Source organism: Cupressus sempervirens, chromosome 2 (genome assembly GCF_028749045.1).
Source record: "Cupressus sempervirens isolate cs-2001-9-10 chromosome 2, ASM2874904v1, whole genome shotgun sequence".
Classification (NCBI taxonomy): domain Eukaryota; kingdom Viridiplantae; phylum Streptophyta; class Pinopsida; order Cupressales; family Cupressaceae; genus Cupressus; species Cupressus sempervirens.
In genome coordinates, this window is record NC_143119.1 from 600501000 (window position 1) to 600573088 (window position 72089).

A 72089-nucleotide genomic window follows, 5' to 3' on the forward strand; every position below is an offset into this window, starting at 1 on the left:
TCATTTTATTAGATCATAGGACGTGAAGGGTTAGGGTTACGAAAATACGACTAGGTTCCCATGTTATGATCTTATGATCTACTATAAGATCATGAAGTTAATTACCAAGGCCACCAATGTTATAATGTATAGTTATCATAACATTGTAGAGGTGTATGCTCACAAGAGATGTTAAGAGTGGTTACAATCTTTTGGTATGTAGTTGTTGTAAGATCATAGATGTAGCTGCGAAGGTCTTTCGAAGGCATAAAGATAAAGGATGTGTTGTAGCATCATGGCAATTGTAAGATTGCAAAGGAACATCAAAGGGAGCCTAATCAATTGTAAGATTGTATAACCTTGGGTTGACCAGAACAAAGGTGATTCACTCATCCAAGATGGAAAAGAAAACTGTCCTCAACCAATGGAATTGTAGAAAAAATATAGAATCAACATTGAATATTATTGACCTTTTGATACATCTAACTTGGCATGCCAATAACGAAGAAGAATAAAATCTTTAATGGTAGATCAAATTTTTGATCGTTTGCAAATTGCTTTCAACATCCCCATGCTTAGTAAATGCAAAAAAGAACATGTACTCATCACCTAGTTATCCATCTACCCAACTATGCATTGATTGTCATCATTTCCATCACTTTAGGGATTACTCCAAGTCAAGGTTGCCATGATTTTCATTCCTTTGGAAGTGTATCAAATCAAATCTATTATTGGGCTCATCTTGATTTTTCTCTAGGAACTTAATGGCAATGGTTGTAGAGTAACTTCAGTTATAGATATCTTAGTTATGCTCGAACTATAAAAGAAAGGTTGTAATTCTTTCTTAAATTCAACTTTTCTCTATTTCTCTTATATTGCTTTGCAAATTCACTATAAATTCCCTTTGCCTCTACACCTAATTACATCCTACCTTATCTCCTTTAGCCATTAATGACTATGTTAGATCTATTTTTCTCTCTTCAATGTTTTGTGGCTATCTACAATTCATACAATTGAATCTCTTTGACCTATGAATGATATATAAGTGAATTTCATCTTCCTTGTGTCATTTATTTGGGTTTTTTGATCAACATGTGATTGTTAGATTAAAACAAGTCTGGATGTGTATATCTGTTGGTGTCATGATGGTTCAAAAGTGCATGTATGGGCAGAGATTGGTTTGAACTCTCTATTTTGGTGCATCACCCCTTAGATTAGAATAGGTAGATTTTCTTTCTTGCATCTCCTTCCCCCTTTTCCTCTCCAAGTGTAGTTAGGTGTGTTGGTTTGAATTTTTGCATGATAAAATTCCTTTGTCCAAGTATAAAAAATTTAGATTGTATCCATTAATAGTGAGTAGGGTTTCTAGCTAAGTCATCCTTTTGTTAGCCTTTGAAAAATTTTGTGAAAACCCTACATTTCATTCCATTCAAGATTTTCAAGCAAAAAATATTTAAAAATCAACTCAGGTGAATATTCTATTTTCTTTTTCTTTTTCGTACCCCTAAGTTACCTTTCCTCTCAAGTTCCTCATTGTCTGATCTGAATAGATCTACCATTGTCATTACCTCGCTATGAAAACATGAGCACTTTTTATGTATAGTGAGGTAGAGAGTACAAGAAAGTTTATAAAATGGGACCAAAAAATGAAGATTATAACAATCAGAGATTTGTTTCCTGGTCAACTTTTCAATCACGTACACCTTGCAAGTACTGTTAGAATAGGAAAAGGGACCCAATAGAAGCAGTCAAAAGTTGGCACCAGAATGAGGGTCTTTCCAATGCCTCGCTACCTCGCTATCAAAAAAATAAAACATCTTGCCATTAGCGAAGTAGCCAAGTGCCATAAAATTAAAGACATGGTGGCCTCAAAAATTCTCAGTAACCATGGTCTGTCCAGGTGGCATGACAAGCAATAACTACTATTGTTAGAAGTAGTTAGTAAGAGTGATGATGATTTGATGGGTCATTATATTTCACGGCATCAAGTTTTATTAAAGTTGTCAGAGCTCGCTACCTCGCTATCAAAAAAAGTTGACATCTCGCCATTAGCAAAGTAGCGAGGCACTGTGAAAAGAACATCCAGTGGGACTTCAAGTGACGTGTAAGGGGGACTAAGATTAAAAGAAAGGTTTGGTTTGTGCCAGTTGTGCAGATTTTCCTACATCACTAGTGCCCCGAACCCATGCCCCATTTAGAAATCACATAAGGGATCCTGATCATCAGATCAAACTAGAATCAATAGTCCTTGCTACCTCGCTATGGAAAGTTGCAAGTTGTTTAATCCATGTGACATAGTGAGTATGGGACCCACCACTCTTTAGGGTACTTGGTGCAGTTTCTCCACCTTTGATTTAATCTAAGATCAATGGCCATCATTGTCTCACCATGAAGAGTTGCTTAGATGATACATATAGTGAGGTAGTGAATGAGGGCTCACCACTACAGTAATATATTGTCCACAAGATCAAGATCAAATCGATGGTTTTCATTACTTTGTTATGGCAAGGTGCTCATTCTTAATGTATAGTGAAGTAGCAATCTGTTGACACATGTCCTCAGTCACTAGTGGGTCTAGACAAAAGTGCCATCAAGGAAGGAGCTGTGTACGTGGGCAGTTTTCATTGGATCAATTCGCCAACTTGTCAAGTAAAATGCCTAGTTGTCTTTCTCCATATCCCATGATCATAGGATTTTTAAAGATCGATGACACAGATTTAAATGCAGAAGGTAGTGCCACTCTGTGTATTAATTAGACATGAAAGCTTTGCATGTGAGGAAAAATAGATTATAATACAAAAGATTTTATCAACTTCACCTTACACGAATAAAGATTTTGAGCCTTTCTTGAAGTAGAAGCAATTACTGAAGAAGATCGTGTTGAAGTTTGGCAAGATTGTAAAGCAGTTTGTTTGCAAAAAAATGAGGACTGAATTCAAGTAAGTAATCCTACTCTAATCTTTGTAAGTATCATAGTTCTATAAAGCATAATCAAAGATGCCTCCAAAGAAGGGATTTTTAGGTTAGGTTAATTATTTGGATAGAAATGTACATGATGATTTTCTTGAGTTGCTTCCTGAGTCTACTGTAGAGATAGTGCAAGTTAAAAAGTTAACCTCATTAAACCCTAGGCTAAGGATAGCTGATGGATTATATGATAAGGGAAATTGGGTCTAGGATGCTCAAACCTCACAAATTGGTTTAAATTTGTTCAAGAAATGGTTTGCAAAAAGAAAATTGTTTGCCCCACATGCCAATATATAGAATTTCAACCTGGGAAAGCTAGTTGTTCCCAGTGTGTTTATGGATTATGACTTCCTTGAGGCCATGGGGAAAAGTTATGATCAAGCCACTAGGGTAGTGAGAAGAGTAGATGGTAAAATTCTAATCACCATCAGTCCAGAAGAGATTAGGGAAGTTTTCCATTTGGGACCTCTCACTAGGTATCATGTGCCCATCGATTTGACAGATTTAGAAAAAGAATATATGTCAAAGAAGGATGTTGTTAGACAAGTTGCACTAAATTCCCACATTGGTAGAATTGGAACCCTACTAGCAATAACATCATCCTCTAAAGAACCTTTCAAGAAAGCATGCTTCAATGCCAAGGTAGTAGAGATATACATGACCCTGTGCAGAGTTTTTGGAGAGAGTGAAGAAGACTTTATCCCTATGATTTTCATGTATATGATCACTCAAATCTCCTCATTTGGTGTGGAAATAATTTTTGATTTTGCTTCTTACTTGGCTAATGAGATTCATATTGGATTGGTTGGAATTGCAATGGGCAAGGTGGAGAAGGTTTGGGGCCAATACTCCCTGTTGATGCACATGTTTTTGTTTAAGGGGGCTACATACTTTGGTAAAGAAATGGTTCTAAACAAAGAACAAGAGGGGGAAGCACTGCCAGTTCAATTATGGAGTGCAGATATGATCGGGGAAGTAGAAAATGTTAGTTTTGTTAGATTTGATAGGCACTTTTCCTCCAAACTGAGATGCCTCGTATTGAGTGACAATCCCAAAATTCCTAAGGCACTAATGCACCTTGTTAGGCCTATGGACAAACCCCATAATCTAAAAGTTTCAAATAATTGGGGAGATATCATCCCATATTCAGTTTCAACTGTCATCAAAATTTATGGATTTAAAGGAACACCCCATGTACTACCTTATCAGGTGCCCTTAAAAGTAGGAGTAGAAGAAACCTTTTTGCACAAAACGGGAACAAGATCAATTTTTCCCACTTGCACGATAGTCCACTAGTTTGTAATAACCAAGGAAGAGTGGGTCTTCCTCTACAAATTTTTGGAGCAATATAAAATGGCAGTATCTCATCCTTATTTTTGTGATGATGAAGGTTTCTTTAATTTAGCTCTTAGGCATAGGATCAAGTTTTGTCTAGTTGAGCATGAATTTTATTTCCCTAAAGATGTAATGAGTACTCTCTGTAGGAGCAAGAAACAAAGAAAGAAAAATGGAGATTTAATTCAAAAGTTTTGGATTTTATATTTTTTTTTGACAAATATTACAACCATCTTAGTAATGTTTTAACTACTACAGATAGGATAAATAAGCTTATGAGTACATTCCCCAAAATAATGAAGGTAATGAATGAGAAGAAGCAACATTTCATTGATTCTTTTCCAAATAGAGCCAGGGAAATAATGAGGAAATTGGGTTTCACTCCCAATATAGGGGCAAGCCCACTAATTTTGCAAAGGAGGTTAGGATATACTATCATTTAGGATCAAAGGCCCATTGTGAATAAAGGAAAATAGATAGTTGAATCTACTAGTGTTGCTTTTGAAGAAAGGCCACCTAAACCTTCTCCTAAGAGAAGAAAGATAATAAGGGAAGAGGAATCACATGATGAAAGTTAATCACCTTCCCAAACCCCTATGAGAATTGAAGAGGAGCAGCTCACTGATGAGAAAATTGAACAAATTGGATCACAAGGGGGAGTTTTTGTTACCCAGGCAGAAATTGATGAAGGGAACCCCCAGGAGCCCCCTGTGCCAAGTTTTGAGTTAAATGTAGCAGATTTCAAGGGAAGGGAATTAGATCCTATTTTAGAACAAGCCAATCAGCAATTTTTTTCTAATGACGGTTTTGTAAAATCTAGGGCTTTCCATCAGTTTGCTTGGAGGGAAAACATGCACATTTTTGAGGAAAGATGTAAAAATATGAAAGCAGAGCATCCAAAAATGGATGAAGCCTCCATTCAGAATCAAATAAAGGAATAAATGATGCAAGAGTTCTAGAATATAACCCCTAAAGAAGGGAGAAAGATGATAAAGGTTGCAAATATTTTATTATTTCCCAATTGGGACATTGTTGATGCCTTGATTTTTAATTTTGTGTCAAATAATTTGGGATTGCAAGATCCAGATAAAAAGGAGTTCTTAGGAATTGCATTCAGTAATGACCAAGTTGCTCTTGTTATGTGGTCATTAAGAAGAGGATCCAAGGCTACTCCATCATAGCCTGATGATTCAAGACTAACAAGGAGTATCATTGTGAGGAGAGTTTCCGATACCTCACATGTAAAGGCAGCCCACATGAATGTGGATTATCCTCAATTTGCCTTGGCTATTGCAGAGAGGGAAGAAAAGGAGATGATTGAGCTATAGAGAAATTATGAAATAGTGGTGGATGCATACAATAAAGAAGTAAAAAAGAGAATTAAGCTTGAGAACAAGCTATTGGGAAAATCCACTAGGCCAAGAATAACATACCCTCACCTACCAATTGAACCCTTCAAATCCACCCCCCTCATAGAAATACTAGATACACCCCAAAGACCACAGTACTACACTACTGAGGATTTTGAAGAAGAAAAAGGTAAACTCTAGGCATTACATGTAGAATTGGAGTCCAAATATGAAGATAAACTAAGAAAAGCTCTCACATATTTGGGGGACAAAGTTGAATGGTCACTAATTCATGATTAGTTGGCTTGGGTGATCAGTATCTGGGAGGATTTGAAAGCCAATGATGAGGCTCTAAAGCCTTTTGTGAATAAATGGGTAAGGAGGGAGAAAGAAATGACATTTTTGTGTTTCTCTGTCATAAGGGGTTCTTATGATCAAATTGAAAAAACCTTTGACATTGTTTCTGATCTTGCTGATTTTGACAATAAAAGGATTCAATTACAGAGAATAATAATAGGCTACTTGAACAAGTACAAGAGCCAAAAATTCAATTTGTTTCCTCGTGCCCTAGATAAAAGAAATAATTTGAAAAGCAAAGATGAATGGGTGAAGGAACTTGATGACATTTTTGTTTAAGGATGAATAGAATTGTAAATGAAACAAGGCATGCATGGTGGGCTACCACAACAGAATAAATGGTGAAGGCCCAAATATTCTTTGATTATTTAAAACAAGAATTTGTTGCTATTAATAATGAAGTTGAGTATGTGCTAAAAAGGCAGAGGGATATTTTTCTATTCAATTGGCCAGATGACACACTTTTTGACAAGTGGATGGCAGAAATAGCTCCTAGTGAATAGTTTGATGAAGATGAAACTGACAATGATGAGGTGCATGGTGAAGAGATCCAAATCATTGACACCGTCACTACACAAGCCCAACTGGAAGAAGAAGAAGACAAGAATAACTAGTCACATTTAGTTGCAGGCTCAAGCCCACAAGATGCTCATACAACTGAAGAAAAGAAAAACATACAAGTTACTCCCACCATACAGGGTAAAGACGATGAAAGCCCACAAGTGGAGATTAGTGTGCCATCATCAAAACAAGCTTCATCATTGGCTAATTTGGTTGTTGCATACAAAGAGGGATTAGAATAGTAGCCAACTCAACAGTGTTAAAAGATGTGACAGAAGCTGACCCACCAAAAAAAATGTTTTGATTTGTACATCTTTTTGTTACTCACATTTTTGTCATTTTGTGATAGGTGTATGTAAATATTTCTTGTAAAGGACACTTATCATTTTCTCTTAGCCTAAAGCTTGTTGCATCTCACACTATATAAGTGAGATTCTAGGGCTAGAGAAAGGGTCTGATTTCTATTGTTTCTAGGTGATATACTTAGTTTGTTCATAGTCCAATATTTGAGCAAGTTTGTGATTTATTTTCTCTGTTAGTTCTTGAGAATACATGAATATAGAATGATCTCTGTGTTTCTTCTTAAGGTCATTCTAAACTTACTGCAAATGTATATAATTTTCAAAGAAAATGAATACAAATTATGAGTTGTCCCCATATCAGTTCTTTCTAAATTTTGTCTCCTTTTGATTACTTGGTTATCTAGATATTGAATGAGTAAAGACTTGTGCAATTGAATGCAATCCAGTTAGGTTGTATATATGTTCATCTCTGCTATTAGTTCAATGGATTAAGTAAAAGCTTTGATGAATTTGATAAGGTTTTTGCAGTAGTAGAAAGGATTTTTGAATGATGAATTCTGATAAGAATTGCTGATAATGTTTTTGTAAGGCAACAAATTATATCTAAGGATTTGTAGTAGACTCTGATCCCTAATGGATTAGGCACTGGTCAAATTGATTCAACTGGAAGAGAAATATGTCATAAATGGTTTTCAAATGCAGAATTATAATCAACTTTACCTTTATTTCCTATAGATCTTCAAAGTTGGCTAGTACTTGTTTGCATGGAATGTTTTAGCTTTAGTTAGCCACTATTGCTGAGAACACGTGCAGATCTATAAAAGAATTTTGGTCAGATCTGTTACATGGGATGTGTTCATCAAATTGTCATGAATTATGCTTGTATTTGAGGATTTGAGATGAGAATCAGAATGAAACTAAAATAATCCTAATACAATGTTTCTCAATATTGAATCATCCCTAGGCATACCCACCTTGGTTTTGCAGAGCGTAAAGAGCAAAAAATGACCCTTGGTTTTGTTGAAGTTGGGTCCAAATGGTTTGCACATATAATTGTTAATAGGAATTGGCTAGTCCTTAGATTGTATGAGTGATGTCATTTTGGTATTGAGCATTTTTTTGCTTAGTAGTTTTAAAACACCAACAAGGTGCACCCTAATAGTAAAGGAAGTTGACCTTCTTCGAAGACTCAACCTCACAATTCAAATCCCATAGCTTGAAGGTTGTTTCTTGTCCTTAGGTAGAAACTTTGGAAAAGGGTGCAAACTTTTGTGACAACACTATCTATATTCTATTTCATCAATATTTTCTCCTCATGCTTCTATTATTCTTATTATGCATGTCCAATGTACATCTCCCCCATTCATTATATCTCTCAATAATCTCCTTATTTTGATAGTTATATTTATACATCTTCCCCTTTTCATTATAATTGAAAAAGGGTCATAGAATGTGTAGGTACCAAGTCTTAGCATGTCTAAGGCAACTTATTCCTACTAATTTAGGCTCCATTTCTTCTTAAGTATCCACTGGGATGGTGGTAATTTGCACCTTCTTCTCTCACATGTTCTTGGATGATTCCTACTAGTAGTGATAGGAAGTAATGTAATGCAAAGATCATAGAAGTACTCTTATCTTGTTCAACTTTGATCTTGTTGATTAGATGTATCTTTTCTTGTATCTCACCAATGTACATAGAAGCAAAACTCATCAAGATGTCAAAATATTTTTGTGTAACATGTACCTCCTCATGATATTTCTTCAAGTTTTTCTCCAAATATACCATGTAGCTTTGGGAATTTGACACTATCTATAGAATAGGTGAAATATCTTTTAATAGTTCAATTATCATGTCCCTTGCTTCTATAAGCTCCTTTCAATATTTCTTGAGTTTATGTGTGAGATTTTATTTTTGCTTATCTATAGCAATATCACAAGTGGTTTTATCAATATTGATTATAACAAGTAGTTTACGAAGCTAACTTATGAGATCAATGTGAGTAGTACACTAAGTATCAATGGCTAGTCCTATGATTGTATCTCTTGTTTTTATCAATGTTTGAGCTCATTTCTACTTCTTGCTAGATCATCTCAATATGAAAAATATACAAACCAAGTTTTAATGATGGTCGAGTTGTTTCTTAATAACTTCTTTTAGTTTTCCAGTCCTCCTATCTAGTTCCTCTTGGACCTTGATGAGGTCTCTTACTACTTGAGCATCACTCGCAGATAATGCTCCTTCATCTTCTGAACTTGAAGATGATGAGGATGGTAGTTTTTCTCATTTCCTCCTTTTCTTCTTTCCTTTATATGTGTTATCCCTTTCAAATATAAGTTTCCTCTTTGTTGATCTAGACTGCACTGTGCTCCTTTGTGTGAGTTGCACCCAAAGTCATTCTTGACTTCTATTGTGATGGATGTTTGGCCAATGGGTCATTGTCATCTTTCTAATGTCTAATTTATAAGATAGTGCTTATTTCTCCATCTTTTCATGTCCCTTTCTAGACTTGTATGTTTTCCTTCCCCAATTAAAGTGTAGTTCCTCTCAGGCAGCTTTTCTTCCATTACTTTCTTTATATGTTCAGCTTCTACCAAATTTATTTGTGGATTTATTAACTCAAGGGATTTATCCTTTTCTAGTACAATTACATTATGAGCAGTGATTTATTTATCTCTCCTTGGTGATGTGATAACGTTGAAGCTGGCTAGTGTCTTTACAATTTCTTCTACATATCTAATACAAGAGCATCCTAGGTGTAAGAGAAATCTTGCATCACCCAAAAATATTTTTCTTTTCTGCCTTTTCTATTTTAATAAGGACTAGTACACAAGGGGGTTACTATTTCTGGGAACCTGTTATTTTTAGTAAGTTTGTCATATGAGCTCTAAATATTCTCATTTTTTACATGAAGGTTCATTTTAGAATTATAAGCCTACCATAAAAATCTTATTTCTCCAACTTAAGTATTGGAGAAGTTATTGCGGATTTTTTAGTGGAAATTTAGGAGAAAAATCTTCAAGCTCATTATTGGAGGCCTTAGAGTGCCTAGTTGAGGTATGAAAACTCGACAAAAGGGTGCTTGTGCAATTTTGAACCTATAGATTAGGAGCTGGCATATCTAAAAAGTGGTTATAATAGCCAGTCAGAGCAACAGTTCAAGAGTTATGGCCTTCCAAAGTTGGGCTACCCAAAATTTCTAAAATAATTGTCAAAGATGTATTTGGCCGACTCTATATGTATTCTTAGGGTCTATTGGCCATAGGTATTAAGTTTGAATGTCTAGAAACTTTCCAAATGGCATAAAATTGCCTATTTAAGAAAGGCCCAAACATAGTATAGAACAAATTTGGGTGGTAGTTCATAGCTTAGTCTTGAAGATTACTGTAATAAAGGTGCCCATGTGAGTTAGCATATTGTACTTCTGAATTTTGTAATTTCACATTTGCAGCAATAATAAGAAGTCCATTTTTTGTTCTCACATTTCCTATTATTTCTTTATTTCTATTATGGGTTTATGGTATTAAGGGGAGCACCCTTCATCAAGTGGTATCGGAGCTAGAGTTCTTGAGTGTGTGGACATATTGCCAACTATGAGGCAGTTCACATCAGGACTATGGTTTGGGCTAAGCATGTAGATAGATCACCAATTGTGAAGTTATTTGCACTAGGGTTTCAACAAAAGTGAAAAATGTCTCCACAAAGAGAGTGTGGTAGAAGAGTTGTAGGTGTTACACTTTAGGGTTTTAGAGCCCTCCAAAGACAAATTAAAGCATTGGAGGAACAAATGCATAGAAGAATAAATCTTCATGTAAGAGATGAAAGCAAGGATGAGGACAAAGATGAAGAAAATGTGAACCAAAGGTAGTTCTAAACCCAAAGGAAGAGAGGCTTTAGGCCATCTCTGAGATTGAAAAAAGACTTCAGTTTGAAATTCCCACATTTCTAGGAAATATTAACTCAGAGAAGTTGATCAATTGATCAATGAATTAGAGGATTACTTTGAGTATGAAGATATTGAGGATCTTGATATGTTCAAGTTTGCGAAGGTAAAATTGAAGGGACATGCAAAGATTTGGTGGCACGAGGTTCAGTTGGAGCAAAATAGAAAGGAAAAGGACAAAACCACCATATAGGATTGGATGATAGCTAAACTGAAGCAGCAATTCTTCTTTTGGATTATGAGCTTGATCTATTGAAGAAAATGCAAGGGTTGAAGTAAGCAGGAAAATCTATTCAAGAGTATACCGAAGAGTTCTGTTAGAACCAACCATGCAGAAGCCAATAAGGAGAAAGTGGCTCGTTATCTTAATGGGTTAAGGCCAAGTATTCAAGATGAGCTGAGTTTGGTTCAAATGAATAGTATTGAAGAGGCATACCATGTTTCCCTAAGAGTTGAGGAGAAACTGAGCAAGATGTAGTGTCTCTCCCAAGTCATCTCGATGGATGCAACTTTTTTGATCTCTCCTTGAGAAGGGATCATAATTGGGACCATGAGTGGTCTACACCCTTGAGGTGATTGGATTTATGTTACTATATTAGTTGCTTTGATTATACTTATGGCTGATTTATGAGATTATGATGTGATTTATGATTCACTAACATTTATGCCAATGGTTACCAGAATTGATGTAGTATCATGATGTTGTTCCATGATTACCCAGATATGTGTGCAGAGATTGCATTGTGTACTATTATCTTGCTATACTAGACTAGGCTCCTGTAGAAGTGGTTAGTCATATTTATGACTATGTTCACTTATGTATTTTAAGTGCCTTTTTAATGTTTTTTAAACAACCATTATTAAATGCTTAAATAATTAGAAATAGATTGTCCATGTTGGATTCATTAGTTATGTGTTGTGGATATTTACTTTGCTATATTTTGGTCCAAGAGATATTTTTTTCTCATGTTAGGTTTTACATTTGAGATAACCTGAGGGTCAAATGTTATACTTTATTTCAATATCATAGATTTTAGACTACTATGTTGTTTAGTTGATAATATTGTATGATGATGACATTTTGAGATGATAATGTGTTTTATGATGATATCTAGTTATCTAATATTGGAACATATATCTGACTATGTTATGCGATGGGTTTAATGCTATGATTATTTACTTCATTCTTGCTTCATTATGCTATATGTGAACATGAGTGATGTAAATAGATTATTTCAATATAATTGAATAAATGGTTAAATTAGGTGATTTAATGCATTTATTGCTTTGTCTATGTTATTATATGCAATTGCACTTGATCATGTATTTTAGTGTGCAAGATTTATATCCCTGATAGTGGCACATGGAGTTAGTAATTTAACTATTCATATTTTACCAATGTCATCCCTATATGATTGACGTATCCTTATTTTAATTGTTTAATTAATCCTTTCAATGATTATTAAATCTAAAATCATTTGCATTATGTAATTAGACCAGTGAGCATGTCTATGCATTTAGAGGTTTGCATTGTCGTGAAAAGTTGTTAAGGAAATTTTTTTGCTTTTAGGGTTTTGAGCTTTAATTTTATTGAATTTAATTCCTAGCAGCTTTGCTTAGATGAATTCTTATTACTAGGAATAGCCTATTTTCATTTGGTTTGATTCAAGGTTTAACTAGGTTGGTTGGTTATGTGCCCTAATCAATTATTCACTCGAAAAGTGAATAAGTATTGAAAAAGGAATTTAATTCCTCACTTCTTACTTTTGAATTAGAAAGTTTGAGAGTAAAACCCAAAAATCCTCTTCATGAGGGTTTACTATTTTGTTTGTTGTGGGAGCTATAGGCGTCAGATCATCACGAGATTGATCTTATTGGATCCAGCTCAGGGAGACCTTGGATTGCCACAATTTTTGACTACTTCTATGGGATTTTTATTTTATGGCTCAGATTCTTGTTTTTCCCTTTTGGCTGTGAGGTAGGGCTCTCCAATTTTCTTTTTTTGACTCTATTTATACTTTTTTTTTTTTATAGCCATTTGTTAGGAGGTTAAGAACTAGTATTCCCCTCTATTTTTGTATGCTAGCTCTACTCAATTGGGTGGGTATGAGCATTTCCCTCTTTTTTGAGATGAGGGTTTAGGGTTTTGCACTATTGTGCTGATCATTTTTACATACAAACTCCAAACCCAGATTTTATTGGATATTTGTGGCTTTTTTTGTCCTAAGACCAAATGGGTTTTAATTTCAAAGTTTTTGAGTTTTAAGATTTTTCACCTCAGTTTGCGTGCTGCCCAATATTCTCAGGTTTTCTTGGCATGATGTTAGTCATGGACTTGGATTATCTATAGGATGTTAGTCAAACCACTATTGTACTTTTATGTTTGCATTGGGATGCATGTCACATCCATACTCTCAACTTTGTAATCGATTGATTGATTTTATACCTAGTGTTATTGTTTCTTTTGGACACTTGTTATTATTTTGTGGACACTAGGATTCATGTAGAATCTATACTCTTAGATTAAGGTTGATTGAGTGAGTTCATGATGTTTGGTCTTGTTGCATCATTTGGATTTGTGTAGAATCCATACTCCTAGATTGAGGCTGATTGAGTGAGTTCATGATGTATGGTTTTATTGTTCTTGGGATTTGTGTAGAATTTGTCCTCCCAAACTTGTTTCAATTGAGTGATATTTTGCTTATGTTCTCATCCAATCCTTGTTTTTTGATCTTCATGATGGTGGTGTGCCACACATGAGTATGTGCATGTATATTTATTAGGTGACTTGTGAGGCCCAATCTTTTATGGACTTGCCAAAATTTATGATCATTTGGGGTTGGGTTGGGAATATGCATGCCTATGGGCATTCATCATTAGATGAGCATGGGTAGGGTAAGGTAGCATATGAAGGGGGCTTCTATTTTATATCCTAGTGATCATGGCACTGTAGGTTGGTAGAGGGACCTTTAATCAAGTGATAACTAAATAAAATGTGTGAGTGGTAATACAACTTAAGATAATAAAATGTGTGAGAACCCACTTAAGTTTGAGGGCACAATGTGTGAGCACCCATTTAATTTTGAGGGCACACAATCTTAGCTTGGGCCCTTTAATGCCAAGCGACTCTCCATGATGTCGGCCTCTAAATAGTAGCCCATTGTGTGTTTGACCAAGATTTGTAGTTTATGCATTATCTCTAATCTTGATTTCAATCATCATATTGTCTGGCGTGAGCATTAGCCATGGATGTTTTCTTTGTGTTTATTTATGGTTGGATCATTATCTCCATCAGCATGTTGGGAGTAGACCTATAGGTTCCATGTGATTGGGAGGTGTAGCTACCTTCACCACTGCTAGGGACTAGTGTACAGAGATGGTCTATTGTCCTAATGCAACCATTGTTGGATGTTTTCACTTGATACTCCGGGTTCTAGAGTATGTTTTCTTGTGATTAATTCTCTCATTGGAATGATTTTATATCATGTTTAGATTATTTTAGTATTAACACATTTCCTTATTATGATGTTTATCATATGATTAGATGATGTGATTTGACTAGTTGGTATATCTATTGCTTTACTAGTTAGCATGTTAGATTTCCTATTTGTATGGTGTTTAGCATATGAAAGATGATGTGGTTGATTTATTGGAATATCTAATGCTTTACATTTAGCATGTTATATTTCCTTATTCTTATATTGTAGTACATTTTAGTAGTGATGTCCTCATAAGATAGTTCCAATGATCTAGTCAGTAGTTTGGTATGTTACGTGTGGGGGATGGCTAGGACCCATAATGGTCTTATGATGCTATTACAGTTGGGAGGAATTTCATACTTAGTTTGGTAGTTTAGATTATTGTGATGTTATTTTTATGCATTATGATATTGCTTTCAATTCTTTCCTATCACTACTATGTTAGATGGTTAGATGTGGTTTCCATCTTGTAGCTATTATTTTGAGTGTCTTTGCCTCGACTATGGATCTGATACTCCCCGATGTGGAGGTTTAATTTCTTGTTTAATCCCTTGTTTTGGTCCTTATAGTAATTCTTTCTTTTACTAGGTGACCATGCATCAACATTGGGAAATACATTAAAGTATCACATGCTAAAAGGAGAAGAATCATGCAATATTGGAAAGTATCACACGCCCTTCTAAACTCTATCATGCAACACTATGTTGTATCACACACCTCTTGGAGAAAGGTCATACAATACTAGTAAAGTATTGCATGCCTTCTTTAGAAGTTTCACCCAAACCATGATTGTATCTCACACCTTCATTAGAAAGGTTGTATGATACTAGAAAGTATCATATTGTGTTGATTTAAAGTATTGCCTAGGTTTTGGAAAAACTTGTCTGGGTGGACAACAGGAACTTTTTGGTTTGACCAAAAGTTTTTTGGAGGTGTTTTGGATACCCTTTTTGGTGTCCTTGAGTACCTTGGAATTTCATTTTAAATTTATTATGTTATCAGATTTGTATTTGTTTTTGTCCTTATGCAATTAGTCATTTTGTTTGGTTGGTGGTGTTTGGAGATTCGTTGGTTTCCAGAATGGTGGTTAAGTCTTCCATTGTGATCTTTAAGATCTGTGTATGAGGTTATCATGTGCACTCATACTTGTAAAAAAAAATTATCTTGGCTTGTGAACATCCTTGTCCCAAGGATCTCTGAGCATGGCATTATACAAGAAGTTTGACAACAAGAATAGTGGAAGAGGTCATGATGGAAGATCTAGTAGATGATCTTATTGAGTTCATAATGATGGCTAGAAGAGCAAGGATGAGGTTGGAATTGGCAGTCAGAACCAAAGGGAAAAAAATTCTAGTCATTTCCATGATTAGAATAATAGAGATTAGAGAGAAAGAGGCAGAAGATAAGGATCTAGAAGAGGAGGCTTCCGTTGGAAATGTTTTCACTGTGGAGAAGAAGGGAATAAAGGATTTGAATGTTCCTAGTGACAAGGAAGGACATATCAAAGAATAGAAGGCTAGGCAAGAGTTGCACATGTTGATGAAGATACTGAAAGAGGAGAAGTCTTAGTTAACAGAAGAGTCTTGTTGAATGGTGAGAATGAACCTGATTAAAGAAGGAGCTTGTTTCACACAAGGTGCAGATGTGAAGATAAGTGTTGTAATGTGATCATTGATGGTGTAAGTACTAAAAACCTAGTGTCAAAAATGATGGTCATAAAGTTGAAGCTAAAGAGATAGAAACACCCACATCCATATCGTATTGCTTGGGTACAAGATGACCACAAGGCCATGGTCAATGAGCATTGCTCAGTGAAGTTCTAGATTGGAAGCTACCAAGATGATGTACTTTGTGATATCATACCTATTAACATATGTCATATGGTGTTGGGTAGGCCATGGTAGTTTGATAGGCATGTTGTACATGATGAGCGAGCAAATACCTACACTCTGACTAAGAATGGAGTGAAGCATAAGTTGAAGTCATTGAAGGATAAAGAAGAAAAGGTATGTAGTGTTGCCAAAATATGTTTTGATGATGAAAAAGAGTTTCTTAAAGGTATGAAGCATGAGCATATGTATTTTTCTATAATTCCAAAAGACAGTAAAGAAAATGTAGAGGAGGTACTTGCAGAAGTTGCAGATATGTTGGGAGATTTTTCTAATATTGTGTCAGATAATGTGCCTAATGGATTTCCCCCAATGAGGAAAATTAGTCACTAAATGGATTTGGTTCTAGGAGTCAGTTTACCAAAAAAAGCAGTGCATAGAATGAGACCAATAGAAAGTGAAGAGTTGAATAGATAAGTTCATGAGTTGTTGCAGAAGGGGTTGATTTGAGAGAGTCTAAGTCAATGTGTTGTACCAGCCATATTAGCACCAAAAAAGAATGGATAATGGAGGATGTGCATAGATTCTTGTGCTATCAACAAGATTATAATCAAGTATAGGTTTCCATTGCCAAGTATGGATGATATTATGCACTGTTTGAGTGGAGTTGAGTATTTCACAAAGATAGATCTGAAGAGTGTGTACCATTAGATTCATATCAGAGAAGGTGATGAGTGGAAGACTACTTTCAAAAAAAAATAAGGATTGTACAGCTAGTTAGTCATGCCTTTTGGGCTAACCAATGCACTGAGCACTTTCATGAGGCTCATAAATGAGATACTAAATAATTTTTTTAGTAAGTTTGTCATTATTTACCTATATAATATTTTAATCTTTAATAAGACATTGGAGGAGCATTTGATTCATATTTGCAAGGTGTTTGATAATTTGAGGAAAGAAAAGTTGCTAATAAACCTAAAGAAGTGTAGTTTTGTAAAGAAGGAGTTGGTGCACCTAGGATTTTTAGTGTCAGCATGAGGTCTAAAAATGGAACCAGAGAAAGTGAAGGTTGTCCTTGAAAGGCTTACTCCAAGAAGTGCAAAAAAGGTAAGATCTTTTTATGGACTAGATATTTTTTATAGAAAGTTCATAAGAGGTTTTAGAAATATTTGTAGAGCCCTAACTAAAAGAATTTAAGTGGACTATAGGAGAAGATAAGAGTTTTAATCTATTGAAATAGAAAGTTATTGAGTAGCCTATTTTAGCACTTCCTAATTTTAACAAGGTGTCTCAAGTAGATTGTGATGCTAGTGGTACTACAATAGGAGCTGTTTTGAGCCAAGAAGGTAGACTTGTTGCTTATTTTAGTGAGAAGTTGAATGGTTCAAAAAGAAAATATTATGTTTATGATCAAAAATTTTATGCTATAGTTCAAGAATTGAAGAAGTGGAGACACTATCTTCTTCATAAGGAGTTTTTCTTGTATACTAATCATCAAGCTTTGTAATATTTGAATAGGCAAGGAAAATTAAACCAAAGTCATTTGAAGTGGGTTGAGTTTTCTTAGAGTTATACATTTGTTTGGAAACACAGGAGTGGGAAGTCTAATAGAGTTGTAGATTCTCTTAGTAGAAGACAACTTTTGCTGACAGAAATGCAAATAGAGGTGATTGGGTTCAAGGAACTCATTACTTTGTATCTAGATGATCTTGATTTTTGTGAATCATGGAAGGCTTGTACAAAACTGTTACTCTTGACAAGACAAAGTGGTTGGATTTCATCGTCCAAGATAGTATGTTGCTCAAAGGAAGCTAGTTGTGCATTCCAAGAAGTTCAATGTGAGAGAATCTCATCAAGGAGAAGCATAGTGGAGGATTGACTAGACATTTTCATAGAGATAAAACCATAGCTTTGGTTGCTGAGAATTATTATTGGCCATAGTCATAGCAAGATGTGAAGAAGTTTGTGTAGAGTTGAAGAGTATATTAGATGACAAAAGGAGTGAAGCAGAATACATGGTTGTATCAACCATTACCTATACTAGAGAAGCCATGAGAGGATATCGGCATGGATTTTTTTCTTGGATTATCAAGGACTCAATGAGGGCATGATTCTATTTTTGTAGTGGTTGACAGGTTTTCAAAGATGAAACATTAGATTCCTTGCAAGAAGACCAATAATGTTGTTCATGTGGCAGAGTTATTTTCATAGAAGTGGTGAGACTACATGATCTGCCAAAGAGTATAATTTTAGATCGAGATACCAAATTTTTTGGGTATTTTTGGCATAGATTGCAGAAGAAGTTGAAGATAGATTTGAACTTTAGTTCATTACATTATCCACAAATTGATCGACAAATAAAAGTGGTGAATAGAAGTTTGGGAAATTTGTTGAGATGTTTGGTTGGAGACAAGCCAAAATGATGGGATGTGATTTTACCCCAGGAAGAATTTGCATATAATAATTTTGTCAATAGGAGTACTAGTAAATCACTATTCCATTTATATGGGAGTAGTCCTATAAATGCTTCTAAATTGTGACAGTTGGATAAAGGAGAGATAAGTAGTGCTGAAGCAAAAGAATTTGTTGAACATTTGAAGAACATCCATGAGAATGTGAGGAAGCACATTATAAAGATGAATACATAGTATAAAGCTAAGATAGATGTGAAAAGGAGGTATAAAGAATTTCATATTGGAGATGAATTCACGGTTCATTTGTGAAAGGAGTGTTTTTCAGTGGGTACATATAATAAGCTAAAGAGGGAGAAGTTTGGACTATGCAAGATAGTGAAAAGGCACGACTCTAGAAATGCTTATGAAGTGGAGTTGCGTGCTGAATTGAATATTTCACCAGTATTTAATATTTTAGATTTGACAAACTATTATGAAGGAGGTGATGGAAATGGAGTTACAAAAGCATAGTCGAGTATTCCAATAGCTAGTTCAGCTACAAAGGAGATTAAGGAGATACTAGATAGTTATGTTAGCAAAAGTACAAGGAAGAAAAGTTATCAAGAATACCTAGTCAAATGGAAAGGGAGGCCAGAAGAGTATTCATTATGGCTAGCAAGGGAGGAGGTTAACCATCTTTGTTTTCCTCTAAACACTTGAGACATAATGGAATCACTTCTCAAATTACCTCAAGTTTCTGATGCAAGAGCATTCTGGGTGTAAGAGCAATCTTGCATCACCCAAAAATATTTTTGTTAGCATTATCTATTTTAATAAGGACTAGTAGATAGGGGGGTTACTATTTTTGGGCACCGACTATTTTTAGAAAGTTTTTCATACAAGCTTAGAATGTTCTCATTTTCTACATGAAGGTTTATTTCAAAATTATAAGTCTACCATAAAATTTTCATTTCTCCAACTTAAGTATCAGAGAAGTTATTGTGGATTTTTTGTGGAAATTTTAGGAGAAAAATCTATAGGCTCACCATTGGAGGCCTTAGAGTGAGCAGATGAGGTCTTAAAACTTGACAGAAGGGGGCTTGTGTTTCCAAAAAGTGGTTATAATAGCCAATAGGGGTAATGGTTTGAGAGTTATGACCTTCCAAAGTTGGGCTACCCAAAATTTCTAAAATAATTGTCAAAGATGTATTTGGCTGACTCTATATGTATTGTTAGGGTTTGTCGGCCCTAGGTATTAAGTTTGAATGTCTAGAACCTTCCTGGATGGCATAAAATTTCCTATTTAAGAAAGGATGGAACATAGTCTAGAACAGCTCTAGGTGGTAGTTTGAAACTTAGTCTTGCAGATTACTACAACAAAGGTACCCATATGGGTTAGCATATTATACTTGTGAATTCTGTAATTTTGCATTTGCAACAATAATAAGAAGTCCATATTTTGTTCTCGCATTTGTTGTCATTTCTTTGTTTATGTTATGGGTTTATAGTATTAAGGGGAGCACCCTTCATCAATATCCCTCCTCTTTGACTGCTCCACTGCATCGAATGTGATTAATTTTCTTTTTCTTTTCTTGGAGCCAAATGCATTTTTCCTTTGGATCAATCTAGATTTGATCTTTGGCCTACTCTCTCTACTTTTGTATGCATGCTATCTCCATTTATTCTACTATATCCTTCCACCATCTTATTTCCTATATCAAGCCATCTCTTTCTTTTCCAATGATGACTAGTGCAATATTTTCTTGACTAGGAAATTCCTTGATGTAGGCTTCTACATATATCTTCCTTTATGATGGAGACTAGATTGGCCTAACCTTTATTAATCCATCTTCCAAAGTTATTCTAAGTTTTGAAATCCTAACTTGCTATCTTTTAATAATGATAGACATCAATTCCTTTAATAACTCATCATTTACCTTTGTTGGGGTTCTACTATAAGTTATCATGTGGAGTAGAACAACACGAATAATTTTGTTTTGACCTTTCTCATTTATAATTGGATATATATATCTTATTGCATTGTAGTTACCATTGTGCACAATATCATTAACAATTCCTTCAATGGATAGTGGTGGAGGTAGATTCTTACCTTTCTTTAATAGTTTTGATGTTTTGGATAATGATTCTCTAGTAGATGGCTAGTTTGACTTCTTGAGGATTGGAGAGTGTTTTGTCTTTGCTTCTTGTCCATTCTTCTTTCTCTTATTCATCTCCACCCTTGTTGGTTGTGCAGTCTTGGATTCCTATCTACTAATGTCTTGAGTGATCATTTTTGGTTTAGGTAATGATGACTCTTAGCCTAAATGAATGTTTTCTTTAATATTGTCTTGACTTTATGGACTTAGTGACCTTTCACCAATGATTCTTGTCCCTTCTAGCATGTTAATTTTCTTCCTTGTACCAATTTGAGTTTTCTTTTCACCTTTCCCATCATTTTTCTTTCTTGCATCCTTCTTTGCTTATTCTTTTTCCTTCTTTAATTTGATGATTGCACTCCTTCTCATTGTTCTAGTGTCATGATTTAGAAACTTTGACTCTGGAGAAATTGACAAAAATAACTTAATAGAAGGCCTTTCTTATTCTTTCATCATTTCATACTAAAATTTTGTTATCTAGTGTGTGTTATGCTTTATAGCCTATACCATGCAATAGTTTGTGCATGCTAGAAAACATAATTGATTTTTGTATTCTTCAACTAGAGTAAAGGGTCTCCTTTCACTTCTCTTCATATCCCTTTGAATTTTGTTGAAGTATGGCCTAACTAGATCATCTCTTTTATCTCCTAGTTGCATATACAATTTGCAAACTTGTTCAATGACAAGTGCATCCTTTGACTAGTTGATTGATGGGCTTCTAGGAAATTATCTTTTGAAGTATAATTATATACAAAATAGTATAGCTCCATGCATGAATGGATGTATCTTATAGTTTTCCTTGGTCTAGCAAAGGTTGATCATTAACTACTCATGTAACCATTCACTTAGGTCAAGTGGGGCATGGTTGTGAATGATTTTGTAGGCATCATACATTGCTTCATTAGGTACACTATTCATCTTATTGGAGTATTTTATTTTGTGTGCTATCACAATTGTATAAAAAATTATTTCTAGGTTAAGAATTTCATTAATGGCACATGGTCATCTATCCTTCCTTTCTCCAATGGCTTTGACAAATTTATCTAGTGGAACCTTCCATATTGTCATCTTTGTTCTAGAGCCATTGAATTGAGTCACCCTCTGGATGACATCCTTGGTAATCCTGTAGGGCTTTTCTAGACACATATATTTATTATGTACTCTTCTTAGTACAATTCTTACCCAATCATCCTAGAAAAAGTCAAGAATTCCCATTACATGGTGAACTGTGGTGTCTTCTAGATGTCTTCACTCTTTCTTCCATCTTCCTTTCACAAGAAATGTAGCAAATACCTTACTAAATTTCTTGATTATTTCTTCCATAATTTTTACTTCTAAGTATTCACTCACATCTTATGTGAGCATTATGTCTACTGGTAGCAATAACAATGCTCCATTCTGGTTTATCATGTCTCCCTTTAATGGAGTGATCACATAGTCTAGTTCATGAACCTCCTTGGTATTGATCAATTCAATTTTTTGGATTCCATATTCTATGATGGTTCTCTAATTTTTGAGTGGTGGAATATACTATATCAATAGTCACTAGTTTCCTTTCTTCACTTTCTTTCTGCACCTTCAAGTTAGAACATTCTTCTCATGTAAATGGCACAGAAATGACAAACTAGTTTTTTTTTTTGTAAATGCACAACTCAAGAATTCAAGTTTGCAAAGTGGTAAATGGTCCTTTGTTAGCCTATATATAGCTTTTAGTAATTAATGTTAGGTTACTTAATGGTAAACAAAGTTCTTTCTTGCCACCTAACTTGCAACTGATGACAACGATGTTAGAATGTTTAGAATAATTAAGAAGGGGGGTAAATTAGTCATCCAAGGTCTAGATGTACCAATTGAAAAAATAAACACTTTAACTACTTTAGATTTGAACATCCATTAGCTTAGTCTCTATAGAAGATTATCAATAACATCAACTAGAAATCTATTGTCCTAATAGTAACATACTTGTAGAATGTAAAACATTAACATTAAATCATCACACATAACATCCACACAAGTTTAACACTAGGACTCAGTGTGGAAGTTAAATTTGGGAAAAACCTCTAATAATATGTCACCAATATTTTACTCTTATGAAGTGATCTCTATTAGGAACCAACCTTATTAAAGGTTACAAAACACACTGTTAAATGTGACCTTGTTAAAGGATTTAATAACCATGTTAGGAGTGGCCTTATTAGAGGACTTTAGAACATTCCACTAGAATTCCACCTTGATTAAAGAATTTCAATACTGATACAATGGTTAGAAAGCAATAATAGGTTTTGATTTGACAAATACAACTCACTTTAGAAATATAGATCATATTGATCTTACATGTTGATACACTAACTGGCCTTCATTGTCATCTCTATCTCTAATTTAGTAGGAAACCCTTCAAGCAATCACTCTTCACCTCTTCACAACTCTTCTCAGTCTCCTTCTTAATTTTGTCAATCAATAGCATCAACAACTACTTGAACCTTACTAGGTTAGCACTTGTACCTCCTTAAATAGGTAATTCTAATATTTTGTCACTTAAACACCATAGTAGATCTTAGGTTTTGATCAAATTCAACACATTCAATTAATTTTTCCATCTTCTTATTCATCCTCTTCTTTTCTCAAAACTTCTCTTTCAATCCTTACATATAAATGTGCATACACAATTTCCCTTGATTTAAATGATCCAAGTCATCAATTCTTATCTTCCACATGCTTCCAAGAAATCAATTGTGTTGGCTAGAAATCATGATTTCTTCATAAACTGTCCAAATATTGTCCCTTGGCCAACATTGTGTTCTGATGCCCAATCATCATTGAGATACTTGGTTAGTACTAGCTTTCTCTTTGGTACATATACTAATGCTTAGTCAACACTAGCATCACTCGACATAAACTTCAAGTTCCTTAATCTTTTATCATGTTGCTCAGTCAAGCCTGTGCATTTGGTCATTCTTTGATCACTTCTTTAAGGCATCAGTATAATTGTCTTCTTCACTTATACCATGATCAAACAATATCTTTATCTTGTCAGAGTCTAGCTAATCAAGTTCCCATTATTGTTTCCTCTCATAACTCAACCTTTCCTCTATGTGCTATTATTAGATTGCAAATCCTATTCATTAATCATATTGATATGGCACTCAAATTAGATAGAAATTTTTCTTACCAATAAGGTTTGGCATTAATGACAACATAAAAATTGGTCCAATTATAGTTCCCAACAATATCCCTGTTTGGAATTGATGGAAACACCTCTAGTTGCCATCCAATCCAAGACATGTACTACATCAAGTAACCCCCTTTTGTGTTTAATGTTAGATCTTCATTAATATCCTTACTTTCAATCCAATTCACATGTCTATGTCCAAAAATCTCTTTCTTTTAGTTTCATTCTAATTCTCACTCGTGCAACTCTGGTATGCAATACATGAGCTCCCTCTATCATATCAGATCATGAAATCAATCAGATTCTTCAGTATTACTGGCAACACCTTATATACATTATCCCTCTTTCTTGTTATTATTACATAGGTAACTAAATCTCTCCCTCTTTGACAACAATTTTGAAGACACTCTTTTATCTCACGCATCTTTACCATGTAGATATCTTCATAGTAGTATTGAATTCATCTTTGTTATCTATCTATGACTGATACAATATTTTCTCCTTCTTCCTTCACTACTTTAGGCAACTCCTAAAGTAGAACTGTCTATATCAACTTGTAAGATATTTTGAATAACACATTTGATGTAGAGCTCCATCTCAACTTAAGTATCCTTTTCTATGGAAATCATCCCTAATTTACCTTTTATATATTCATGAGCATCCTTGGCTCATGCCATTGTGAAAATATCAACAATTTTCCCCTAAGTCTTTACATACTCCAATCTACTGTAGGGGCACCTAAGCCACTCCAAGAATAAAAGGACAACCATAGGACTCCAAGCATGAAGATGAATCATCCATACCATGGTGGAATCAACTATGCAATCTTGAAACCCATCATGTTATTAAAAATGCAAAATATGTAAATCGTAGGTCCTAAGAGCCCAAAAAGAGGCTAAATGGTCATATGGATCTAACAGGGATCATAATAGGATAGTTTAGTCTTTAGGTATTCTTAATAAGATCATCTAATTTATTTGGAATGGTTGGATTAGTCAAAATACTCTTAAAAGCTAAAATTTGTAATGTTGTAAATTCAAATTTTTTAATTACAACAATTAGTTGAATTTAGGAGGGAAAAGTGTTTTCTTAGTGTTTTAAGCTCTAAATCATTCCTATGCCAAAAAATTCTGGTTATGAAAGTTATATAGAAGTTTATATGTTGTGGAGAATCCATTAGTACATATATAGAAGTGATTTGTATAGACTGCACCTAGAATTAAGAAGGAAAATCTCCATTTTTGCAAGTTTTCATGAGTTGGTTCATTAATTTAGGTAGTGTTTGAAAGCTTGTGGATCTTGGATAAATCAAGGACATCATTAAATTTTTTTACATTCCATTTCATTCTTGGTTTGAATGATTCCAATAGTTTTAAATTCAATTTTATGTTGACTACCATAACATAGTTCAGTTTTGCTTAATAGTTTTGACATTTTCTTATTTTGGAATGGTAATTCCATAAATGCGTGGTCTAGTTCTCATGAAATGACACTAATTATACTTTTATCATAATCTACTAACAATATAACATGCATTTTTGAAGGAGGACATAAGTTCTTGGTGATAACCGTGCTGATTTGAAGGTTTTTGCATTGAATTTGCTAGGTACACTACAACAGTAGCAGTTTGGCCTTAAGATGGGGATACTTTTATGTTGGATTGTATTTATATATGCTAAGGAAAAGGTTTTCCATCCATAATTTTTTGGAGAAAGAGTTGGGAAGGCATAGATTGATGAAGCCCTAGTTTTTGAGGGTTTTAAGGCATAAGTTGGGGCTTTTGCACTTGCAGGGTATATAGACTCAAATTTATAGAATAATCCTTTAATTAAAGTAATTTAATGAGATTTTTTTCCTAGATTTTCTTTGTAAATCCATCATTTTGGAGGCTTAAGTTGCTGGTAAAATGTTAAAACAAAGCCAGTCTTCTAAAGTAACCCTACCTATCCATTTTGTATGTCATAGTACTTAGTAAAGGGTATCTATAAATGTGGCTTATTCTTTTTTTTTTCTAATAATCATAATAGTGGAGACCTAATTGGTAGGGCTACTAGGCCTATAATGTGCTATTTCAAGTTTACATCCATAGTGAGTATGTGGGAGGCTAACACCTATTCAATCACCTTGGAATTGATGTCTAAAGAGAATCTAAACTATTTTGAGTCTGAAATTTTTTCCTAAAAAATAATCCTTGTGTTAGAGGCATTCATTACATTGTATTGAAACTTGAGCATTTAACCATTTTTCTTACTCTTACTAATTGGACCTTCATCCCACCATAACCATCTGCATCAAGTGGTATCAAAGTGTCAGTTAGTAGGTCTTTGAGTAGGGAAAAGAACTAGTTTGAAAACATGCCTCCTAAGGGACAAATGGCCAGGGAGATGGTAGAGTAAAGACAAGAATTGGAAAGTGAAAGAAGAGAGAAAAGGGAACTAGAAGCATCCAAGAAAAGACAAGAGAGATAGTTAAGAAGAGATAGATTGCACATGATTGTAAGGATTGAAGCCTTGGAAAAAGATAGTCATGAACCTAGAGGGGAAGCAATCCATGAAGAAGAACGCAAAGAGAACAATGATGAAGAAGGGAACCAAAATGCAATACAACAGCAAGAAGATCATGAAGTAGGAGATGATCCTAATGAAAGATGATTTTTGAAGTTGATAAAGGCAGTACAAGGTACTGGACTAAAGATAGGTATGGATTTACCCATCTATCATGGAAAGAAGAAGAGTGAATAAGTGCTTGGATGGATAGAGGCAATTGAAAATTATTTTGATCTAGAAGACATAGAAGAGGACAAGAAGGTGAAAGTGGCAAAGGAAAAGTTTAGGGGAACAACCCTTACTTGGTGGACAAGTTTACAAAATGAGAGAGTGACTAGAGGCCTAAACAAGATTTCAAATTGGTATAGGATGAAGACAATGGTAAGAAGTCAATTTTTACCATCATATTTGCTATACAAATGAATATGAGAAGAAATAATTTAAAGTAGAGAGACAAGGATGTCATGTCCTACACTAAGTAGTTTCATACCCTAAGCATGGGGGGGTATAAGAAGAAGATGAAAATTTTGCAAGGTATATCAATGAACTAAGCTTCAACATTCAAGATGATATTGGTTTGAACATTCCTAGGACCCTTGGGGAATGTTGCCAATTAGAAATTAGGGTAGAGGAGAAGTTGAAAAGAAAAAAAATGAGATGAAAAAAAATAGAGGATCTTCCATGCAAGGAAGGGGTGGAAGAAATCAACTTAATAATACAAGTAATCAAGACAAAGACAAAGGGTCTACATCTGAGACAAGAGGAAGTTTTAGAGGAGGAATATTTAAAGGTGGAAGAGGAAGTGGAATCTTCACTCAGAGATGTTTCCATTGCAGTGAAGTTGACCATAAATCATTTAGGTGTACTAAATGGATTGATTTAGACAAGGGAAAAGAAAGGAGAATAAAGTCGACAAAGGTGGTAGATAAGAGAGATCCCATCCTAATACTACTTGAGGAAGAAGAATGTCTTGTTATGAGGAATGGTGGATCAACATTATCATTATCACAAGAAGGTATATTTAGATCTAGATGTTGGCAAAAGGTAAAATATATACATTCATCATTGATTCAAGGGCTCATACTAATCTTGTTTCAGTTGATATGGTTTATAAGTTGGGGTTGGCATTAGTAGAACATCCTAATCCTTGCAGTGCCACTTGGGTGGACCAAGAATTGAATATAAAGGTTAGTCAAAGGGCTCTTGTCAATTTTTAAATTGGTATATATCAAGATCAGGTTTTGTGTGATGTCATGACAATGAATTGTGGCATATGATATTGGATAGGCCTTGGAAAATTTCTAGGAGAACCTTACATGATGGATATTCTAATACATACATTGTGCCTAAAGTAAAAGATAAGTGTAAATTACAACCATCCACTTGTAGAAGCTAGGAAGCCATTATTATGTCTTTTTGTGATAAGATACCATTGTAAGGTTAGCATAGAGACAAGAAGGAGACTAGTTGGGAAATGAATCAAAAATTTTGGGCAAACTGTCCTAGAAATCAGAACACCTTGGGAATGCTGAAAACAAGATTTAATGGAAAAAAGTACATAAAAGTGGGTACTATCTAGTGTCCTATTCTTGGGCATAAATATACTAGTTAGGAGAAGAAGTTACAAATTCTTGGAGGGAAGAAGAAATGACACAAAGATTAGGCAAGGACACAAACAACAATTCTAGTAGTTAAACACTCCATTGGTACAGGGGTAAACATTAGGCATACCATGCTAATTTTTACTTTAATAAGCTATATGCAAGTTAGAGGAAGAGCTCTATGACTTTGGGAGATTCCATGCAGCCATCAAAACAAGAATATCAAGGAAGGAAGCACCAATTTGGCAAGTCTCATTCTTGGGACAAGAATCTTTTTAAAGGTGGAGAGAATGGTGTAGGGGCACCTAAGCCACTCTAGGAATACAAGAACAACTAGGGAACTCCAATATTGGAAATAAATTATCCATACCATGGCGGAATCAACTATGTAATCTTGAAACCCATCATGGCATTAAAAATGCAAAATATGTAAATCCTAGGTCCTAAGAGCCCAAAAAGAGGCTAAATGGTCATATGGATGTAATAGGGATCATAATAGGATAGGTTAGTCTTTAGTTATTATTAATAAGATCATCTAAGTCATTTGGAATAGTTGGATTAGTCAAAATACTCTTAAAAGCCAAAATTTATAATGTTGTAAATTCAAATTTTTGAATTACAATGGTTGGTTCGATTTAGGAGGGAAAAGTGTTTTCTTAGTGTTTTAGGCTCTTAATCATTCCTATACCAACCAAGGGTGGTTAGCAAAGTTATATAGAAGGTTATATATTGTGGATAATCCATTAGTATAGATATATCAATGATTTGTACGAACTACACTCAGAATTAAAAAGGAAAATCTTCATTTTTGCAAGTTTTCATTAGTTGGTTCATTGATTTGGGTATTTTTTGAAATTTTGTGGATCTTGGATGAAAAAATTACATAATTACAATTTTTAAAATTCTATTTCATTCTTGGTTTGAAGTATTCTAGTAGTTTTGTATTCAATTTTGTATTGACTGTCATAACACAATTCAATTTTGCTTGACAATTTTGACATTTTCTTATTATGAAATGGTCATTCCATGAATGTATGGCCTAGTTCTCATGTAATAACACTAATTATAGCTGTATCATAATCTAATAACAAGTTAAAATGCAATTGTGAAGGAGGAGATAAGTTCTTGTTGATCACCATGCTGATTTGAAGGTTTTTGCATTGAATTTTCTAGGTATGCTACAATAGTAGCAAGTTGCCCATAAGAAGGGGATGATTTTATGTTGGATTGTGTTTATATATGCTGAGGAAAAGGTGTTGAGAAGGAATAGACTGATGAAGCCCTAGTTTTTTAGAGTTTTAAAGCATAAGTTGGTTTTTTGAACTTGCAGGGTATATAGACTCAAATTGATTGAATAATCCTTTGATTCAACTCATTTTATGAGACTATAGAGAGTCTTGGAGTTTGGGAGAAATTTTTTCTTAGATTTTATTCATTAATACATCATTTTGGAGGCCTAATTTGCTAGTTAAACATTAAAAATAAAGCCAAAATTCTACAGTAACCCTACCTATCCTTTTGATATGTCATAGTACTCAATAAAGGGTATATAGAAAGTGTTGGAAGCATGAATTCTAATTATATTCCTATGAGGAAGTATTGTAGAAACATGATTAGATCATTATCATGATGATATATTACATTCATGATTGTGTTTGTCATTGATATCAACATAGCAGTTTTCTATGGTATCTAACAAAAGAACAATGGTAAAGATCAAGTTGGTATGGATGGATAATTAAGTACCTTTAGTAGATAGGTTAAAGGGAGATTGCACTATGTGTTTAATATATTAAGGTAACCTTAGAATCATAAGATATTAAGTATGGAAGAAGTTATGCAAGTTTCAATGAAGACTATTCTCAAATAGAGTTTACAGAGGCATGTTCTAGTAAACTTGTTATATCTCTTAGCAGATTTATTATTCTGAGAAGTCAAAGTTAAAGATGTGAAGAGGACATGTTGGAGATAATGTGGCTAGGTTCACTTGTCATAATGTTACATGCATGAAAAGTTATTCAAGTTGCAAGGCAAAAGATTAATGTTATCACCAAGTGTAACATGTTCTTAATGTAGTCGTATAATAATTAATTGAGAAGCTGTAACAGCTGACTTATGGAATTGCTATATGGATTTGGTATAAGGGAAGGACATTTTCCTTTAACATGCATGAAGGAAGAATGGATGAATGTGAATAAATTAAGAGCAGAATGCAAAGTTTAATAGAGTAGAGTGGAAGTGAAGGAAACTTCATTACCAAGGTTTTATTGTGTGATCTAAAGTTTGATACTTGGATCCAAGTTTCATGACTTGGTCTACAAGGTTTGATAGTGACAGGTCTAATTGATAAGATAGAGGAAAGAAGTTAGAGTACAATACACACAATTATTCTGCAAGGAATTTTTGAGAGATCAGTTGGATAGTGAGCTTAGTGGTCTTGCCCCAGAAGTTGTTTGGATAGTGGGTCCTTCTATCTTCTACAACTCCTAATAGGTTTGGTACAACTCCTAACAAGGTTGAAACCTTCTAACAGGGATTCAAAGTCTCCTAACATGGACTCATATGTACTAAATGTTGTAATAGACTCTTAACAAGGTCCCTCCTCAAACGAGGAATATTTATATTAGTACGTCATCTTGTGGGCATCATTCCCACTAAGGTTTTCACTATAATCAAGGGTTTCCCTAGTTAACATGTATGGTGTAATTGTCTAGGTGCATCTTGTTATAGTTATTGTTTACTTTGGTTGAATGGATAAGATTGTTTAAGGTTGATAAATATTTTAATTATTGGATAACTGATTCACCCCTCCCCCCCCTCTTAGTTATCTTGGTGGACTATTATTTCTAACAATTGGTATTAGAGCATCAGGTCCTTGAAGATAAAGATTAACAACTTTGGGAGATCCATGGAAAGCATGTTCAAGAAATATAGTCCAAAGTTTGATGAACAAATTATGATAGCTGGAAGGAAAAGATGAAGACACGACTATTGTGTACGGGTCCAAGATATTGGATCTTGAAAAAAATGTCAAAGACAATCGTTTCTGAAAAAGAATTGGAAACTTATACCAAGGAAGAAATAGATCTTTTTATGTGGGACATGAGAGCTAGAGAAGCACTATTGTCTACACTTCCTAAAATTGACTAAAGTTAGGTAAAGTCACTTTTTACTTTACCTTCAATTTGGAAAGCTTTGGAAACTAGTTTTGAAGATGATGAACATTCTAAGAAGTTGAGGCTACAAAATTGGATTTGTAAATTTCAAGATGCTAAAATGATGGAAGATGAATCTATAAGAACATATGTAGGAAAAATATTAGAAATTACTATGGGTATTAGATCTCAAGGAGGAACCAAAGAAGATGATGAGGTTATATGGAAAATATTGAAGAGCTTAACACCACCATTTAAGTCAGCAGTTCAAATGATACAATTGTTGATATATTGTACCAAAGATTTCATAAAGAAGACATTGCTTCGAGGACTTGAACCAGTTGATAATGAGCTTAGATAGTCTAGAGAACTAACCAGAATAGAAATAGTTTTTAGTGCCTTGAATATTTTGACCTAGTTTATCAAGGAGCACAAGTTCTAGAGGAGACTTTGCTAGGAGCAGGAGATCTAGTGAGGATAGAAAGATTGAAGGAGTAGCCGTTCTTGTAAGAAGTGAAAAGAATGGTAAGAAAATCTTTAAATGTTGGACTTGTAATGAATTTTTTCATTATGCATCTAAATGTCTTAAAAGAGAGAAAAATTTAAAGGAAATTTAAAACCTAAAAGAGATAAAAAGTGTTTGTATGCAAATAAAGAAGATGAATCTAATGAAGAATCAGTAAGTGCTAGTGATGATAAAATAGGATTTTTAGTAATTAAAGAAGAAAGTCCAAAAAAAGAAGCTTTGGTGCCATAGGTTGAAAAAAAATTTGATTGGATAATTTATAGTAATTGTTTACATTATATGATTGGTGATATGAACAAGTATGTTGACTTTAAAAGTTAGGATGGAGGCATTGTTAGAGTTGGAAACAATGCAACATGTCATGTTAAAGGTATTGGATCTATAACTCTTGATGGTAAAACTAACACTAAGGATGCATTTTTTTATGGTTTGAAGCATAATCTTTTGATTTTTGGACAACTAGTGGATAAAGGTTATCAGTTGTAGTTCATAGAAAAGACATGCATGATTAGAGACAAAGATGGAAAGATAATTGGAATAGGAACCAGATCTAGAGGTAATGTATTTTAGTTGAATCTTATTGAAATGACATGTTTGGTTGTAAAGGTTGATAAAAGTTGGTTATAGCATAAGAGATTTTGTTGTATAAACTTTGACAGCATTGTGAAGACTAGTAGTATGTTTGAAGTTAGAGATTTTCCTAAGATTATAAAACCTACTAGTAGAATTTTCAAGGACTGTGTTTTGGCAAAGAATAAGAAAACTTCTTTTCCCTACAATAGTTTTACTACTACAACAAAATTGGAGATTGTACACACAGATATCAACGGTCCTACAAAGACTAAAGAATTCTAAGGTGAAATTTATTTCATGATTTTATTTTATGACATTTCTAGAATGATGTGGGTTGCATTTCTTAAAGAAAAATCTAAGGCATTTGATAAGTTCAATATATTCAAGAATAGAGTTGAGAATGAATCAAGCATGAAGATTAATTGTTTAAGATCAGATAGAGGATAGTTTACTTCAAATGAGTTCAGCATCTTTTGTGAAGCCAATGGAATCAAAAGACAATTATCAACTCTGAGAACCCTTGAACAAAATGGTATAGCAAAGAGAAGAAATAGGTCAATAACATAAGCAAGAAGAGCTATATTAGCTGAGAATGATGTATCCAAGATTTTTTGGAGAGAATCTATGAATACAATAGTCTACACTATAAATAGAGTGCAAGTTAGGAAAGACACTAAGAAGACCCCTTATAAACTATGGTTTGGTCACCCACCTATAGTTAAGTATTTTAAAAAAAATTGCACTAAGTGTTATATCAAAAGAGATGATGATATTAGTAAGTTTAATGGTAGAAGTGATGAAGGTATGTTTCTTGGCTATTCATTGAAAAGAAAGGTTTATAGATGTTATAATCTGAGAACTAAGACTATTATGAAAAGTGCAAATGTGAGAGTTGATAAGAAATTTAGGATACAGCAAAGAATAATTGATTACAATTCAAATGATGATGTTGTTACTAAACCAAGGAATGATGAAGTATTTCTTGAGACTAACAATGATTTTCCAAATGAAGGAGAGCTAAGGCCAAAAAAAAGCTCAGAACCTTTAACAGAGCCAAGAGTTGAGATAACAACTCCTACTTTAGGTAAGAATATGACAAAGAATCATCCACCTGAGCAGATCATTGAAAGTAGAGATAAAAGTTTGATGACAAGAAGTAGAATCAATGAAGAACTATAATTGATATCTCAAATTGAACCTAAGAATGAAGATGAAGTACGTAAAAATGACTATTAGAAGCAAGCTATGAAAGAGGAATTGGATTACATAGTAAAGAATGAGACATGGGAATTGGTCCCCAAACTAGCAGACAAGACAAGAATGTGATAGGAACTAAATGAGTATTTAGAAATAAGATGAATGAACAAGGCAAGATTGGTATGTAAAGGTTACTCATAACAAGAAGGAATATACTATGATGAAAAATATTCTCATGTGGAAAGAATAGAAATAGTAAGGTTATTCTTAGCATATGCAACATATAAGAAATTCAAAGTATATCAGATGGATGTCAAGTCAACATTTTTGAATGGAGAACTTGAAGAAGAGGTATATATTGAATAGCCTACAAGTTGTCCTTTAATAGATGACAAGGACATAGTATGTAGATTGAAGAAAGCATATTATGGCTTGAATTAATCACCCAAAACCTGGTATGTAAGGTTAGACAAGCATTTGACAAAGCTTGGATATAGAAAAGGTATGGCAGATAGTAATTTCTATTGGAATGAAATCGATGATGGATTAATGATTTTGGTAGTATTTTTTTGTGATATCACATTTGGAGGAAATGATGATGAAAGTGATAATTTTGCAGAAGAAATGAAGAAGAAATTTGAAATGAGTATGATAGGAGAAATGAAATATTTTCTAGGATTGTAGATTGTATAGGATAAAGAAGGAATCTTTATTTCTAAGACTAAGTATTTGAAAGATTTACTAAAAAAGTTTGGTTTGGAAACATGTAAACCCTTTGGAACAACTAAGGTAATTGGACACAAGTTATCTACAAAGGATAAGGCACATGCTATTGAGTAGAAGAAGTATAGATCTATGATTAGAGGCTTGCAATATCTGACTCACACAAGGCCTGATATAGCAAATGCAGTTGGAATTGTTGCAAGATTCCAAGCTAATCCTAGATAAGCACATTATGCAATAGTCAAAAGGATATTTAGATACCTGAAAGGAACACTAGAGGTTGGATTGTGGTATGATAAATCTAATGATTTCAACCTATATGCTTATACTGATGTTGATTGGGTAGGTAGTATGGATGATAGAAAGAGAACCAATGGTAGAGCCTTCTTTCTTGGAGGAAGATTAGTTTCTTGGCTAAGAAAGAAGTAGGATTTTACCTCACAAAGTATGGAAAAATAAAAATATGTTACACCAAAAAAAATTGTAATCAAGTTATTTGGATCAAGCAGATGTTGAAGGATATAAGGATAGAATTCAGTGAACCTGTTGTCATAATTATGACAACACAAGCATAGTAAATATGTCTAAGAATCCAGCATGACATTCTAAGACCAAGCACATTTCTTTCAAGTATCACATGTTGAGAGAGAAAGTTGTAGAAACAAAAATTAGATTGGAGTATGTGAGCACTAAAGAGAAAGTTGTAGATATTTTTACTAAGCCTCTTCCCAAAGAGACTTTTGAGTATTTACGAGGTATGCTAGGGGTTATTCCCCTTCCTACATCAGAGTAGATGATCCAAGAATGCATCGTTCCAATGTAATAGAGCACCACTATTTGTCTAGATTGAATGCTAATGCTTCCTGTATGGGGGAGTATCTATGATGGACAGAGTCATCTAGGACTCTTGTTGTAGTTTGTTTTTGAATAGTGTCTTTAGACACTTGAGCTAAGTAAGAATTAGTTATTATAGAGTTTAATGTTGCTAAAACCTTTGACATTGATGTCAATGGGGGAGAAGTACTGTATGGAAAACAATTTGAGTACACTAAAGGGAGAATTTTAGCATGGAAAATAGTTTGGGAGAAGCACATCATGGGAGAATGATTGATGAAAAGGATTTGAAAAGAAAGGTTAACAGTCTTTTGTAGTTGGTATTCTTGGAACTAGATGTTGTTCATCTATGTTTCCATTAATGCCAAAGGGGGAGGTTGTTTGAAGCATGAATGTTGATGATATTCCTATGGGGGAGTATTGTAGAAACATGATTAAATCATTATCATGATGATATGTTACATCCGTGACTGTGTTTTTCATTGATGTCAACATAGCAATTTTCAGTGGTATCTGACAGAAGAATAATGGTAAAGATCAAGTTGGTGTGGATAGATCATTGAGTATCTTTAGTAGTGAGGTTAAAGGGAGATTATACTATGTGTCTAGTAGATGAAGGTAACCTCACAAGCATAAGATATTAAGTCTAGAAGAATTTATGTAAGTTTCAGTGAAGACTATTCTAAGATAGGGTTTACAGAGTCTTTTTCTAGTAAACTTGTTATATCTCTTAGCAAATTTATTATCTAAGAATATCAAGTTAAAAATGTGAAGAGGACATGTTGGAGATGACATGGCTAATCTTGCTCATCATAATGTTACGTGTATAGAAATTTATTCAAGTTGCAAGGTGAAAGATTAATGTTATCACTAAGTGTAACATGTTCTTAAAGTGGTCCTATAATAATTAATTGAGAAGGTGTAACAATTGACTCAGGGAATCGCTTCATGGATTCTATATAAAGGAAGGAAATTTTCATTTATCATGCATGAAGGAAGAATGGATGAATGTGAATAATTGAAGAGTGGAATGCAAAGTTAAACAAAGCAGAGTGGAAGTGAAGGAAACTTCATTGTTGAGTTTTTATTGTGTGATCCGAAGTTTGATACTTGGATCCAAGGTTTGTGACCTAGTCTACAAGGTCTGATAGCGATTGGTCTAGTTGACAAGATACAGGAAAGATGTTATAGTATAGTACACATAATTCTTCTACAAGGAATAGTTGAGAGATCAATTGGGCAATGAGTTTAGTGGTCTTTTCCTAGAAGCTATTTGGACTGTGGGTCCTTCTATCTTCTACAACTCCTAACATGGTTGGCACAACTCTAACAAGGTTGGCACAACTCCTAACAAGTTTGGAATCTTCTAACAAGGATTCAAAGTCTCCTAATAGGGATTCATATGTACTAATTGTTGTAATAGAATCCTAATAGGGTCCATCCTCTAATAAGGAATATTTATATTAGTACATCATCTTGTGGGCATCAATCCAATCAAGATTTTCCCTCTGATCAATGGTTTCCTAGTTAACATATCTAGTGTAATTGTCTATGTGTATCTTCTTATGGTTACTATTTACTTTGGTTGAATGGGTAAGATTGTTTAAGGTTAATAAATGTTTTAATTATTGGATAATTGACTCACCCCCCCACCCCCCCGTTATCTTGGTGGACTATTGTTTCTAATATAAAGGTTCTTTATTCTCTTCAATTCTAAGAATCCTAATAGTTATGAATTTTGCAAGCTTATTGGAGACCTAATTAGTAGAGCTACTAGGCCTATATTGTGCAATTTCAAGTTTACATACATCGTGAATTTTTGGGAGGCTAACACCTATTGAATCAACTTGGAATTGATGTCTTAAGAGCATATAAACTATTTTGAGTCTCAAAATTAATTCTAGGCAATAATCCTTCTATTAGAGGCATTAAAGGTCATTACATTGTATTGAAACTTGAGTATTTAACCATTTTCCTTACTCTTTCTAATTGGACCTTCATCCCACCATAATCCTCTACATCAAGTGGTATCAGAGTGTCAATTAGTAGGTCTTTGAGTAGGGAGAAAAACTAGTTTGAAAACATGCCTCCTAAGGGACAAATGGCTAGAGAAATGGAAGAGTTAAGATAAGAATTGGAAAGGGAAAGAAGAGAGAAAAGGGAACTAGAAGCATCCAAGGAAAGGGAAGAGAGACAGTTAAGAAGAGAAAGATTGCACTTGATTCCAAGTATTGAAGCCTTGGAAAAAGATAGACATGAACCCAGAGGGGAAGCAATCCATGAAGAAGAACATGGAGAGAACAACGATGAAGAACGAAACCATAATGCAAGACTAGAGCAAGAGGATCATGAAGCGGGAGATGATCCTAATAAAAGAAGATTTTCAAAGCTAATAAAAGTAGAATAAGGTATTGGACTGAAGACAGGTATAAATTTACCCATCTATCATGGAAAGATAGAGAGTGAAGAAAGTTTTGGATGGATAGAAGCACTTGAAAATTATTTTGATCTAGAAGACATAGAAGAGGACAAGAAGGTGAAGTGGGAAAGGAAAAGTTAAGGGGAATAACCCTTACTTGGTGGAAAATTTTACAAAATGAGAGAGTGACTAGATGCCTGAACAAGATCTCAAATTGGGATAGGATGAAGACCATGATAAGAAATCAGCTTTTACTATACAAATGAAGATGACAAGGAATCACTTAAAGTAGAGAGACATGGATGTCATGTCCTACATCGAGCAATTTCATACCCTAAGCATAATGGGAGGGGTAGAAGAAGATGATGAAAAAGTTGCGAAGTGTATGACTAAAGTAAAGTTTAACATTCAAGAAGAGATATGTTTGAACATTCCTAGGACCCTTGGGGAATGTTTCCAATTAGCAATCAAGGTAGAGGAGAAGTTGAAAAGAAAGTGTGAGAGGCAAAACAATAGAGGAGGTGAAAGAAATCAATTTGATAATACAAGTAATCAAGAAAAGTACAAAGGGTCTACATCTAATACAAGAGGATGTTCTAGAGGAGGAAGATTTGGAGGTGAAAGAGGAAGTGGAGAGGAGATGTTTCAATTGCAATGAAGTTGGTCATCAATCATTTAGGTGTCCTAAATGGATTGATTCAAATAAGGGCAATGAAAGGATAATAAACCTTACAAAGGAGGAATAATAGAGAGATCTCATCTAATACTACCTAAGGAAGGAGAATGTATTCTTGTGAGGAATGGAGGATAAGCATTACCATTAGCAAAAGAAGGTGTATTCAGATCTACATACTTGGTAAAAGGTAAAGTATGTACTTTCATCATTGATTCAGGGGCTCATAGTAATCTGGTTTTAGTTGATATGTTTCTAATTTGGGGTTGGAATTAGTAGAACATCCTAATGCTTATAGTGCCACTTGGGTGAACCAAGAGTTGAATGTAAATGTTAGTCAGAGGGCTCTTGTCAATTTTTCAATTGGTCTGTATCAAGATCAGGTTTGGTATAATGTCATGACAATTAATTGTGGGCATATGATATTGGGTAGGCCTTGAAAAATTTATATGGATATTCTAATGCATAAATTGTGCATAAAGGAAAAGAGAAGTATAAATTAGAACCATCCACTTCCAAAAGCTAGGAAGCCATCATTATGTTTTTTTGTGATAAGATACCATTGTCAGGTCAACATAAAGACAAGAAGGATATTGGTTGGGAAATGAATCAAAATATTAGGTCAAACTGTACTAGAAATTAGAACACCTTTGGAATGTTGAAAACAAGATTTGAAGGCCAGAAGTACATAAAAGTGGGTACTATCTATTCTCCTATTCTTGGGCATAGAGATATTGTCTAGGAGAAGAAGTTACAAATGCATGGAGGGTAGAAGAAATGGCATAAAGATCAAGTAAGGACACAAACAAAAATTATAGTAGATACACACTCCATTGGTCTAGGGGTAAATATCAGACATAACCATGTTGATTTATATTCAAATAATTTATTTAGGTCAAAGAAAGAGGTCTATGACTTTGGGAGATTTCATGCAACCATCAACACAACAATATCATGGAAGGCAACACAATTTTGGTAAGTCTCATTCTTGGGATAACAATCATTTTAAAGGTGGGGAGTATGGTGTAGGGGAACCTATGTCACTCCAAGATTACAAGGAAAAAAAGAGGACTCCAATCATGAAGATGAATCATATATACCATGGTGGAATCAACTATGTAATCTTGAAACCCATCATGGCATTGAAAATGCAAAATATGTAAATCCTAGATCCTGCAAGCCCAAAAAGAGGCTAAATGGTCATGTGGATGTAATAAGGATCATGATAGGATAGGTTAGTCTTTAGGTATGCTTAATAAGATCATCTAAGTCATTTGGAATGGTTGGATTAGTCAAAATACTCTTAAAAGCCAAAATTTGTAATTTTGTAAATTCAAATTTTTGAATTACAACAGTTAGTTGGATTAAGGAGGGAAAAGTGTTTTCATAGTGTTTTAGGCTCTTAATCATTCCTATACTGACCAAGGGTGGTTAGGAAAGTTATATAGAAGGTTATATATTGTGGAGAATCCATTAGTACGGATATAGAAATGATTTGTACAGTTTGCACTCAAAATTAAGAAGGAAAATCTATATTTTTGCAAGTTTTCATGAGTTGGTTCATTGATTTGGGTATTTTTTGAAAGCTTTTGGATCTTGGATGAATCAAGGACATCATTAAACATTTTTACATTCAATTTAATTCTTTTTTTGAAGGATTCCAATAGTTTTACATTCAGTTTTGTGTTGACTGCCATAACACAGTTCAATTTTGCTTGATAGTTTTGACATTTTCTTATTGTGGAATGGTCATTCCATGAATGTATGGTCTATTTATCATGGAATGAAACTAATTAGACTTGTATCATAATTTACTAACAAGTTAACATGTAGTTGTGAAGAGGGAGATAAGTTTTTGGTGATCACCATTTTGATTTGAAGGTTTTTGCATTGTATTTGCTAGGTACGCTACAACAATAGCCGTTTGGCCTTAAGAACTAGCTAATTTTGTGTTGGATTCTATTTATATATGGTGAGTAAAATATGTTCCATCCATCTTTTGTTGGAGAAATTTTTGGGAAGGCATAGATTGATGAAGCCCTAATTTTTATGGTTTTAAGTCATAAGTTGAGGTTTTTGCACTTGCAGGTTATATAGACTCAAATTGATTGAATAATCCTTTGATTAAACTCAATAAGACTGTATAGAGTCTTGGATTTTGGGAGAATTTTTTTCTTAGAATTGCTTTTTAAATCCATCATTTTGGAGGCCTAATTTTTTGGTAAAATGTTAAAACAAAGCTAGTCTTCTAAAGTAACCCTACGTTTCCTTTTGATATTTCATAGTACTCAGTAAAGGGTGTCTAGAAATGTGGTTTTTTCTCTTTGTTTCTAAGAATCATAATAGTTATGAATTTTGCAAGTTTTTCAGAGACCTAATTGGCAGGGCTACTAGGCCTATATTGTGCAATTTCAAGTTTACATCCATGGTGAGTCTATGGGAGGCTAAAACCTATTAAATCACCTTGGAATTTATGTCTTAAGAGAATCTAAACTATTTTGAGTCTTAGAAATAGTCCTGAACAATAATCCTTGTGTTAGAGGCATTAAAGGTCATTACACTGTATTGAAACTTGAGCATTTAACAGTTTTCCTTGCTCTTGTTGATTGGACCTTCATCCCACCATAACCCTCTCTATCACAATATTAATTCAATTTCTTGAACTAACTCTCTCAAGTAATGATACTTGATAGAAATATGTTTATTCTTTGTGTCCATCACAAGATTCTTTGATATGTTTATAGCACTTGTGTTGTCACAATATATAATAAATGGATCAGTGATCTCTTCCTTCATCCCTTTCAATAATTGCTTGATCCATATGATGTTTAAACAATTCACTATTGCTGCCACATATTTGGCTTCAATTTTTTATTGAAAAATGCAATTATGCTTTTTGTGTGTCCATGAAACTAGTCCTTTTCCTAGAAAGAAAGCTCCTCCACTTGTTCTCTTCCTATCATCAACATTTCTTACCCAATACAAATCAATGAACACTTTTAGTTCAAACTTGTCATTCTTCTTGTAATACAAGCCATAATATTTTGTTCCTTTTAAATATATCAATATCCTTTTCACTAACATCATGTGATTCTCCTTAGGAATTACAAAAAATCTTGCAACTAACCCAACTACCAATGCAATATTGGGTCTATTGTGAAAAACATATTGTGACTTTCCAATCAATGATCTATATAATGTCTGGTTCACATCAGTAGTATTATCATTCTTAGATAACTTATGTCATGTTGTCATAGGTGTACTAACTAGTCTTGAATCTTCCATTCAAAAGGTTTTCAATATCTCCTTGATGTGTTTGGATTGAGTAATGAAGATACCTTGCTTCATTTGATATACTTGTAAACCAACAAAGAATTTGATCTCACCAAACTAGGAAATTTCAAATTCTTTCTTCATCTCATCTGCAAACAATTTGCATAATGCTTCCTTTCTTACAAATATGATATCATCAACAAAGGTTTCAAATAATAGTATCTCATTGTTACTACTAGTCTTCAAGTATAGATTTTTGTTATCATTGGTTCTAGAAAATCCAATCTTCACCAAATAATTGTGTAACCTTTCTTACCATTCTCTAGGGGCTTGTTTCAAACCATATAGAGACTTGTGCAGCTTACATACCATGTTCTTCTTTCTAGGGTCAACAAATCCTTTTGCATGTTCAATGTAAACTTCTTCTTCCAATGTTTTATTTAAAAATGCATTTGACATCCATTTGATATACTTTAAATCCTTTATAAGAAGAATAGGAAAGTAAGGTTCTAACTCCTAATCTTGCAACAAGAGAAATTTTTTCACCATAATCAATTCCTTCTTCTTGTGCATATCCTTTGTATACCAGTCTAGTCTTGTTCCTTGTGACTTCACCTTTTTCATTTAGCTTGTTCCCGAATACCCACTTTGTTCCAATAACATTTTTTTCCTTTGGTCTAGGTACTAGTGTCTAGGTTTGATTCTTCTCTATCTGTTCAATTTCTTCATTCATTTCTTGAATCTAGTCCTTATTCTCCAAAGCATCTTTTACTAATTTAGGTTAAAACTCAAAAATTAAACATGTATCACTTCTAAGTCTTTTCCGTGTCATAACTCTAGATTCTCTATTACTAATGACTTTCTCAAGTGCACGGTGTCTACTCACATACTTTTCTAGCATTGGTTCTTTCCTTCTCTCTTCTTCTACAGGTTCATCTTGATAAATTATTTTATGTTTATTTTATCTCTCTATCTTAGGTTTAGGTAAAGGTTATGCTTTCTTGACATTTTCTTCCTAATGTTCATCTTCTTCTGCATGTACCTTAGCATCATTTTTTTGTTGCTCGACACTCACAGTCTGTTGCTCAGAAACTTTCTATTGCAAATTGGAATTCACATTTTTTTGTTAATTTGTAGCTTTGTTCTCTTTCTTAGGTAAGGTTTAGGTATTACCTTCATTCACATATATGAAATTTTTATAATCTTTAGGTTCTATCTTACATTAAACTTCATTCTTTTTTGCATATTCATCAACTTTCACATTTGCACTTTCCACAACTTTGTTGGTGTTGGATTTTTTACAATACTAAGAAAGAAAATAATTAATGCCAAGATTCAAAATATCACAACAACCTAAGGATTAGCCAATTCGTATAAACATTTATGTGTGCTTCAAATCTAGACCCAACTTCAACAAAATCAAAAAGATTTTCTACTCTTAAGGCTCTGCAAAACCAAGGCAGGTGCACCTGAGGGATGAAGGATTTACAATATGATACTACATACATATTTCACTCATTCTAAGACATTTTATAACAATACAGATCCCTTATAGTAGATTGGTCACAATTCTTCTTAGATCTATAAATAACTCTAGGCAATAGTAGCTAACTAAGACTCAAAAATTAAATGTAAACAACTGATGACCAGCTTTGATATTCTTTTAACATTAAAGTAAAATTGATTTTGAATTTAAGCTTGATTCTTATTCATGTTTTCTACATATGCAGACTAAATTAATTGATCAATGCCCCATCCATTGGGATTCAGAGTCTATCCAATTTATGGACCTAAATGATTGCATTACAATCAATATTATCATAAATTCTCACTAAAACTCATTCTTACACATATCCTCACTACTACCATGGAGATCCTATCATATTTACTAAATCATTCAACTAATTCATTGAATTAAAAGAAATAGTGAAAATGATATACAACTTAGCATAATTGCATTCAATTTAACAAGCTTTTCTTATGCAATTTCAAGATAACCAGGTAATAAAATTTGTAACAAGATTCAAGAAGAAAAGATATGGGGATAGATTATCTTTATATTAATTTCCTTTAAGAAAATTATAACAACTATAATAGAACTCAAAATGATTCAAGATAAGACATCAAGATCCGATTACATCAATGTATTCTCAGATACTTGCAGAGAAAATACATCACAATGTTTGTATCAAGACTAGACCAAACAACACTTAGTAAAATTAAAATCATGTAATGACTCAGACCCTTTCTCTAGCCTTGGGATCTCACTTATATAGTATGAGATGCAACAAGCTTTAGGCATAGAGAAACTGATAGCTGTCCTTAAGATAAAAAATTATCTACAATGTTACTATCATAAAAAACAAAAATTTGTGCAACAAGAAAAATGTTACATCATAATATTCTTTTGTGGGACCACTTTCTATTACACCTTTTGCAAAAAGGATTTTGTGATTGGCCTTACTATTATTGTTCACCCTCAAGGTGTATTATCATTGATTCGGCATGTAGGGGGCCTTGTTCTAGTACTTGTAGGCTAACCCAAACTTGAGATATTCCATCTGTGCCCTCTTGAATTGAAAAATTGACAATCACAATTGGTTGCTCTATTGCCAAGTCATCATTTTTGGGCTCCACTCTAGTAACTACAATTGGTTGCTTTTCCTTGTCCTCTTCTACTTTTACTGATGTGTCAATTATCTATACTTCATCTTGTTTTAGCATATTCTAACTAATTTGCATGAACTAAATCTACCATCCACTTGTCAAAAAGTGTGTCATCTGGCCAATCAAAATGTAGAATATCATGTTATTTTTTCATCACACACTCTCTAATTTTGTCAATCTCCACAAAATCTTTTCTTAAAGAATCAAATAATAACTAAACCTTCAAAACTTCTTTAGTCATGGTTTCCCACCATGCCTTTCCTTTTTCATTTATTATCTTATTCATTCGTAGGCACAATAAATCATTCATTTCCTAGGCCCATTCATCTTTATTTTTTAGCTTATCCTTTTTATCTATAGCATGTAGAAACAATTCAAAATTGACACTCTTATACTTGTCAAGATAGCTTATGATTCTCCTTTGCACTGCAACTCTTTTATCATCAAAATCTGACATATCATTGCTTAAATCATAAATTTTCTCTATAAGCTCATGCGATGAAAAATAATAGAAAAACATAGAAGAGTAACATCATTATTTATTCTATTCCATTTGTTGACAATTGGCTTAAGAGCATCATCACCTGCTTTTAGCGCTTCCCATGTATTTAATACCTTTGTTAACTAGTCATAGAAGGATGGCCAATCAATTTTATTTACTGAATACATGATAGCTCCCCTCAATCTATCCTCATATTGAACTTCTAATTTGACATGCAATGCCCACAATTTACTCTTTTCTTCTTTAAAGTCTTCTATAGTATAATATTGTGGCCTTTTTGGTGTGTTTGGGATTTCAATAAGAGGAGTGGATTTAAAAGGCTCCATTGGTGGGTGAGGATATGTGATTCTTGGCCTGGTGGATCATCCCATCACTTTATTCTCTAGTTCAATCCTCTTTTGAACTCCTTTATTGTATGCAGCTAAGACTTTCTCATACTTTTCTTTTAGCTCTACTCTTTCTCTCTTGTCTCTTTGGGTTGTGGCTAAGGTGAGGTTGGCTGATCCAAAATCTAGCTCTATTGCCTCTTCAGTGGTAGTTTCTTTGACTCTATTTACAATTAGGTTGCCTATTAAGCCAGTGTCAATAGGTTGGGAAGACCCAGCCTTGGATTCTTTTCTCATTGACCAAATGATCAATGTAGCATGATCCTCACCAAACTTAGCACCTTTCATTTCTTTCTTCCACTTTTCCTCTGTACTTAATTTATTTGCAATAGAATTGAAAACCATGGCATCTACAATATCCCAATTTCATAGCAGTAAAACCCTATATTCTTTTATCATTTGTCTCCCTTCTTCAGGGGTCAAGCCCTTGAATTCTTGCATCATCTCTTCCTTTATTTGATTTTGCACATCTGCTTCCTCTATTTCTAGATGCTCTATTTTCAATTTATTGCATCTTTCTTCAAACATTCCAATGTTTATCCTCCAAGAAAATTGGTAAAAGGCTCTAGATTTGACAAATTTATCATTAGAGATAAGTTCATGGCTGGCCTATTTCATTGAAATATTCTTCAATGGCTCTTAGCTCTCTAAAATTCTAAAATTTGAATAACTCAATAAAATATTGTAATATATTCCTAGTTCCACTTCACATGGGAGCTTTAATTCTCATAAATGGGCTATAAGGAATATAGGGTAGCATCACCTTCTAAATTTAAAAACAAGCCATCAATTTCAAAAAATCCAATGATCCAAGAACAATATTGTTGATGACTCAATTTTAATCAGCCAATTTATTAGTCAACCCAATCAAATTTCTCCCTATAAGCCTTTCCTTTCGCTACTTGAAACTTATTTTAGACCCATTGGCACTTGTGGACATGTGTCACACTCTCGCTATGTCGCTATACATAAACATCAAGAAACTCCTACATGTGACATAACGACCATTATTGATGCATTTTTTATCTGATGATGTACATTTTATGAGTATTGTATTATAATTATGGTGGGTCCTTCTAAATTTCCTTTGGTCACCATGTTGCATTTACTAAAAGTCAAGCAAGTTTCCATAGCGGCATGGCACCCACCATCGATCTAAGAAGATCTAATGGTGCCAACCAACACATATCTTCTTCTGAGTGTGGATACATGTGGCATATGACATAATACCATCTTGACATATTGGAAAGATTCTTTATGATGGGTGATTTTTATGGCACCATCTTTTAAAATTAGGTCCCACTACCTTCTAATTTCATGAGAGGTCACCATATCACTACCGGCGAAGTTCTCACAATTTTTGGTGGTGACATAGTGATCACCGTATACTTCAAAGAAATCCAACATCATGAAATAAGCACATTATCATAATGATATTTTATTTACTACACCTAATAGTTCTAACATTCCATCATGCTGACGAAGCTCATTTATGACAGACCAAAATCTTTGTGCCTGTCTTTAGATTTGGTCCCACCGTGTTTCACTTTGTAGGAGGTTTCTATGTTGCTATCAGTAAAAACCTTGCATTTGCTAGTGGAGACATAGTGACTATTGTTGATCCTATAAAGATCTGATGGCATAAAAAATCAAGCATATATTATTGGGTCCCATGTGTAGAACTTCCTTGGTTGCTATGTCATGTGTAGTAAACTTCATCCAATTTTTTATAATAACAACATGACTACCATGGATCTTAGAAAGATCTGATAGTAAGGAACATTTCAAGAGACTTATGAAACAAAGATAAATATTCTTTAAAAGGCTTCCAAAAAATATTTTTTATTTCAAAATTATTTTCCCGCTTGATTTAAAAGGTGAAACATATGACATAAAGGGCTTTCTTAGGGCACAAATCTTGCTTTAATTAGGGCTTTTCTTAGGGTTAATTAATTTTTAAAATACAAAACCCTAATTTGCATTCAAGAACTAGGGACATTCATAGCAAAACTTGATCAAGAAAAAATAAGGTAAAAACATGACTAACAGTGACTCTATCTAGGGATGGTAAATATGTAAAATTCATACAAGGGCTCATAATCCCTGGGAGAAGAAAACCACAATCTTGACCCAAAAACTTCTTTGACAACTTTGAGAGAGAAACAACACAAAGAAAAAAATATACAAGGGTTTTACAAGAGACACAAAGAATTCAACGAATGTACAGGAAAAACTCTAGACTACTATTCATGGAAGAAACAAGTATTTTAGCAAAAATACCTCCTCAAGAACTATCCATGAACTAGCGATTCAAGAATATTGTATGATAGGTCTTTCAGAATATACCATGTGGCTTCAATTAGATAGGGACCTAACCATATAAGATCAGACTTCCCATGCTTTCCCTTATCCTCGATCCTGGCATTCCACATGAGGACTAGATCTTCAATTCAAATTTCTTGCTCATTGTTCTTCTGTCATAGAGGTCTTTGACTTGTAATTACAATTTGTGATTCTTGAGAGAAGCTTCCTTCCTAGTCTCAGTTAATCCTACTAACTCATCCAACCTCTCCTACATATCATCAATAATGTCCTCATCACACATTTGAATGTAATTATATAGACCCACTAGATTATTTTGAGGCATCCTTTCCTGGATCCCATATGTTGGTCTGATTTTTCACAATACATAGAAAATTTTGAAAAAATCAGTGAACAATCATTCGCGGGCATTATATTATGCAATTTAGGGTTTGCTTGTTGTATTTCTCAATTTTCTTAGATTTCCCTAGTTCATGTCCTGGTCATTGTGTTGTTGGAATGTTATCAATTTCTCAAGGTTTATCATCAAAGCATTCAGTTGAAAAACTCTAAATGTGAAAACCCTAATGCCTTATTACATTTTACCTTAGTTTTGGAAACCCTCGAAGATAATATTAGAAAAAAAAATCTCTTAAGGCATATTACTTTTATCCTAAGGAGAGGCTTGTGCAAGCATGACTTCATAAAAATCTTGTTTAAACCTTACGTGGTCGTGTTTTGTCTACAAATTTCTCAATCACTTTATTAAGAAATACCTTTGATGATACAAAGTTTTTATGATCGTTGATCTTGTTTAGATCAATGAGTATCGCATTCTCGCAATTTTGAGATGCAAGGTTTGTAGATAATGTAGGCATGCACTTTGGTGACATGTAGCCCTTGCCCTTTTCTAGTTTTAGTGAGCCAGAATATTTTTGATGAATCATAAGTTGTCAGAATCTTTTGTAGATTTGTCAGCATTTTTTTCACATGTTCTAGATTTCCTACAATGTCATTGGTCGAGTTACTAATATAAATATTCCTTTTTCACCAAGAAGCGTCAACTATTGATTTCATTTAAATCAAGGGCTAGCACTTTCTTGCAAGAAGGAGATGCTCATGAAGTAAATAATGTAGGGAAGCATCAATAGGACAAGTGGCATAGTCTAACAACATGGGCCTGTTGTTCCCAAGGGTGATGTTGTGATGTCTTCCGTGGCAAGTGTCAGATGAGTTGGAATGGATGGAAGTATTTTATTCATCACTTTAGCCAACGTGGTATTTAAGATACCTAATACTATGACCATTGATCTATCAAAGATCAAAGGCTAGCGCATGCCCGCAATTTCAAGCTGCACGAGAGATAAATAATGTGGGCAAGTAATTTTTTGACACGTAACAAGGTGGGGTCAAGAATCTCTAGTGTATGACATAGTGTGCCATGTTGTAAAATGATCGCTGATATGTACTGCCAGATGTGCCACTAAAGAAGTTTGTCTACTAGATGGGAGTTAAGCTTTATCAACCTTAGATCTTTTAAAGATTGAGGGTTAGTGCAAGCCTACATTTTGAAGATGCTTGTTCAATAAGAAAAGTGGGAATGTGCCTTTGAGCCGTGTGTCATAGTGGGGCCAAATTATGGAAGAATGTTGAGTCATGCCATGTGGTCTATCACTTGTGCTTAGTTGGGAGTACTTATGCTACAAGCATGGAAACCTCATAAATTAATGTAGTAGTTAGATGGGTCAAGCATGAGGGTTGAGAAGAGTCATCCCATTGGACTGCGTGGATGCTTTGATCACAAAGTGCAGAGTTTTTCACACCATGGGTCTTGTCTTGATCAACGATGAGTGCAGGCCCGCATTTTGAACATGAAAGAAATTTAAGGAATGTGGGTATGCGCCATGCAAGCATGTTTCCATGATGATTTCACTATCCCTATCTCAAAAGGCTTATAAGACTCGAGCGGTGTCACCATTGATCTTTACAAAATTGATGACTGGTGCAAGCCCACAATTTGAAGATGCTCGTTCAATTATGAAAATAGGAATGCACCAGCTTGACATGTGGAAGGAATGATGTCAAGCACCTGCTCACTTAGAAGAAGATGTGGGACTCACTAGAATGGAAGTTGATAGGAGGCACAAACTCATATAAAGGCTTCCTATTGGTCAGTATAGCCGACTAGACTTTGTTCAATTGTAAACCGTTCTGATTGTTGATCTTATCTTGATCAACAAGTGGTGCTTCCCCACAATTCTAAGGTGCAAGAAATTTAGGGAATGTAGGTAAGTAGTATTGCAATACGTGGCCTTATTTTTAAAGCCATAAATCTCCTTTCTTTTTTAAATCAAAGCCATTCGATCTAGTGAAAATCTATAGATAGGATTCAAATCTAGTTGCAATTTGGAGGTAACGGTTACTGAGAGTAAATATGGTGCAGAGTTCATTCATGCAGTTTCAATGCATGAAAAGAACTCATGATCTCACCATTAATAAATCACCAAAGTGTAGAAAGAACATCAAAGCATACAAAAATTTTAGAGCCAGGGCACGAAAATTTTATCTAGTGATCCAGTAAGCTATAGAGAAAACCACACAGTGTAGAAGTGAAAATTTTAGTGGGTAAGTAGTCTGAGACTCTTTTGAAAATCAAGTATTAGTTGTTATAAAATTTCTAGGGTTTATTCAAAATGCCTCCCCAAAAAGAGTTCACTAGACAAACGAATTATCTAAAGCGTTCTATGCATGATGATTTTCTTGAACAATTCCCTTTATTAGTGCATGAAATAACTAAGGGGAGGGAACTCATTCCAAAACACCCTAGGGTAGCTATAGTAGAAGGTTTTTATGACAAAGAAAATTGGGTAAGAGATGCCCAGGTTTCCATGGAGGGTTTGGAGTTATTTAAGAAATGGTTTTCAGAATGCAAACTAGATACCCCAATGAGAAATGTCTTGGAGTTTGATATTGGGAAATTAATAGTCCCCACTATTTTCTTTGATAGTGATTTATTGATGGATTTAGCCAAAAAAATATGATCCAATTATAGGGTGGGTAAAGAACCATGCTGGAGTAAATCTTTTTAGGGTTTTCCCTAAATTAATTAGTGAAATTTTCAATCTCAACCTTAGCCATGCTATGCATGAAACTATTGATATAGATGACCTTAAAGTAAAGTATGATGCACAAAGGATTTACTTAAGGATAAGGCCACTGCAAGAATGTGCTGCTAAAATTGGTACTTTGTCTGTGATTACTGCTAGCACCCCAGAGCCATTACTAAGAAGACATTTTAACATTAGGGCTTGTGCATTATATTTTTCCCTTTGCAAAATTTTTGGGATGGATGAAGCTGATCAGATCCCAGGCTCAATTGTCCTTTTTATGGCTCAAAATTTTCAATTTGGGATGAGCACCATTCTAGATTTTGCTACTTTTCTTGCAAAGGAAATTCACAATGGTTTGGTGGGGATAGCACAAGGAAAAGTGGACAAACCATTCTACTGGTATTCTCTACTTATGTATATATGCTTGTACAAGGGATTTACCTTTTTCTCCAAGGGTATGGAGCTAGAAAAAATCAAGGATGGATAGAGGAATTCGATGCAGTTATGGAGTGTGGATATGAGTTCAGCGGCTACAGATGCGAGTTATGTGAGGTTTGACAAATACTATGCATCAAAGCTTAGATTACTTTTGAAAGGGGACAGCCCCAAAATTCCACAAGCACTATTAGAATTGGTCAAACCTAAGGACCATGCACAAGGACTATTAGTTAGTCATAATTGGGGGGATATAATCCCTTATCATGTTTCAACTGTAATAAGAGTATATGGTTTTTTGGGGAAGCCACATGTGCTGCCATTTCATGTGCCCTTAAAGATAGGAATAGTTGAAATGTTATGGAAAATAGGCACTATAGATGAGAGGGAATTGTAATACCCCAAAATTGGCTCATTGCCATGATACCAATTTTGGTCTATCCTGATAATTGATAAAGTCCTATTTTATTAGGCAAATTCTTGTTCTGATATTCGCTACTTGACTTAATTGTCAAATGCAGAAAACCCTAATCTACATTAATCAAACTCTTTATTTAATTCCTATAGTATTGACTCATATTAGTCACATTAAAACTATTGATTAAGATGTAATTTAATTATTAAGTATTTATACTTTAATTAAATTAAATCGTCACCTAAGGCTAATGTACTAAGTAATTAAAAATATTTTATTTAATAATTATGCTCACTTTAATTAATTGAATGTGATTATTCAATTAAATGAAAAAGGCATTTATGAGTTCATATCTCATTTTATTAAATTAAACATTCTTCCTAATTCTACTCTTTAGTTCAAAATGGAAACTCTTAGTGAACTATCTATCGAATTGGAATCAATCCCGTTAACTTACTCTCTCACTCATGGCAAGTTCAGTTGACTACTCATCACACTCAAATTAGAAATAGTTCACTTCACTTGCACAAGGAAGTTTCCATCTTAACTGAATCTTTGCTTCAATTTTGACCGTTGATCTGAGTTGATCTCACCCATTGATGGATTCTAGGAATTCTATTTAAGGGACTCATAATTCCTCATTAAAGGAGGTTGAATTGAATCGATATCGAATTGTTGCTGCATTTTGCACTAACATAGCTCATTACAATCTTTCACACATTTCTTAGCTTAATTTCATATAGTTTCATAAATGCATACATTTAACGTAATTTTCTTTACATGTTCTTAGATCAAAATGCATATCTCATTCTAGAATACTTTGCACATTCATTTAGATTAATTGCATTTCTTTAAATCCTTCATTATTAGAGGGTTTGGTTGCTTACACCTCAAATCTAAGGATATTTAATAAGAAAAATCCCTTTAGATAGAAGGCAATAGGTTGCCTTGCCGGACTATTCTTGGGTGAAAAATCTCATGTTCATTCTAGGATGAATTCGCATATAAAGACTGTGTTGAAGTGTGTGTGTTAACAGAGGCCACATATTCATGCATACATTTTTGGCACCCACCGTGGGGCAAAGAAAATCAATCTCTCAGGCCTCCTCTACATTTTTTATTAATTTTCAAGCTCTATGTTTGTATAGTTTTGTACAAATTCTAGAATCTTCACGTGAGATAATCCATTTTCATGCGAGGATTATGAATTCTCACACAAAGATTCTTTTTGATTCATGTGAGAAAGTGCTTGAGCATGTGAGTCTTCATGTGGCACCTTATTTCTTCACACAAGACATCAAAATATTTTGCATGGCTCTACTAGAGATCTCGCACGAGATCTTGTAATAGCAGCCTCTGTTTCAAGTGTTTTTACTTTGCAATTTACTCGATTTTCTTAACATACTTTTCTTGGAATCTGTTTTGCTTTGTTTCTCTGGTTTTTTTCCTATAGCTTAACTATTGTTTGCAGGATTATTTTTCAAAGACTCCTTATAAAACCCACTCAAACACAGACTAATTTTTTGCTTGCAGAACGATTGTTGAAGACACATTTGTCGAAGACTATACTTATAACCCACAAAATAATGTGCCTTCTTTTCTTTCTTTCCAACATAGATTAATTAGGAGCTTGTCAACTTCCTAGGGTGCAAGACAAAAGAATAGGGGATTATGCTCTTCACCACTTGGAGGTCATAACCAAGGGTGAGTCAAAAACCTAGACACTTCTAAAAGACAACATTCTGAAGAAGGCAAGCAGCTTGGTGGTTCTCTAGTACAGGTCCTTTTCTATGAAGGGATGATGGTTTCCTTTTAGGGAATTAGAATCTTGAGAAAGCACAAGTCTAGATTGATTAAGCCAAGTTGCTAAATCAACTTGTTTTGCATGTTTGGGTGAGAAAGTAAGGTAGAGGAGTATGCTCTTTCCCCCTTGGGGAAATTAGAAACTTTGACCCTTGCGATCAAACCACTAGTCCGAATCAATCCTTTAGAGGGCCTGCCAGAGTGATCCAACCTCTAGGAATGACCCAATTGAGCACACTCCTTTTGCCAAAGATTCCAACTCACTATAATCAAGATGCTTTGTAGAGTGAAAGACTCCAAAGCTGGATTAATTTCTTTCCCTTGATTCTCGATATCGCATATCAAGGGGAAGCTCTATCTCTGCAGTGGTTGACACCGGCCCCTGGCTTGCTAAGCAAGTAGTGTGCACTTTTAGATGCTGGTGTGGGCTTCTGGTCTCAACTCCACTTGTAGATCCATTAGGAATTAATACAAATGGAAGTCAAGTAAAAACCTTTAGTTAGAAGCCACCCGGTTCACCTCCAAAAGGAGGCATAATCTTTGTGCAAGGAGGGGGAAGAATCTCTCTTGTAGAACTCACCATAGGCATGCTACTAGATGTTTGAAGGTGGTATACATTATCATCCCCTACGACAAGGGTGCTTATTTAGTGTATACTATCGAGTCCTTTGAATATACCAAAAACATGGGTGCCCTCTAGGGGGTGACACGGTTGTGTGAGGTACACACATGTGCATAAGATGTGGGACAAAGGTTTTTCCTTCTCTACCAATTTTTATTTTTAGGGATAAAAGTGTGTTTTTTCTCAAGTCATAAACAAGTCCAAAACTATCTACAACAAACAAAGGTCAAGACTCCTCTATCCTACTTAGTTGCTTTGTCCTCAGCAGGACTATTTTAAACTACTGCTTGCTTCCCACTATCTTGTTCAAACACATTGCATTGATTGAATCTCAAAACATTGTCCAAATTTCTTACTAAGTTAACCTCATTATCTGTTCAATCAAATTTGTCTAGTTATTTTGTCTAAATCTATCCAAACAATCGAGAAATCTCTTCAAAATCCAACGTTGTTGTTAATCTAGTCCTAATTTTTACGCACAAACTTGTACTTTCTCGTGCGAGAATTTATATTTTTGTGCAAGCTTGTTTAGGTCTTCATGCGAGATCTTGCATATACCTACATGATATCTTACTATTATCTTAGCTACCCTATCACTTCTTTGCATGAGCCATAGAAAGTCTTCGCGCAAAATTAAATTACTATCATGAGTCTTTACATGACAAGGTAAACTTTCTCACGCAGCTTATAGAGAATCTTTGTGCAAGATTCTATTCCAAAACTATCTAATCAGCTTATTCAACCAATTTGCAATCCCCATTCAGTCTAATTCCTACATTAAGTTGTCATTTTTTGTCTGTACACGGTCCTGAATAGTGGCATTTAGCTTAACTAAAGATTTGTGATACACATTTTGACTAGTCTTATCTCTTACTTCTCTAGATTCTTGTTCCTTAATGCTTTTCATACTCTATATTATGATAGTCATAACCTTTGGCTATTCTAGCCTTCAAATCAAACTACTCATGCCTTAGTATATAGCATTCTTGTCTTATCCTATTGAGACTCAGTCCTAGTGCAGTCCTTGTCCAGGTTCTTTCCTTTTGTCCTTGTCTATGACTATCACAACCAGGAGCAGCAACGTGTTTTATCCTCTTAGACTTAGGAGAGCTCATGCTAGGGGTCATAATCATGGTAGAGGTAACTTACCTTTCGTTACACAATTTGTATCTAGTTCAGCTAGTGAGGCATCTTCACGATCTCCCTCACCTGTCAAGTCACCTCGAATTCAGCAAACATTTTCCATAATTCTACAAAAAATTAGGAATCCTTTGTATCAAGAGGATACTGAGATAGGTAGAGGTCCTATATCCCCAAACACATAGTCTGAATCCTTTTTTAAAGGACCTTTCAAAACACAACACACTAAAGTTGAACACGTTCCTACAATGACTAATTGTGAACCTGAACATGGTAGTCATAGTCGACATCAAGAACCACCTAGGAATGACAAAGAGAAAGAGAAAGAGGTGGAAATACTCCTTGAAAACATAGAAAAATGTCAAAGAGACAAAAAATTTCAAAAGGTCATGGGAATCCTACTCAACAAAGAAAAAGAAAAGTACTTTCTCAAACTTTCCCAAGAGGGAGCTAAGTTGCCCTCTCATTTCAATGTGGAAACCATTATCATGCCTGAAGAAGAAATTGAGACTTCTAAACTCCAAAAACAATTAAAAATTATGCAAGACCAACTGGCTCAGATGATGCATGACAAATAGAAACCCATGAAAACATATACATTGGATTCTCTTTGTCCATTTCCATTTGACAAAAGCATAAACATGTCACCTTTCCCACTTGGCATAGAGCTACCCAAGTATGACAAGTACTTTGGTACCACTGATCCCCAAGATCACTTGCGAGAATTTGGTGCTTTTTCTATGGATTTTATACATGATCAAACATACCTCATGCATTTATTCCCTAGAAGCCTAGGTGGTCAGGCTTTAGAGTGGTTTTCACATTTACCTCTTGGTATTAAGATTTTTGATGAAATTGCCAACTTATTTGTTTAGCAGTATTCTCATAACATTCAACATCCTATTAACATTTGAGATTTGTGCAACCTTAAACAGAAAGTTGGAGAACCTTTTCTCACATTCCTCTAATGGTGGAGACAACTATACACTAAGTATTCTGGCAAAATTTTAGAAACAGAGAAGCTTGACATTTTCAACGATAACCTCCTACTTGATTTTGGATATAGAGTCCAACTTCAAGGTCCACGTACCTTTGAAGACATGATCACATAGGCTATCTGTATCAAGGAATTTATGGTCAAGAAAGGTGAACTCACTCTTCAAAGGGACATAAAACAAGGTTCCACTTCCAATAGGGATAAAACTAAACAGGTCAATAAGAATCAAGAAATCGTACATGATGGAGTTGTTGACAATGTTACCCCCAAACCTACTAAATTGGCATTTAATCTCACAGATGTTCTCAAAGTGGCCAAAAACATTGAGAAACCTCCTCCTAACAACAAGACATTCGGGAACCAAGAAACTCATGGGCTACACACCCTAAGTGAGAATATACACCCTTGGGTGAAACTTTTGATGTGGTTTATAAAAAATTGCTACAACACAAGCTTATTTCACCAATGGACAATCCTAGTCCCAATGATCCACAACCACATCCACCATGGTGGAATGAAATCTCATTCTATGAGTATCACCAAAATAAGGGACACAAAACTAGCAACTGCATAAACTTGTGCCATAAAGTCTAGGACATGATTGATGCTGGTGATCTTGTGGTAGATGGACATAACAAAAAGTCAGATCACAAGGCATTCAAAGAACCTTTCCCAGCCTATGAAAAAGGAGACACTTAGAAACCACAATCACACAACAAGGTCAACTATGCATATTCCAATGATGAAAATGTGATCAACATGGTTGAACCTATGGATTCTAAATACTATGACATTATTACCATTAAGGGCTAACAAGATAACAACAAACCCAAGACACCATTTATCTTGAGTCCCTACTCTCAACACAATGGATAATACATCCTTGCAACACTTTGCTAATGTTGTCACTCACTCTCGCACCAAATTGGTGATCAAAGGCCCTGCACCTCCTACTTTTGATCTTGAACAACACAAAGACAAAGCCCTTGCTAGTCCATCCAGAAAAGGTGCAAAACCTGCAACGAACTTGATGAAAACCAATTATAGTTTCCTTGATCAATTGAAATGAACTAATGCTCAGATCTCCATCTTTGAGCTACTTAAAATCTTGCCTGCTCACAAGTAGATTCTGGACAAAGCCCTTGCTGAGGTAAATGTTCCTCAAGACTTTGATCTTGAGTGATTTCAATCTATGTTAGGTCACCTAACCTCGCCTTATCTTATGACCTTCTCCAAGGAGGATGATAACTTGCTGAGTCACCCACACAATCAACTGCTACACATCAAGTTTATGATCCATTAGATACATGTTCATTGGGTACTCATTGATAATGGCACTAGCCTAAATATTATCTCTGCTGCTCTCCTTAGACAATTGAATTATTCTAAGGACTCTATTGATCCTTGATGTAAGATCACTATCAAACCATATCATGAAGTGGAATGAAAGTCTCTAGGTCTTGTGGTTTTACCCATTTGCATTGGTCCTGTACAAAGGGATGTCACCTATCTAGTGCTTGACATTCCCTTGTCTTACAACATTCTATTAAGATAGCCATGGATACATGAGATGCATGTTGTGCCATCCACATACCACCAATGCATCAAGTTCCCATTTCATGGCTCCAAAGTTACTATTCCTGCCACTACTAGCTATACCTACAATATGCTCAAGACTGTTGAAACTTTTGTCCTTGCTAACCGTGAATCCACTGATTATCATGACAATAAGCTGAAACAAATTGAGTAGTCATTAAAACTAAAAGAAACTAGTACAGGAGAGTATCACATTGAACCAGTGCTATCATTGACATCTCTTTTAGAATCTCCTCATCATTACAAGAGACCCTCAGAGGAAAATAAGCCATTCATACTGACACCTTAGACCAAGTATAATGGCACTTTTGTTAAGGCTACAATGCTCTTAGAGGATGAAAGTGAAAATAGAGCCATTACAGCATGGCTTTATAAAGAAGAGGCTCTAATAGACTTAACAGAGAAAGCTCAAGAAATCACTCCTGAGAAATATGGGCTTGGTCTTAGGATTATGAAGCATTTTGGTTACAAGGGAACTGGCCCTATTGGGTGCAATAAAAATGGCCTAATTGATCCTATCAAATAAATAGTGTGAAGCAACAGTGAAACAACTGGCCTAGGATTTAAGAAGGTTTCTTTGCATTTGGGACCAAATAAATTCATACCAAAACCTGAGAGTTCATCTGGAAATGAGCTACAAGCTGAGTCAGATACTCGAGAGGAAGAATTTGATGATGAGGATTCCTATCCTCATCCTATTCCTCATGATCTCGCTAAATTCTTCATTGAGCCAGATGACTTTATGCCACGTGTTAGCACTATGGATGATACTAGTGACTCTTCTGAGGACAATACTGAGCAACTCAAATATCATTCAGAAAAGGGAGAATCTAGTCAGTTATTCCATATTGAGTATTTGTGTAAGAACCCAGAGGATGAAGGCAAGTATGTCCCTATCATTGTTGGGGAGTTCTATAGTCTCTCGCCATGTAGCATTGATTCTAAGGAATATGAGTTTGACTCTCTTTCAGAAGCAACTACTGATAAAGACATTGACCAAGTGCATGTCTATGAAAACCAAATTGAAGCGAGTGAAATGTATAGGGTTAGGTCACATGGGTCTGATCCAACTAGCTGTGTCCTAGAGTCATCAATTGCTAACATTCATAATTAGAGGCGTTTGAACACATATGTGGATGAGGTCACTGTAGATGTCAAATTGCTGGTCCAAGCACTTAAAGATTATACTGTGAACGCAATTGAACTAGCCACCACTCTCTTACTCACACATCTTGAGCTTATAGACTAGAACCCTAATGCATCTAGTGAAGTCCCCACATTCTAGAATGACTATTCTCTTGCCTATTACCTAAATGCTATCGAACCTATAATGTCTTCCACCAATGAGAAGAGTGTCAAAATGACTGAGGCTGACATCAAATATCTTAGTCATACAATTAAAAAGAAAAAATGCAAAAGGTCCGATGGTGAAAACCACATTGTGGCAATATCAAAACCCAAAAAATTAAAAACAACAGACGTATCCAAGGGTGAAAACCTCTCTAAGACCCCTATAGATGAGATATTTGATGCACTTCCTAGTCACTTTCAGGAGAGATCATCAGTGTTGATAAAGCCAATGCAACCAATTAACCTAGGCATAGAAGAACATCCTCATATGATACATCTAGCATAGTTGTTGTCACCTGAAGAAAAGGAAGAATTCATTGCCTTTTTCAAAGAAAAGAAAATAAATTTTTCTTGGACATACTCTGACATACTAGGAATGGATCCTGATCTTATCATGCATCACTTGTCCATAGCACCAAGCATTAAACTAGTTAAATAGAAGCTTCTAGAAAATGCATCCTCATGTTGCATTGCTTGTCAAAGTGGAATTGGAGAAACTTTTAAAAGCTAGTTTGATCTGTGCAATTGATTATGTTGAATGGATATCCAATATTGTTCCAATTTCCAAGCATGATAAATCTATTAGGGTTTGTACTAACTTCTGTGATCTTAACTTGGCATGCCCTAAAGATGACTTTCCACTTCCTAATATTGATATGATAGTAGACATGACAGCTAGCTATGAGATGTACTTAGCTGGCTATGAGATCTACTCACTTATGGATGGGTTTTCTAGATACAATCAAATAAAATTGCACTAGAAGACCAAGAGAAAATGGCTTTCACATGTGCATGGGGAACCTTTTGTTGGAATGTAATGCCATTTGGCTTGAAGAACGTTGGGCCTACATATCAGTGCGGTGTTACTACAATTTTTCATGATATGATGCATAAGACCATGGAAGACTATGGTGATGATACCTTGGTCAAAAGTGCTAAATGCAATACTCATCTGCAAGATTTAGGGCCCATCTTAGATCATATGGAAAAATTTAGTCTTCAACTCAATCCTAAGAAATGCACATTTGGTGTCACATTAGGAAAGTTGCTAGGATACATCATTTCTGTAAAAGGAATTGAGGTAGATCCAAAGAAAGTACAAGCAATAATGGGCATGCCACCACCTTGGAACATCAGTCAAATGAGAGGACTATAGGGAAGGCTCCAATCTATTTGTAGGTTTATCTCACAATTGGTGAATAGATCACAACCCTTCACAAAGACCTTACATAAGGGTGTAAAATTTAATTGGAGCTAGGATTGTGAGCAAAGCTTAACACAAACCAAATAATATCTTGTCAATCAGCCAATCTTGATGCCTCCTATCCATGGGAAGCCTTTGCATTTATACATTTCAACAACTGAAATGTCTCTAGGAATCCTATTGGCTCAGGAAGACAATGACAACAAAGAAAGGGCTATTTATTACTTGAGCCAGACACTGATCTCTTATGAGAAGAACTATAGCATTATTGAGAAAGCTTGCTTAGCTGTTGTCTTTGCTTCCCAAAATTTGAGACACTACATGCTTGCCCACACTACGTGGCTCATGGCTAAAATAGATCCACTAAAGTACTTGCTCAATAAGGTAGCTCTCACAGGAAGATTGGCTAAATGGGGTATGATACTCAATGAGTTTGACATTCAATACATTGAATGCAAGGCTATCAAGGGATAGGAAATTGTAGATCAGCTAGCCAATGCACCCATACAAAGTCTTTTTCCAATGAACATTGATTTCCCAGATGAGTTGATTATGACACTCACGCACCACACATGGGTTATGTTCTTTGATGGGTCCTTCACACAACAAGGATTAGGTGCTGGAATACTCTTTATTACACCACAAAGATACTTATTGCCCAAAGTGTACAAGATTATATTTCCTTGTACAAACAACATTTTTGAATATGAGGCTTTGATCAATGGCATGAAAATTGTGGCTCAATGGACAATGGATCAGTTAGACATCTTTGGTAACTCTCAGCTTGTCATCAACCAAGTTAATGATGTGTACCTAACAAAGGATGAGAAAATAATTCCTTACAAGTGCATGGTTGATGACTTAAAGAAGTATTATGCACATATCACCTTCCAGCAAGTTCCATGAGCAGATAATAAAATAGCTGATGCCATGGCTACTTTGGCCTCCCTATTATAGAGGCCTGAAAATGACCTCCAACACCAATTTTTGGTGGAAGTGTTACACTACCCAGCCTATGACACCCCTGATTCTAGAATGATCTATTCTATTGTTGGACAAGAATCATCTCGATACCATCATATTTATTCCTATCTCCACAATCAAACCATTTCAAAAGGTCTAACTTAGAAAGAGAAACATTACCTAATCTATAATGCTTTGCATTATGTCATTATTGCTAACTATCTCTATAGGAGAGGTCTCAATGGAACACTCCTTAGGTTTTTAGAACCCGAAGAGTCCAAACATGCACTAATTGACATTAATGAGGGCATTTTCAAATCTCACTCCAATGGCCTAATACTAGCTCACAAACTCCTTAGAGCTGGTTACTATTGGCCTAAAATGGAGCAAAAAGCTATCAAGTATACTAGATCCTACAAGTAGTGTCAGCTACATGGGAATCTAATCCATGCTCCAGCCAGAGAGCTAATTCCCTCTACTACAACATGGCTATTTCAACAATGGGCCTTTGACTTGGTGGGACAGATCCACCCAACCTCTTCTAATGGACATAAGTTCATTATCACAACTACAGATTACTTCACAAAGTGGGTAGAGGTAGTACCTCTCACAGTTGCTGATGAAAAAAATGTAACACTTTTTATCACAAACTACATCATCTACAGATATGGTGTACCATCCTCAATCATTGCTAATAATGGAGGAAAATTCAAGAACAAATACCTCAAGCAACTATTCAAGAAATTTAAAATCACACAACATTGGTCTTCCATTTATTACCCTTAGGGTAATGGCCAGGCTAAGGCATCCAATAAGGTGATCCTCAAAATTCTTCATCACATAGTCAAGAAATTAGGGAGAGACTAGCATCTCTAAATTAATCTAGCCCTATGGGTGTATAGGACAAGCATCAGAACTCCAACAGGCACGAATCCCTTTGCTTTGGTGTATGGAGCAGATGTCATGCTTCTAATAGAGGTCAAGATTCCTACCTTGAGAATCTCTATGAAGGGCCTTATTACTAATGATTACTTAGGATAGCTTGGCTTCAAGAGCTTGTATTACTGGATGAATGTCAACAAGTGGCATGTGGTCATTTGCGAGCATATCAACAACGAATGTCAAGAAGCTACAATCGGAGGGTTAAGCCACATGACCTCCAACTGGGTGATCTCAATCAATAGAGACAAGTCCAAAAAGGAAAGTTTGAACCAAATTGGCTTGGTCCTTACATCATCACTGCAGTATATGGATCCAGTGCCTATTAGCTTTCCACAATCAAGGGAGAAGTGCTCAAGGAACCTGTCAACACTCTCCACCTGAAGTGGTTTTACAGTTAATCTGATAGCAATAGCTCTTTGTACATATCTATATGTCCTAAAAAAATCATAAAAATTAGAAAAAAATCCTTTAAAAAATTGTTACCCTGGTGAAAACCTAGCAATAGGCGCCTTGGTAACACCAAAAAAAAGTGAAAAAAACTCAAAAATACAAAAAAAATAAAAAAAAAAAGTGGCATTGGTGAAAACCTAGAAATAGGCATCATGGTAGCAAAAAAAAGGAAAATCCTACCAAGAAGGTGAAAACCTGATAAATAGGCACCTCTTGTTCCCAATGCTCCATCTAGCAGTGCATCTTTTGGCTCTCTGTAAGTTGCTTTCCTACTTTTCCTGCTTTCCACTCATGTATCCATGGATTGAGTCTTGTCATAGCTTGGGCGCATTCCCCCTTAGTGTCACTCTTTTCGATATTCTTCTCATAGAATCTCCTTCATGACAGTCACCAGTGGTCCTCACTATGTCTATCTAATGTTGCTAGTGTCACTACTTTCAAGATTCTCATCATAGAATCTCTTTCACAATAGCCACCAATTATTTCAACTGTGTCTACCTACTATTTCTTGGGTCACATCTCTAGATTCCTTTATGAAAGATCTCTCTTGCATCAATTACCAATCGTCCTGACTATGTCTATCTACTATTGCTCAGTCCTCCTAGGTTCTTCACCTCGAAGATTCCTCTTTGACCTTAGTCACCAGTCATTCTGACTACATCTACCTATTGTTGTCACCCTACTGAAGAGATTTCTTTCAAACATGTTTTGGACACTAACACTTGACATTAGTCCCATGAAAAATAATAGTTTTGAAATGACATACTTGTTTGGATATGCTAAGTATTTTTTTTTTTTTGCTTTGTTTTCGCTTTATCATGTCTCCTCGAGCAACTCGATGATGTCATTTTTGACTAGAGAAGTAATGACTAGGGGCATGATCTTTTCTTTTATTTTTGTCTATGGTTTAGTTCCAATTAGTTGAAAAATTCCTATAAGAGGGGTGTCCACTATAAGAGCCTCCATCTCATATTGGATGGCCAGGTGTACCTTGACTCCTTTTATATGAATACATCAATAACATTGGTACTTCTCCTTGTCAATTGAAGTTAATTCTTTATGCTTTAGTAATATACTGATACTCGTCCTCTTAAGTAAATGTATGGGTCACTGTGAGTATACCTAGCACATTTCTATCTCAAGTTACGAATGCAAGGGTCATTGCGGATAGAATACTTACTGAATATTGAGCATGAGAAGGATCTTCCATGTGTTTGGTGTGCCTATCATGCAAGAAACATTCTAGTCATCCTAGTGTTTATGCTTTGATGCTTAGGTTAACTTGCTATATTAAAAGGGACAAATGTTTTGGTCATTCTAGCTTCTTGAGCCTCGAATGCTTACATTTAATCCCAACAAACCTATAATGTATGTTCTATTCATATTCCCATGATTGTAATGTCAGTGAGAATTGCATAACATATGAACTTTGTTCTATATCTAGTGATGATAAATTTTTGAAGCTTGGTAACCAGACCTAGGGTTGCACTTAATATAGTCTTGCATTACATAATTCACTTGCATAAGCATGCAATTTAGTTGTAACCCTATTTCTATTATTCATGATGAGGGATTGGGGGTCTCTTCAAATGTATCTAGATTCTCCATAGCTGCACAAGCATTTGGTTCATTGATTCACACTCCTTGATGAAATACATGTCACTATCAAGCAAACCACACAAAACTATATGAGATGTTAGTCCATTTCCATATGCATTGCATCCATATACTCATAATATCTAATCTACATGCTCATAATCACATCATATCAAAGTAAAACATACATCTCATAATCATCATATTGACATCTCATGTACATCAAAGTGAAGCAGACACAGATAATAATGTGTACACAGTGATACTCGGCTCAAAATCTTATATATATATATATATATATATATATATATATATGTTTCAATACAAAAATGGGCACTACTCGAGCACTATTGATCAAATGGTACAAAATAGTGTTGGCACACCAATCGATACATAGCAAAAGATCAAAATCAAGAGCCAGGCACATAGAATCTAACTCTGTACTGTACTCTCATCTCCAAGAGGAGCAGGAGTAGCAAGTGGAGGAGGAGGTGGTGGAATGTCTAGCCTCATAGGAGGTTGTGCACCTCCAAACTCTTGTGCATACTATGAAAAGTGTTGTTCCTACAGAGCCTCATCAGGCACCACTATCGAATATGCAGCAAAATAGTTAGCTACCCGAGCCAACTATAAGCCAACCTCATCTTGTAGCATCTTTGCCCTCTGCTCAACAGTCTCGATATGCTTTCTCCATAAATCAATCTCCTGCTACTACTCCACCAGTTGTGCGTCACGAAAAACTACCTGTATATGTAGCTCTCCCAACTACCAGGAGGCTTGACAAATCTACTCTTAATAGTGTCGCACTATGTCCTATGTCCCAATAGCAGGTTGATCAGGCATATCCTCATCTAGTATCTCAGGTGCTTGCTATTGTGGTGGTGCCTGCTACTATAGTGGTGCCTACTACTGATGTGATACTTGCTACTGTGGTGTCTGATCCTCAGTCCTCGGCCTCCATCGCTGACCATGCTCTACCTCGCAACCTCTAGCTCCTAGATCTAATCTCATCTATTATTCAAGGATCTCTACCTGTCACACCTCTGGTAGTGGATCCTATGGTCCTTGTGCTGGGGGAGCCTATTGTTGATGCACTGGTGCCTACTCTAGAATTAGCCATGCTCTCCCCAAAGGATCTGTGAACCTTGGAAATGGGTGACTCATCAAATGAGCCTAATATGCAAGCATCACCCCTGCATTGACTATCTTTGGGAGATAGTCCCACTATGTTGCAACCAAGTTGTGAACATCTATCATGGATCAGCCTAGGTCAAGTCATGGTGGCCACCCCCACTCTACATCCCTTGCCAATCTGGTGTAGGCATAGTACTCCTATGAAATGTCTTGTGGTCGGCCATACTACTGCCACACCCATGAAATCACAAACCTCTCAATGATCTATGATGTCCTACCCAACAATGGTCATGAGCAAAACATCCAACCCAACTCCCTCAAGGCATCACCCCAATCCTCTGTCTCTTGCCAGAGCTGCCATATGATGGAGACTAGGTCATCAAGACATGTCTACCAATGCTCTATCTTACCCAGGAAGACTTGGGTAATATGCCCCTTATACCTGCAAATATATGGCTCCATAGGCTCTTAGGCCACTTCATGAATGGGCCTACATACAGGAAGATGCTCCCATGCCTAGATATATAAGACATAGACTCCTACTACCATAGTCTTCTTCCCATGGAAGACTATCTCGTGCATCTTGTGAAACATATGGGCCAGCATGCACTGACCCCACCCAAATATCTTAGGGGCCTCTACTACCCAGCGAAGCATGACCCCCCAACCACACTCTAAGCCATGCTACCCCCTATCTGGCACTAAAAAGCAACTCAGGAAGATTGCTAGCACCGATGTCAGTTTGTGTGTCTATCCATAGGTGTGCACAAGCTCATCCCAACTGATGGCCTGAGTCCTCTGTAGCTCCCTCTTGAACACAATAGATAGTGCCTCTCTACCTACTCAGGGCACCACATCATAAATCATGTATGCCCCATGGAAAGAGATCCTTAGTATCCTCCAAATGTCCTCTAGGGTAATGGTCATCTCACCCACTGGCAGGTGAAAGGTGTTCATCTCCAAATGGAAATGCTCCACCAAGGTTGTGAGCAGGTTGTGATTCACCAGCACTGCCTAGATCCACCATAGAGAAGACAAGCCTAATCGAGTGATATGTGCCCTATCAGCATCATCAAGACTTTGCAACAAATATCCATATGGTGGATAGTGGGATCTAAATGAGACATCATCAAAGACCTCTTGCACACACAACCAACAATGACAAGCAAATGATCAGTACTAGGTCAAAATGGCAAAACAATGCAGACAAAAATGCAAAATTCACTCACAAAAATGAAAATTTTAAACTCTGCTATCACAGATTTTTGTACAAAGATCTCAAGATCTCATGTGAAGATATCAAGATCTCACACGAAGTTTCATTTCTTCATGCAAGAGACCTCTTCATCATAGGAAGAATTAAAGTCTCACACGTAAAGATCAAGCAAGATTTCTCATTCTTCGTGTGAGATGTGGGTATCTCCCGCATGAGAAAACCCACCGGCACACACAAAGAAACAATGGATCTTATTTCTTCACGCAAGAAGAGAATGTCTTCATGTGAGAAAGGACAATCTCATGTGAAGACCAACTAACCAAGTCCTAAAATGTGCTAAAAAATACAATAAATGACATTGTAATGCATGAAAATGATAGTACAAAGTTTGGATATCGATGACTCACCGAAGGTCCATAGTCTACCAACTGGCTGTGTCATCAAGAGTGCTCAAAACGATGATCTCACATGTTCACTGCCATCTTCCTCTTAGAGCTACTATTCACAAAAGACAAAATACACAAATGATTTGAAAATGACCCCTTGGGCCCTTATATCTATTGGCCTAATTTCTCAAAGTGCTCTAATTTGCGTAAAAATCACCCCCTAGCTAATTTGACCATTCTAAATCCATTTTCAAGATTGAATTCAAAATCTAACACACCTTAGTACCTTAAAAATGCATTTTAAAATTTTGGGGACTGACATAATCGAATGCTTGTGTAGTCCAAATTTTTTTGATACTTTCTGATTATTAGAATCTTTTCAACTCAAAGTTCTTCATATTTTCAAAATGCATTTTGGAAATAGTCAACTCAAGTCAATTATGGCCAATTTTGGTCAACTTTTGGTCAAACTTGGTCTTTTGGACCTCAAAATCACTTTGGATTGACTTCTAATTTTCTTTAGAGCATTTTGATCTCTTCATATTTTCTTCTAATCATTATGATCCTTTCTATACTCTACTACATCTCATATTTCTTCTGTATCTCTTTGTATACTACTTTATATCATATTTCTGGTGTGTCATCTTTCCAATTCACTCCCGAGGGGGCAGGATGATTACATCTTTGAATCCTTATTATTCGGGGCACCTTGTGTCCATCTTATGACACCACTAGGGGCATCTTGTTTCCCTCTTTCTGGCATCTTTGTCATCTATTTCATCTGGTCATCAGTTGGTTATGGGGATCGAGACAATCTAAATCTCAACTCCTAAAGATTAAACTCCATTCTGGAGATAGTCTTTTAAATTCTTATCAATCTCAGGTATCTAGGTGTTCTATCTAGATCCTTAAAGATTAAGCTACATTCTGGAGATTTCTTTTAAATGCTTATCAATCTCAAGTATCTAGGTGTTCTATCTAGATCCTTAAAGATTAAGCTCCATTCTGGAGATAGTCTTTTAAATGCTTATCAATCTTAGGTATCTAGGTGTTCTATCTGGATCCTTAAAAGATTAAGCTCTATTTTGGAGATAGTCTTTTAAATGATTATCAGTCTCAGGTATCTAGGTGTTCTATCTAGATCCTTAAAGATTAAGCTCCATTCTGGAGATCATCTTTTAAATGCTATCAATTTTAGGTATCTAGGCATTCTATCTAAATCCTTAAAGATTAAGCTCCATTCTGGAGACAATCTTTTAAATGCTATCAATCTCAAGTATCTAGGTGTTCTATCTAGATACTTTGAGATTAAGCTCCATTTTGGAGACAATCTTTTAAATGCTTATCACTCTTAGGTATCTAGGCATTCTATCTAGATCCTTAAAGATTAAGCTCCATTCTAGAGACAATCTTTTAAATGCTTATCACTCTCAGGGTTCTAGGTGTTCTATATGGAACCTTACAGGTTAAGCTCTGTTATGGAGATGATCTTTTAAATACTATCAATCTCAATTTTCTAGACGTTATGTTTGGATCCTTAAAGGTAAAACTTTGTTTTGAAAGAAACTTTTAAAATGCTTATCAATTTTGGGTATCTAGGTATTCTGCTTGGATTCCTTGGGATTAAGCTCTATTCTAGAGATGGTCCTTAAAAGCTTATCAATTGATCTCTGTATCATCAACTTCAGAACCAATCTTATCTCTTGATCTTCACATCATGCTTTATAATTTTCTTTGAATCGAATGTGTTACTCACACATTCATTCAAAGAGGGGAAAAATGTAATACCCCAAAATTGGCTCATTGCCATGATACCAATTCTGGTCTATCTTGATAATTGCTAAAGTCTTGTTTCATTAGGCAAATTCTTGTTCTAATATTTGCTACTTGACTTAATTGTCAAATGCAAAAAACCCTAATCTGCATTAATTAGACTCTTTATTTAATTCCTATAGTATTGAATCACATTAGTCACATTAAACCTGTTGATTAAGATTTAATTTAATTATTAAGTATTTATAATTTAATTTAATTTAATTAAATCATCACCTAAGGATAATGTACTAAGGAATTAAAAATATTTAATTTAATAATTATGCTCACTTTAATTAATTGAATGTGATTATTCAATTAAATGAAAAAGGCATTTATGAGGTCATATCTCATTTTATTAAATTAAATGTTCTTCCTAATTCTACTTTTCAATTCAAAATGGAAACTCTAAGTGAACTATCTCTCAAATTGGAATCAATTTAGTTAACTTACTCTGTCACTCATGGAAAGTTCAATTGACTACTCATCACACTCAGATTAGAAATAGTTCACTTCACCTGCACAAGGAAGTTTCCATCTTAACTAAATCTTTGCTTCAATTCTGACCATTTATCCGAGTTGATCTCACCCGTTGATGGATTCTAGGAATTCTATTTAAGGGACTCATAATTCTCCATTAAAGGAGGTTGAATTGAATCGATATCGAATTGTTGTTGCATTTTTCACTCACATAGCTCATTACCATCTTTCACATATTTCTTAGCTTAATTTCATATAGTTTTAGAAATGCATACATTTCACGTAATTTTCTTTACATGTGCTTAGATTAAAATGCACATCTCATTCTAGAATACTTTTCACATTCATTTAGATTAATTGTACATTTCTTTAAATCCTTCATTCTTAGAGGGTTTGGTTGCTTACACCTTGAATTTGAGGATATCTAATAAGCAAAATCCCTTTAGATAGAAGGCAACAAGTCACCTTGCCAGACTATTCTTGGGTGAACAATCTCATGTTCATTCCAAGATGAATCTGCATATAAAGACTGTGTTGAAGTGTGTGTTTAAACAAAGGCCATATATTCATGCATACAGGAGTTGCCTAAGAAGGGTACCTTTTTTCCAATTGTTACTGTGGTACATGATTTTGTCTTTGTGAGAAAAGGGTGGAATTACCTAAATTTGTTTCTAGATAGATATAAAATGGTAGAATCTCATGCCAAATTTATTAATCCTGAAGGATTCTATGACCTCTTTAGAGAGAGGGTGAAAGCTTCTCACATGGTAAAACAAGTTTATTATCCAGAGGATATAATCAGAAATATTTTTTCTTTGCAAGAACATGAACTGAGAAAGGAGAAATGGATAGTATTCAGGAGGACCCTAGAAGTTATTAATGCTTTTGACCCCTAGTATGACCCATTAAAAGATAAAAAAATATTGGGGAGCCAAAATGAAAGCATTAATGAATAATTTTGTTGTGATTATCCAAACTATGAATGAAAAGAAAGCCACATATGTTAAGACATATCCAAACAAGGCTGTAGAGGTGCAAAGGAAGATCAATAGTAGAAATGTAGTGGTCCCTAGCCAATATACCTTGCAAAAAAGGGCAGGATATGTGATGATCCAAAATGTGCAACAGGTTCCTCTTCGGTAGAGACCAGACCTAGGAAGCCCCTCTGTACCTAGTGCTCCAAAAAGACAAAGATTAGAGGAAGGGTCTTCTTCCCAAGTGGAGAAATATTCTCCAAGCCAATCCCCAATTAGAATTGATGATGAAACATCTCTAAGGGAGCATCTTAGAAAAGTTGGTGGAGAAGTAGATGTAATTGTTACTTCCACAAATTTGAAGATTGGAGAGCCTCAAGAACCACCTACACCTTCATTAGATCTCACTGTGGATGATTATCAATGTAAAGAGATTGATCCCATAGTTGCCTAGGCTTCAAAGAAATTTATTAATGATGAGAATTTTGTGAAATCTAGGGCTTTTGCTCAATTTTTGTGGAGATTAAACATGGGAAATTTTGAGAAAACTTGTGAGAAGATAAAAGCAGAACAGCCAGACAAACCTGACTCTGATATTAAGGAAGTGGTAAAGTCTAAATTTTTGAATGACTTTTCTCAATTTACACCTGAAGCTAGGAGGCAGATAGTTAAACAAGTAGGAGTCCTCCTTCTGCCAGAATGGGATATAGTAAATGCCATTTTTTTTATTTAGTAAGAAAACAAAGGGATGTTCAATTAAGGACTGAGGAAGAGATATTACAAGCTCATAAATGAGTCAAGTTTAGTGATGACCACCAAGCCCTTGTTATTTGGTCTATGGAAAAATGGAACAATACTAGAATGCATGAGATTTCTACTGCAAAGCATACTGGTGCATTGATAGTATTTAGGGCTAGTGAGGTAGGTAGTAAACAAATAATGGTAATGGCATCAAAAATGCTAAAATTTGGTAGTGTGGTGTCTAGCCAAGAAGAAGATAGATTTTCCCAACTCAATGCTAGGTTTGAAGAAGTTTTGAAAGCATATGAGGAGAGGGGTATGTAAATACAATGATTAGAAAATAAAGTGACTCAAATGGAGAAGATTCTCAGGAAAAGAAAATTAGGAGAATCCAGTAAACCTAGGATTGCATACCCCCCACAGCCACCTATTGAGCCTTTTAAATCAACACCAATTATTGAGATCCCAGATACCCCAGAAAGGCCTCAATTCTATACTGTAGAGGATTTTGAAGAGGAGAAAAATAAATTATATGCATTGCATGTAGAACTTAATAATCAATATGAAGAAAATTTGAGGTAGGTTATCATGTATTTAGTAGATAGAATTGAATGGCCATCATTTTTTTACTTAATAACAAGGATTGTAGCTATCAGAAATGAGTTAAAAGGAAATGAAGCTATATTCAAACCCATTGTATAGAAATGGACAGAAAGAAGTGAAGATATCACTGCAACGTGTATATCTATTATTCAGCTGACATGTCATTAGATAGAAAATATTTTTGATTTGTTAAATAAGTTGCAAGGTTTTGATGATAAACAAGATTCCTTCCAAAGAAGATTAACTATTTATTTTTCCAAGTATTTTACAGAGAAATTTGATTTATTCCCTTGTGCTTTAAAGACAATTGAGAAATTGAAGGAAAGGGAAGAATGGAAGGAGTTGGATGAAATATTTTGTGAAAGAATGAATAAAGTCATAAATGAACCAGGTCATCTATTATGGGTAATGACAAATGAATAGATGGTAAAAGTGTAGTTGTTCTACGACACTGTCAGAAAAGATCTTGTGGATATGTAGGCAATTGCAAATTCCTTGATAACTATACAAAGAGAGGTCTTGAGTTTTGATTGGCCAGATGACATTGCTTACAATGAGTGGAAATAAAAATGTATGTCTATAGAACAGACGGTAGGAGGTGATGAGGTAGAGGATGATGAGGAAGAAGAAGGTACAAAAATAGAAGTCTCCTATGTCATTGATGATAAAGATAAAGAGAATCCTCAGGTAGTAGGATATGACTCATCACTTTCACATTTGATGGCCACCTACCCCAAGGAACCAGAATGATAAAAGAATCCAATCATATTATTTTTGTCTTTCCAAGTGGAATAACAGAAAGGGACCCACAAAAGGATTTTCAATGTGCCAGTCTTTCTGTTATTCACAATTTTGTCTTTTTGTGATAGGTGTATGTAAAAATCTTTTGAAGGACACCTATCAATCACATTTTCCCTTTGCTTGTTG